General features: G+C 37.6%; 2 protein-coding genes and 1 long non-coding RNA gene across 4 annotated transcripts in view; 2 read left to right on the forward strand and 1 right to left on the reverse strand.

Annotated features, from left to right (window-relative positions):
- Positions 1–210, forward strand: part of LOC139114696 (post-GPI attachment to proteins factor 4-like) — a 5,898-nt gene extending 5,688 nt beyond the window's left edge. The window contains exon 2 of the mRNA XM_070676567.1: positions 1–210. This exon is cut by the window's left edge and continues 1,756 nt beyond it. The gene's annotated coding sequence lies outside the window, so the exon portion shown is untranslated.
- Positions 211–18,233: 18,023 nt separating this feature from the next.
- Positions 18,234–36,223, forward strand: LOC139114697 (post-GPI attachment to proteins factor 4-like). Of its 2 annotated transcripts, XR_011547930.1 has the most exons (4): positions 18,234–18,397; positions 19,575–19,685; positions 25,782–25,970; positions 35,658–36,223. XR_011547930.1 is itself a non-coding variant. In XM_070676568.1 (3 exons), exon 3 carries the CDS (start codon positions 25,931–25,933, stop codon positions 27,176–27,178), a length of 1,248 nt encoding a protein of 415 aa, XP_070532669.1. In that variant the 5' UTR covers positions 18,234–18,397; positions 19,575–19,685; positions 25,782–25,930; the 3' UTR covers positions 27,179–27,313. The 2 variants fall into 2 exon arrangements, 1 of the variants encoding a protein (XP_070532669.1); XM_070676568.1 differs by lacking the exon at positions 35,658–36,223 and having other exon boundaries at positions 25,782–27,313.
- Positions 36,224–36,698: 475 nt separating this feature from the next.
- On the reverse strand, positions 36,699–40,034 carry LOC139114698 (uncharacterized). Its single transcript, XR_011547931.1, has 3 exons — positions 39,913–40,034; positions 39,054–39,153; positions 36,699–38,099 (listed from the first exon to the last, which is right to left on the reverse strand). It is a non-coding gene; the product is annotated as an uncharacterized lncRNA (long non-coding RNA).
- Positions 40,035–63,934: the final 23,900 nt, after the last annotated feature.

The raw sequence follows: 63,934 nt of genomic DNA on the forward strand, positions 1-63,934 counted from the left end.
ATAGACTCCCATGTATAAGGCAGTGTCCATAGACTCCCATGTATAAGGCAGTCCATAGACTCCCATGTATAAGGCAGTCCATAGACTCCCATGTATAAGGCAGTCCATAGACTCCCATGTATAAGGCAGTCCTTAGACTCCCATGTATAAGGCAGTTCATAGACTCCCATGTATAAGGCCGAGAAAAATAAAAATTTAGTTTCTCATCGTATTCATATTGCTAATAGATTGGGTCATGTCCGTCCATGAGTCCATCCGTGAGTCCATCCTTTCACGCAGATATCTCAGATATTTTGACAAAATGTCACGTGACCTCGGTGACCTTTGACCTCAAATATTACATATTTGTCCATAACTCAGGAACCACAAGTGGTACACCCTTCATATATGGTATGATGGCACAGCTTATGACGCCACATATTGTACCTCATTAATTATGCGCATATCTAATTTTGAGCAAGCCAATAGAGCTAGAGGTCTGATTTTTGGTATGTAGGGATAACTTAGCAATAAAATTTTTTTGACAAAATGTCACGTGACCTCAATGACCTTTGACCTCAAATATACATATTTGTCCATAACTCAGTAACCACAAGTGCTACACCCTTCATGTATTGGTATGATGGGGACACTTTATGATGCCACATATTGTACATCATTAATTATGTGCATATCTAATTTTGAGCGAGCCAATAGAGCTAGAGGTCTGATTTTTGGTATATAGGGATAACTTAGCACTACAATTTTTTTGACAAAATGTCATGTGACCTTGGTGACCTTTGACCTCAAATATACATATTTGTCCATAACTCAGTAACCACAAGTGCTACACCCTTCATATATGGTATGATGGGACAGCTTATGACGCCACATATTGTACCTCATCAATTATGCGCATATCTAATTTTGAGCGAGCCAATAGAGCTAGAGGTCTGATTTTTGGTATATAGGGATAACTTAGCAATACAATTTTTTTGACAAAATGTCACGTGACCTCGGTGACCTTTGACCTCAAATATACATATTTGTCCATAACTCAGTAACCACAAGTGCTACACCCTTCATGTATGGTATGATGGGACACCTTATGACGCCACATATTGTACCTCATTAGTTAGTGCATATCTAATTTTGAGCGATCCAATAGAGCTAGAGGTCTGATTTTTTAGTCCCCACGGACACCGTCCGGGGGGACTTATAGGTTTGGTCATGTCCGTGCGTGCGTGCGTCCGTCCGTCCGTCCGTTCACGCAGATATCTCAGAGACGCCTGGAGCGATTTCATTCAAACTTAGTACGAGGATTATCACCCATGCCATACATATGCACATCGATTTATTCTACGATCTGATTCAATATGGCCATCTGGCAGCCATTTTGTTTCCTGTATTTGATGTCAGTGCGTATGTTCACGCAAATTTCTAAGTGATGTTAGGAGCGATTCCATTCAAACTTTGTACATAGATTACTCTATATGTTACACATATGCACATTGATTTTTGTTTTGATCTAGTCTAAAATGGCTACGTGGCGGCCATTTTGTTTCCTATATTTTACGACTGTGCGGGCGTTCACGTAAATTTCTCAGCGATGCCGGGTGGGATTGCATTGAAAGTTGATACCTATATTAATCTCTATCACATATATATGCACGCAGATTTTTGTAATGATTCGATTGTAAATGGCTGTGTGACGGCCATTTTCTTTCCTGTCTTTGATATCCATCCACAGGCTCCCCAGGTATGATCCACAGGGTCCCAGGATGAAATTAATATTAATGCTGTGTCCATGCACAGGGCTGATGAATGCAGATATCTGAGATATTCCTGTGCCAATTCTTTTTAGTCCCCACTGACACCGTCCGGGGGGAACTTACAGGTTTGGTCATGTCCGTGCGTGTGTCCGTCCGTCCGTCCGTCCGTTCACGCAGATATCTCAGAGACGCCTGGAGCGATTTCGTTCAAACTTGGTACAAGGATAGTACCCTACCTCATACAGATGCACTTCGATTTGTTTCACGATGCGATCAAATTTGGCCGCGTTAGAGGACTTTTTAGTTTATGCCTCCATAGACTCCCATGTATAAGGCTGTTCTCCATAGACTCCCATGTACCGGTATACGATAAGGCCGAGAAAAATAAAATTTAGTTTCTCATCGTATTCATATTGCAAAAAGGATGCAGTGACACAGTTTTTAGTCCCCACAGATAAAGTTCAGGGGGCTTATAGATTGGGTCATGTCTGTCCGTGAGTCCATCCGTTCACGCAGATATCTCAGACACTTTGACAAAATGTCACGTGACCTTGGTGACCTTTGACCTCAAATATATATATTTGTCCATAACTCAGTAACCACAAGTGCTAAACCTTTCATATATAGTATGATGGGACACCTTATGACGCCACATATTGTACCTCATTAATTATGTGCATATCTAATTTTGAGCGAGCCAATAGAGCTAGAGGTCTGATTTTTGGTATATAGGGATAACTGTGCAATACAATTTTTTTGACAAAATGTCACATGACCTCAATGACCTTTGACCTCAAATATACATATTTGTCCATAACTCAGTAACCACAAGTGCTACACTCTTCATATTTGGTATGATGGGACACCTTATGATGCCACATATTGTACCTCATTAATTATGTGCATATCTAATTTTGAGCGAGCCAATAGAGCTAGAGGTCTGATTTTTGGTATATAGGGATAACTTAGCGATACAATTTTTTTGAGAAAATGTCACGTGACCTCAATGACCTTTGACCTCAAATATACATATTTGTCCATAACTCAGTAACCACAAGTGCTACACCCTTCATATTTGGTATGATGGGACACCTTATGACGCCACATATTGTACCTCATTAATTATGCACATATCTAACTTTGAGCGAGCCAATAGAGCTAGATGTCTGATTTTTGGTATATAGGGATAACTATAGGATAGAAATTGTTTTGACAAAATTTAATGTGACCTCGATAACCTTTTACCTAAAATACATGTTTATGTCAATAAATAAGTAACCACAAGTGCTATGTCCTTTATATTTAGTAGGATGGGAGACCTTATGACAACACATGGTTTACCTCATTAATTATGCGCATATATAATTCTGGGCAAGCCAATAGAGCTAGAGGTCTGGATTTTTGCATATAGGGATTAAATAGCAATACAATTTTTTTTTCGAAATGTCACATGACCTTGATGACCTTTGACCTTGATTATACTTATATATGCATAACTCAGTAACCACAAGTTCTTTATGCTTCAATTTTGATAGGATAATAGACCTTAAGATGTCACATCTTGTACCTCATTTATTATGCGCATATGTATTTCTTGGCTTGCCAATACAGCTAGAGGTCTGATCTTTTTTCCTGATTTAGAACCATAACTTAGACATGCCTCTTGTTTCAAATTGGGAACAATGATATAGACCTATGTGTCCATAGATCTGAACGCCACACTCCAGTGATACTTCTTAATGACCACATTTCCCTGCCCCATCAAGACTAATACTCCTATTACAAGTGGGGACTATGTCATTGACAATGACTTGTTGTATATAGGGATAACTTAGCAAAACAATTTTTTTGACAAAATGTCACGTGACCTCGGTGACCTTTGACCTCAAATATACATATTTGTCCATAACTCAGTAACCACAAGTGGTACACCCTTCATATATGGTATGATGGGAGACCTTATGATGCTTCATACTGTACCTAATTAATTATGCATATATCTAATTCTGAGCAAACCATTAGAGCTGGATGTCTGTCATACATGTGCACATAGATTTGTTCTGTGATAGGATCCAATAAGGCCGCCATGTGGCCATGTTATTACGATTCTTTCATGTCCTGAATTACAGCTCAGACATGTATCAAGCGAATTAATTTAAAAGTATTTTTATCACAGACCTAATGAAGAGGCCTCTATCCTCTCTGAGGACCTGTAATCAAAGTACCCATTAACAAGTGGGGACTGTGTCATCAACGATGACTTGTTAATTATGTTTCATCGAGCAGAACAGCATAAAATAAACATAACCAAACCAATTTTGACAGATAGTAACTTTATCCCGCATTCTAAGTCTCAAGTTGGTAAACCTTCTTGTAACCTAGGTACCAATCACAATTGGCCATTCCTATCAAATCGTACAATGTATATATTTATACATATTGTAACTCTACGGTTACCCTGTAACTCTACTCATGAACACCTCAAAACAACTTTCTGCACATTCTCATTTTGTCTCAATATGCTAATAACGAAGGCTGACAGATGGCCACTTCACGTTCTATTCTTGTCCATCGATGCAACTCAAACATGAATAAAAATATATCTTGCAAACTATAGACAAGATACTAGTTGCATGTTCTTGTAAATGGATCCATACTATTTGGTGCTTTTCTCCTTCTTTAGTTACCGTACAAATACTGACCAAACCTTTGTGAAAAGAGGTGTGTACCTATCAGCTATGGAGTTAAAATGATGATGATGATGATGATGATGATGATGATGATGATGATTATAGATACATTCCCCAGTGACTGGGAAATCTTTTCAGTGTTTCATTGGTCCATAACTTACTGGTATTAATGTAAATCAGCCAAGGGTACACACACTTTTGTATCATTCACGTGTATTGCCATTAACCTATCGATCAAATCTCCAGTCAGCCAATAGAATTACAGAATCACTGACAGGAGTGATAAACAGTAACCTGGACAAGTCACAGCTTGTTGACTCACTTGTTCCTTGATCAATTACTTATATAGAGTTTGAGAAAGATACATTTTAAATTTTATCTATTTAACAAAAAACCACTGCCCAAGAACAAGTCTGAATGATTTTTACATGCCTTTGTATTATAGCCACTGAAGCTGTTTACATCTTGATATGATAAATACACAAATCTTCTGTTTTCATTGCTACAAGAATTATTTTCACACTGCCATTCCTTTGTGGTATAACACCACTTTCTCATAAACTTTCTTCCAATTTTTGATATGCAAGGACAGTATAAGTCAACTTTTAAGCTTTGTTTTAAATCATGACATGGAGCAAATCCCCAGTTGCAATAAAATTGTTCATAGGCAATATTTCACTAATATATTGATAAACTTCAAAGTTTAGTAGTATACTTCTTTGGGAGCACAATAAGATGTAAAAAATTAACTTTTAATGGGTAATTATGTAAAGAACATGACATAAATAATGATGCAAATAAATTTCAGTCATGGACTGTAAGATCACTTGTACATAAAGTACTGCCTCTTTATTTTTCCATTGTAGAGTGTCGTGTGAATGGTTTGTATTATATTTATTTTCCTTTAAAGGTACACGGTCACCATAAATTTGCATATTCCATATTCAATATATGAAAGCTCATGAAGATGATGCTGCTAAATATGCCATGGCTTGTCGTGTGGGGCGCTCTTTTTAAAAAGTGGCCACCGCTTAAAATCTGTGATTGACTGTTAAAAAGGTGACCGAATACCAATAATCTTGGGCCATCTTTCCTTTCCTCAGCTGTATTTAATGTCATTTCATCGAATTCTGTTTTTTGAAAAGTTAAATGTTCTGGTTCCCCGACCAACTTGCCTAGCCGTTTCAAAACAGAAGCTTGCACCTCAGAAAAAGATGTTCCTTGCCGCAAACTGACATGTCCTCTATGTGATTTGTCTTGATTCTCATTTTCTTTTATGCCGTTAATGAAAATTAGAGTTTTGACTTCAGGCCAGAACATAAACTGTACAATACAATCAGTATAATATGAGAGCAGCTTATGTACATCAGTGCATCCCATTATATACCAAGGACATTATTTTTAGTGAAAATCGAACTCAAATTCATATGATTTCTTTAATTCATTCATCAACAAGTAAGAATTTTCCCCTGTAAAACAAATTCTCATTTTCTTCATTCTCTTCCCAACTGTTTAAATTTAATGTCACTGCTGGCAAATGATTTCTATAGCCTGGACGTTAAATTTATTTGACAACGATATCTGCTGATGTGCAGCTGGCTCGGAAGTACATGTCTGATTGGTCGATTTTGACTATTCACTGCAATTTAAGGAGTCTTTTGTGTATATTCAGTGATAACGGTAAGATTCAGCCAACCAATTGGATAACAGCTTCCGAGATGCTGCACATTAGACCAACGATATTGGTTGTTTATTCATATTGTGGCGTATTGGCAAGCCAGAAATGATTTCTTTCCAAAAACAAAAAAAGAAAAAATGAATGTTAACTAATCAAAAAATTACTTTTTGTGGAAATTGAAATGAGAACAAGCATGTCATTTCAACTGAATATGGGATGATAAAGTAAGACTTCGGAAAGTGGGCTACTGCACCAATGTGGCTCATGGCACACATTTTGAGAACTTAATGAAAAAGTTTGGTTAGCGACTGAATCAAACATGACAGGATATAATGTCTAATGACGCAGAGAAATGATTGAATTTGTTAAGATCTTACAGGATGAATGAACTCATAATACAAAAACGACACATCAAACGCAGGGAGTCAGTTTGTATGTTTGATGGTATCAAACAAGAGCTGTCAGGTGATTTCCTGTCACCTATTTCAATGATTCTATATATGCTCATGCAAGGTCCCTCTATCACGTGTCCACTCATCGTCCTGTTACTTTTTGCTATGTCAATTTATCATCAAACCATTAATCAAGATGAGCCAATGAAAACACCCTGCACGAGACAAACTTCTGGGTCGAAACCCAACTTACATCTTGGTTGCGAGGGGAAGCGCGATTCATACCAAGGCTGCATTCACAAAAGCGGTAAGGGGGCTGGAGGAATTCAGGGGGATTCGAAAATTTCTGAGGTAGTGGAGGGGGACTTAAAAGTTTTGCACTGGCTATAGGGGGATCTGAACATTTTTTTATTCCCTTTTATTTTTACATTTTCCAATTCCATGGTTTGTCAGGTAATTCAATGAACAATGAATAACATTTTAATGTCATCCAGTTGGTCTAATGTTTTATCATAGTAACAATTAAACAAAATCTACAACCAGTTTTTCACATTTCATGACTTTACCTCGAAAAAATCTAAACATGTATGATTTTTTGTAAAAAACCCGAAACAAGTGGGCCTAGTAATGGGGCGGAAGCTGCAACTGTGAATAATTTTTTCAATATTTCTATGCAATATGTCAAATACAATTTCTTGCTGTCTCCCTACAGTATTCTCAAACGCACAATATTAAGTTTGTCGACAAAGCCTGTATATATAAATACGTATTAGGTGATAATTGAATAAAAGTCCATGGAGACTGACAATCATTTTTCAATGATACAAATGCACAGCACACATACACAGGCTGTCTCTTCAAGCTGATATACTAGACAGTTCAACATGCTGTAGAGAGTAGAGCAAGAACTCGGTTGTATAAACTGAACAAAAATATTGTCAAAATAATCATAAGCTAATACAGCCTCTGCCTTGCTACTGCAGTGCCACTGTCACTGCATATCGGAAGTGACAGTGATGGCTCTGACTCTGATGTGATGAAGAAGAGTTTTGGTCAAATGATGATCATGACCGTAAAACATACCTGTACATAAGATCAGACCAGAGAGCAACACATGATATGGAAGACCAGGAAGCTTGAAAGTTATCAGGGATATTTGAATTCTGGCATATGGGAATAATCAAGCATTAAAGAAAAAAAGATCGGGTCACCATGCTTGATTTTCTAAATTTTCACATTCTAACCACAAAATGACACAAAAGTAAAATTTTGAACATTAAAGACTCTAATTTAAACGAAAAAATGTGTGAATGAATAGGATTATTTATTTTCTTACCAAATTTAGCATTATTACACCAAACATTTTAGAGATTAAAACGTTTATTTAATAGAATATTTTAACCATCCAATATTGTCAATTTTGAGCAGTATCTAAGTCATATATGTCTCGTAATCTTGAAAAAATATTTTTGTTAGGCCACCGTGCTATGTTTTTCACAATTTGGCAAAATGTAGCCAGGAATTCACAATTTGCATACTCTCGTATGATCGTCATTTTGTGTGCTTTTCAGCGTGTGCCACTGACCTGGCCAGAGTTGGATTGATTCAAGTCGGCCTAGACTGATAAATCCAAAATATCCACTGATGCGCCTAAAAATGAGCAATTTAAGAACTAGCCTTATAGGAATACGGCTCTACAAACTGCTAATAACAGTAGCCTAAGTGTTGAACATCTGCAAGCAGAACCACGCAATCAATGTTTGTTTTTTCTTTACGTGCGGCTACATGATAATTGGGGGGACTTGACAAATTATGATCATATAGACAGGGGAGACTTGAAAATTCATAAGGGTACTGAAAGGGATCTGAAAAAGTTAGATTTCAATTGGGAATCCTCCAGCCCCCCCCCCCCCCCCCACCAAACTGTTATTTGTGGACGCAGCCCTACTCCACGCATACTGCTTCGGTTCGGCAGTCGAGACCACAAATAGAAGGCAACGAGGAATGTCAACAATCTACAAGAATATGACTGGTTTTCCCTTGAAATTTATATGTAACCACTGTATGTGCCATTCTTTTTGACAACTATTAACTAATTACTTTCTATTTCATATACTGTTCAGTAGTGTGCCCCTTCTGTTAATATTTTAAATTTGTTATGCCCTTCGTATAAGGTTTCTATAGATACAACCTGTGATCACAGCGACTCACGATCAGTCGTGTAGTTCTTGAAATCAATATGTATTACATCAATAATAGCAACATCTCCTTATCATGCCGGTTCACAAAAACACACGGAAACCTTCACAAAATGTTTCTAACTCCACATCCCCTTCCAGTGCTTCAGAAAGTCCGGCTATTTTCATGTTGTAGCTGATAGAGGGCGCTCTCTAATACTCTTCCAAAATCGACCGAGCAGCCAAAATACGCTCCTCTCGTTATTGTACAGTAAATAAAGCTTGGTTGGGAACCCTGATTATGGTTATCTAACACTAAATACCCTTGTTTGCTAGTACCTCTATTAATATCAAGTATATTCCTTCCAGTTAACCCATTACACCGTGCATGTTTGCAAAGATGCGTAATTACACATAGACTCTGTAAATAGGACATACAAATTCCGCCGTAGAATAGAAAAGAGTCTTGTGCGAAATTTTTCCCTTGAATAAAAAAATGTATCAGTAAATCTCCTTGAGAATATCTGTCTTTCCCATACCCAATGATTGTATTTTCTCGTCGTTTGTTGTTTGCTGTGTTTGTTCGTTTGTTTACTAAAACATAGAGTAAATGACAATATCGCTGAAACAATGGAATGTTTGTTTCTGTGTTTGTTTGTTAGTTAGTTTGTTTGTTTGTTTGTTTCTTTGTTTGCTTGCTTGTTTGCTTGAAGAAATGAAATGTAAAGCCACAGCCATAACAGCACGCATACTCTACCCGAACTATCACTCTGCCAGACAAAAGCTTACATTCAAGAGAAAGTTATACTTCTCGAGTCTCTGAGCCTGTAAGTTCGTGTCACTGATTTGCCGTCGCTTTTTGTCAACTTGACCTATGAATTTTAATAGGTAAATAAATGAGAATTCCCATTCAACATTCAGTTATGTAGACCTTCCGTTTTTCGTCACTGCGTAGAAACTCTTCTGATTGTGTAGCGACAAGACACTTTTGACAATAGTCAATCAAACAATTCTCACGAACTGGCATTCAAAAACCTGCACTAATTCTACTATCAAATAAACAGACATTCGACAGCAGAACTTTCGTCCAATGGGAATACGAGAGCGCGAAACGTCACCGGATCGATAACATTACGCATGCGCGTATGAAAAGAAGGGAACAGTCGATGTACATTGTATACTTGACAATACCTTGTGAGCAATTGAGGCTAGCACTAACTTACACAAGCTTAAAATATTAATTTCGTTCTCATTATCCGTATTTGCAGAAATCTTCAAGGCAGTGTTTTGTATGTCTATTATCTGACAAGCTGTACGAGATTTCGAAGTTGATGGTTACTAGTAATACCATGATAATGAAAAATAGAGTTGCTGGCCATGCCATTTCCCCAGCACATCTGTGCATTGGGCAATGATTGGTTCGAAATTTTCTCTCTGCCACAGGCTTCAAATCCCCTCGTCACGGCTGCCAGTCATGGTAAGACAAGTTTAGGCCAAGTCATGGTCACTTCTCTGTCAGATCAACAAAGAATGATGTTTTGTTTCTGAATTGCCAAGTCCCTATACTAAACAGAGGAACTTCATCTATGTCAGGTCGGTCCTTAGGCTGAACAGTGCAGTCAATAATCGGTTTTCGAAAATCCTATCGACTATTTGCACCTATACAGGTGATTCATTTTCTCTCGTAAAACTACAAAAAAAACTGTTTATTATCATTTTCCTGCAAGTATTAAATGCTTGCAGGAAAATGATAATAAATAGTTTTTTGTCGTAGTTTTGCTGCATTTTGAAATGTTCAAAATATATCAAAATATATTTGTACATATCAAAGTCACGGAGCAAAAGTTTGTTTTCCTAGTTCTGTTTCCATGGTAAATCAGTCGAGATATCGCATAATCTAAATATTGGAGTTTCAACAAAATTGCTTGTTGTTGATTAAAGCTCAATTATCTTAACCTCCTGGCAAGAAAAGAAGCAGCGATTTTTAGGTCCATTTTTAGGTAGAAATGGAGTATTCTACCTAAAAAGATGGATTGAATTCCTCTCTTTCTCAAATGTTAAACGGTGCATCATTTTGTGACAAATCACGGTCTCTCTATCACCGGACCGTGGACAAATATAGCTTGTGAAAAAGTTACATGCAAAGTACATTCACCAGTTCCCTTGTCACTCTATACACTGTAAACGTTTTTCAGCGTCGTACAGTCGTACAATATATATGCGATGCTCATATTTTTCAGATAACATTTTCCCTTGTATTCCTAGTTGTGTAGCGTATGTTTGTAAGATCACTCAATCAAAATATAATTTAAACTGAATCGCCCCTTGCGCAGGTCCTACCAGAGATTTTTTCATGAAAATGTCGCAAAATGAGTCGAAAATATTTGCGATATTCTCTTTCTGCTCAATCCGATATCGTATTGTTTCATCTACAGCTTGCATTGTCTTTCAGAAACAATAAATATTGTTTCTATTGTACGGTACCATGGCTCCAGATCGATTTTAGTTACCAGGCATTTACAAGGGTTACAGCTGCGCCTTAGCTTGCCATAACAAGTTCATTATTTTTGCTGTGCGAAACAGACGCACCTTCCTGGAATACAAAGCATTATCTTTGCCGAAAAAACGCATTAATGTACGATATGCAATGTTAATTAAAGGGCCATTATTTGTAACTTTTGACCAGTTTTTACCGCGAGAAAATTCCATGTTGGAGGCTCATATTGTTGCAAAATGTTGTTTTACGAAGAAACAACATGATTAGTGATGTTATAGCCACATCAAACTGCTAATTTTTGTTATCACAACTGGAAGTTGTGATATAGAGGTGGTTTCAACCGTGTTTGATGTCGTCCATTTCCGTAAACGACAAAAAGTCAAAACTGCTGAACAGACTGCGTTGATATTTGATACCGATACATAGACTGGTTCCAAGGTTCCAATTCCGAAAAATGGAGCCAAACGGAGCTGAGGTTATAAAGTTTTGGGAAATTTCTAACCCCCCTTTTTAACTAATTGATTTTAGGGGTCTTTCATATATGTAGTTTTTGGAATGTACACCAATCCTGCATTGTGGACTGTTTTATGAGTTGTGGAACAGAAATGAGGTTTTGATGAATGTTAGAAATATGCAGGATGGCTGATTCAAAGTATAAGAGATTTCTATGCTCTTTTGGGTATCAAAGCAATAAAAAAAAACATATTTCATAGTTTAGATTCTCACTTTTGAGATGACCCTAAGCATTTGTTATGTAAACATCCTTGAGTCAATATACAGACTTTGACATTCCTGAGATTAAGTATCCACGACCTCACATGTTACAGTCTTTCACTACCATGGTATGGCCCAAACCCATTGTTATCAATGGTGAGTGTGGACCTGTCTACAGGAAATTGGGGTGAACAGGTTAGACAATGCCGTTACAAGTTGTAGGTTAGTTATCAAAGTAGCACCAGCATAGAGTCCTAAGCATGTCCATGTGTTCTCACAGGAAATTACAGGGAAAAAATTATTTGAGAAGTTTCTCTCCTTTAAATAGAAGTATATTACAATTTAAACCTGTCATGGATGGATTGCTCTCAAATGATCTGAAACACAGTTATTGCCCATTAGCAACAAATCTATAGCAAGATTTATGTAAGTTCATGAACTTACACAAGGTATTAGACAAAAGATGACCATGACTTTGCTACTTTTCAACATTTATTTCATTCAGATTTCCTCAGCTTAGTGTATAATTTTGTAATCTTAATTACTGTCAACTTAGCTTTACTAACTTATTCTAACCTCATTATTCTTACACTACTGTTATACCTTATAACCACAAAATTTCAAGAGATGCATATATGATTGTCACTTAACAAACAATTTACAAATATGTCTTCTGCTTTTTTCTCCATATACATATACATGTCCCTTTTCTCATAAAAATGGGCTTAAAATCGCAATGTGAAAAATAGTCTTTCAGCTGTATGTTGCTCATTGACTTCGTGGTCTGTCTAATTAGTCCCCACGGACACCGTTCGGGGGGACTTACAGGTTTGGTCATGTCCGTGTGTGCGTGCCTGCGTCCGTGTGTGCATCCGTCCGTCTGTTCACGCAGATATCTCAGACATGCCCAGGTCAATTTCTTTCAAACTTTGCACAAGGATAGTACCCTACCCCATACAGATGCACGTCGATTTGTTTCACAATGCGATCAATTTGGCCATGCATGTTAGAGGACTTTTTAGTTTACACACCATAGACTACAATGTATAAGTCAGCTGTCTATAGAATCCCATGTATAAGGCCAAGTAAAATAAAATTTAGTTTCTCATCATATTCATATTGCAAAAAGGATTCAGTGACACAGTTTTTAGTCCCCATGGATGAAGTCCAGGGCCTTATAGATTGGGTCATGTCCCTCCGTTCACACAGATATATCAATATATTGACAAAATCTCCCGTGACCTCAGTGACCTTTGACCTCAAATATACATATTTGTCCATAACTCAGTAACCACAAGTGCTACACCCTTCATATATGGTATGATGGGACACCTTATGACGCCACATATTGTACCTCATTAATTATGTGCATATCTAATTTTGAGCGAGCCAATAGAGCTAGGTCTGATTTTTGGTATATAGGGATGACTTAGCAATTCAATTTTTTTGACAAAATGTCACATGACCTCAGTGACATTTGACCTGAAATATACATATTTGTCCATAACTCAGTAACCACAAGTGCTACACCCTTCATATATGGTATGATGGGACACCGCATGACGCCACATATTGTACCTCATTAATTATGAGTAGTTTCACAATGTGCCAGTTGTGATCAAGTGCCATTGGCGCTATTTTCAAACATGTTGCCCTTCCGAGCTCGTTTGTTGACGTCTGGCATGCTCAGCGTGCTGGGGTGAATGCAGATATGGTGACGCCGCGATCACGCGAGATGTACAAGTTCATGTTTATTGCGGGATCAAAACAACATTGTGTCGTGGATTGCCAGACACTCATGACATCTGGCTACGCAACGTGCTCGGACAATGGATTACGACGTAAGTGCCGGGCATAAGTATGAATATTTATTTTGAAATTGCTGTAAATGGCTCGCGCAGGTGCAGAGAATGCCTACGTTGCAATCCGCGTGTCAACAGAGTTTGTATTTCTGTCCGGACAGAAATTGAAATTTTCGTTGTAAAATCACATGTTATTTACTTGTAGGGCACGTAATGTTTCCGAATAATATGCGATTCTCTGTTATTTGACAGGCTATTCAACATGAGCCAGTGATCATTTCAATCAAAACTAACGGAAAAAATCGCCAGAAGATACAGCTAATGGAACTTTAATATCAATTATAAAGATATTCTGTTCCGGACTTATATTCATTTACATGTACTAAGTTGTCAACACTGAAGAAGACTAGACATTTACATACGAAGTTGAACACAAGATGTTCCGATATGATTGGAAGAAGAAGTTTCAACAGAAAAAAGTAATAAAATCAAAATTAATTTCGATGACAGAGGTCGCAAGTTCAACGACACAGCTGTTTTTTCTCTCCTACAACCACGTGAAGAAGTTTGCGTCACACAGTCGGATTGTCTCTGTGATGCAGTATCTGCATATTTTTTTAACTTCATCATGCTAACTTGTCTCGTATGGGAAGCAATCCAACCCCAGTACAGGATTTCGGGGTTACTTAATGCACCACATTCGGGCGTAAGATCAAGTTAATTATTACAATCATGCCGAAAGCAAACGCACCGAATAATTTGAGTTGCACAATAATAGTCTCTTGGGCAAATTATTGGGATTGAAGAAAGAATTTCTCTAAGATTAACCGATATTTGAAAACCAAAATGGCGGTGGTACCCTGTGCCATCTCTGCGGAGCAAACGTCGATTTTCACAAAACAGAGACACTGAAAACTTGATACACTTCACAGGCTTCAAATTGATGATGTGAGTACAGAAGTAGCAAACCAGAAAGGTATTGTAAAAATTTGAGTGTCGGAAAAACTGTACCCAGCGCATTATATTCTACCTCATAGAACCATACCATAAATCATAGTGGTGATAATTCTTCGACATAGTCATTTTTATCCCGTGTGATTGTAAATCATATTTATCAACCGGATGCATCCAATAAACCTGTTCTTCGATAAAAGGTGTTCGCAAGCGATTGCTTGGCGTTCAGGCAACTTTTATTTTGTCGTTAGAGCGGAAGGTGAACGGTCAATTTTCCTCATTTTTGCGGGCAAGGAAACTTTATCCTTCTGCTCAAGGGACAACTCGGACAAAGTCTCAAGTGTAGACAAGGTGCGTGAGTTACTTTTTTCTCGGCGCTTGGTGATTGTTGGGCGAAAGCATGCGGCAAAGAGAGGTCACTGAGAATGAGGCTTTTATTCGGGGAAAGTTGAAAGTTCGGAGGTTTTCGGGCGAGGAGAGGGGGAGTATTTGGCAGGAGGAGATTTTGTTCAAGTCGAAGGGGAGGGCAGCCGCGACATATCTTTGACTTTCCCCTTCACATTTTAGTAAGTTCAAATATGAGGAGATAAAATATTAATATACATAAAACTCTTCTGGTTTTAGTTTCTCAATATCAGCTGGTTGGCTTCTCTCAGTGCGGCTTTGGCGCTGCAAGACTGAAATTGGTCGGTACACCTTTATACACACCACGTGTGTGTAAATCAGTGGTAAAAGATGTGCCTTCCTTTATAGCTACCGCTTTTATTACACACGCTTTTTTGGCAGGTATCGCAAGCTGGTAGATAAATACAATATCTCTCTCGACAAATGATCACTGATGGCATCGGTGACATGGGGCCTTAGTTAGTGACCACTACCTATCTGACTTACAGATTGATATATGGCGGGTGCCACATGTGGGGCAGGATGCGCTTACTATTTTCGAAACACCTGACATCACTTCTTGGTCTTTTGGCCAGAGGTCCATATATCTTTCTTTCATGAATTTGACTTTGTTTGTGTACCGTCTATTTACTGTCTGTTCTGTGCTGTTTTGTGTCTATGTTTACAACTATTGTCTTACAAATTTTGACCTAGTGTTATTGGATTATGGATTGGTATGATTGCGAGTATTATGCAAAAACATGCACATGTATACCTTCCGGCGTCGATAAAAGAATCGATAAGATTGGTTCTCGGAAACTCGAGTTGTCACGTGGCTTGGTTCAAGTCTGTGATTTGTTAATGTTTGAGTGGAGTGAACGCAATGATTTGTATTTTGCTTTCATGTGAAACGCGCGCGAGAGTGGAGTGGGCGCGATGAGTCGGGTGAACGTTATACAGGGGAGTTTCACCCGGATCACAGACTGGCTTTCTTGCAGGGTTTGCGTTGCTATAAATTATTCATGAATGACGTTTTTATTTACTTATATATTATTTATAAGATGACATCTACGTATTGGGAGGCGTTCGTTACCTCTTGACCCCAAGCGAGACGTGCATAAAACTCCCATGGGGTTGTTGACAAAATGTCGAGTGCGATCACTCCCACAAACATCAGCACGACCTTTGTTGTCACCGAAAACGCCTGAAATATCTACAGGTGTTGTTCGTGGGGCCCATGTTTCAAAGTGCAATAATCGTCGCCGTTATTCAAGGATGGAAAGTTGTCAAGCGGCTTGTTCCGTGCAAATCAACGGGCCCTATTCGACGCCACTAACACTAAGTTCATGCATTCTCCTTATTGGCCTGAACAATGGCTGGAGCTGTCATGATTTTGTATTTGCTGGACGTCACTGTGTACACAGTCCGTCTGGCTGCCGGTACTTCGCAAGAAGTCCAAGTAAATCCGGCAGAAACTAACTCACTATAATGCGCAGACTCAAGGTAACGCATTCAATCACTATACTGCGCAGACTCAAAGGCAACGCATTCAATCTCTGGGAAACCATGGCCTGGGCTACCAATTCCGAATAGGTTTGTACGAAATAGGAGAGACACGAGAGAAACTATTATAAATGATTTATTTTTTAAAATTCACCGACTTGAACCAAGTCTACATTCATGAAACAAATAAACCGCATGATGTGGAGACTTTAGGTGAAGTGTTCATAACTACAGCTCTTTACTTAAAAAAGTACGCGCATATACACCAGGAATCAAAGAAATATCGATAATATTAACTCCAACGGCCGGTCGTGCAGCGTCGCTTATGAAACAAAACGACCACACGTTATGGAGGTGAGCTGTTTCTAAATACTGCTTTCTACAGGCATAGTCCTCTACACGAACTACGCGAGTATATGCCCCGCAAGGGATCAAGAAAAACAGTCACTAAGATTAGTTCTTGGAAAGTCACAGTCCTTCGGCGTCACTTATCCGACCAAGTGATGTGGAGGGGATTCTATTTTGGCTGTTCATTACACATTACAGGTCAAACGTCACAACATTAAAGCTATTTTTGACTAACTTCAAGTATACATGCATATGGTGTCATTGCACATTAGTGATGGACACGCATGTGTTTCTAATAACTCGATCAATTGGCCTCGTGACGTGTGCATGATATTATGCACACGTCACGACAGATGGGAAGAGGATTTTGTTTTGTTGGATCATCAGATCATCAATATATGAGAGACAGAGCCTAATTGATCAGACGTGTTGTAGACAGCTAATCATGTAAAACAAAAACTTGTAAAATATGAGCAGACAGATTCATCGAACCTTGTACAACACCCTCCCCCTTACGAATACATAGCTCAACAGAAAATATATACACATACAGACACAGGAAGAGTGAGACAGACAGACAGACAGACAGACAGACAGACAGACAGGCAGGGACAGACAGACAGATAGACAGACAGAGAGACTGAGAGAAACAGAGACTGAGACAAAGACAGATAGACGGAGATAGAGACAGACAGACAGACAGATAGACAGACAGACAGACAGACAGACACAAAGAAAAATATGGGTTTTATAATGTTTCGTTGCGTGAAATAAAAGGTGCGATAGGTGCCAGGAATGTTGGGGATACAAGGGAATTGACATAGACAGGAACGGTCATCGGCGACAGCACGAAACAAGTGAGAATCAATTTGCATTAAAGACGACAATATCGGCAGCAGTGAGTTGTGTCGGTTAGCGTCGGTCATACATGACTATTTACAAACAGCTGTAAAAAAGTTAAAACAATAGACTCAGTGTCACTTGACTATCTTGGCTTAACGTATTAATTAAGAAAACGTGGAAGTCTTGTTTGCAAATTATGAAATATTAACTTTGAATGGACGGTTAGTTAATGGATGTTTCCATAGTTACTACGCGCCGTATGAGTTCACTAAAACAACACCTTTCAACTTTTCAACCTTGAAAGCCGCATCCCATATTTGGTTCTGCTTAATCTTCGACAATATTTGATTAAAATTATCATCAGCATCGGTTTACTTATTCATAGAAGGTAAACCCTCCGAGGTCGCTTAATGACGTCACTGTCTTTCGTGATAACAATGTTCATAATGATTGGATTTAGAGTTGGCGGCAAACATTTCATAATTGCGCATGCGTAATTACATGAGTTGGTGTTGAGTTGGTGTTCTCTGGTTGGAAGAAGTGGCATTTACGACAGAACAACCCACAATGTCGCTTAATCTGCAAGATCAAGGTACTTATTGACCGCAGTTTGATTTGAGCGATATACCAGCTCTCTCCAAGTGAGTTCGGTTTACATCTACAGGTGGGTAAAAAACTGTACTATATATGTTCACACAATGGCGCCACGCCGCGTGTTACAAATTAGTGTTGGACCAAGTCGCAGAAATTTTCTGCAAAATTGCCAAGATCCGCTCGTCATACAAAGGTTAACAATCTTGATGATAGGCTTATTCAGACAGCAAAACAGGCCTACGAATCTTAGGACGAGAAACAGCCAAAGCCGAGGCACGCGAGCCTCGTCAGCTGGCCGACAGCGCAATATGACGGTCATCACCGACCGTTCAAAGTCCAACTGAATGGTTGCAGGCACATGAATTCAGCCATGCTGACAATGAACTGCTAATAACAGTCTTAGACTGCGCTATTTGGTTCATTATAGGAGAAAAAATGGCCAGATGACTGTCGGTGTTGTTTTACGACTTAAAATTTGGTTGCTTATCGAGAGCGGTAAACACTCCCCTCGACAACCATACCTGTGTTTGCAAATCATAAAAAATATACGACACAGCTCCTTTAGCAAACAGTCTTGTAAATTCCAATCAACTTACACGTGGATGATTGTAAATATCACATTTTTCTCTTTTCTTTGGCTCCGTTTCAGCTTGACTGTGAAATAGTTCTGCGTTTTCACTAACTCTTAGAATTTGCTCTGGTTTCGTAAAAGTTCGATCAACAAAGTTTGTTCTCTGTGTTGGTTATTGACATTATTATGATTAATTACAAAATAAACAGCGGATTAAATCTATCTTTCAATTTCATTTAACTTAGTTTTTGGCGATATCACATTTTCATATATATATATATATATTGGCAGATGGCGTTGTTCCTAATTTTGCAGCCGTTACTGCACTAGCGCACTCCGAGTAGAGTCAACAACGATGGAAATCCCCGGAACTATGAATAAGGCCTATTTATGGATACAATCTACCGTTTGAATTATTCGTTTATTTGTTTTTATCACAGCTTCTACAGATCTCTTTGTTTCCATGCCCTTAGACACTGCTGTATGTATGGTGGTATTTTTTTGATTTGTGGCGTAATGATGTCATGTAAACGCAACCTTTCTCGCAAAAAATGACGTCATCATCGCCCACGCGTTCTCTGATACGATTACAGCGGTATGGGAGAAACATCTAGACAAAGAAATTTTCGAGACAAAGCAGTCATTGAGAGAGAATATTTTTCATATTGTCTTCCAGAGGTACATACCATTGAGTATTCGATGCTGATGATGGATCGGACGATGAGATTTATACCGATTACGTTGATATTAATGGTCGCACATCTGGACCATGTCTCAGCGACTGCAGGTAAGAATTTTTATCGTAATAAAATAGGGTTTCATTGACTCGGCTTTTGTGTTTTTATCATCGCGCGCTGTCGGCCGATGCGGTAACCTCTCCTTATCGATCACACCCGTGTCATTCATCTCATGCGCACACGAGTACAAAACAATTCTGCCACTGTACTCAGTCCGAATGCAGTACAAACAACCATGATGACAGAGATCGTTTTCTTGCAAACAGGAGTTCGACTAAAAGTCCCTTTACGATAACCTCTCCTAGTATTTTGCACGTAGGAATTGAATTGTATTGAACTGAATTGATTTTTATTTGATTTGATTTGATTGGAATTGAACTGAATTAAATTGAATTGTATTGAATTGAATTGAATTGAATAGAATTGGTCAAACTATATTGAATTTAGTTGAGCTGAACTAAATTGAACTTATCATACTGATTGAAATTTAATTGAACTGAATTGAATTGAATTAATCACAGTGAACTGAATTTAATTGAACTGAATTAAATAAACTTGATTAAATCGAACTGAAGTTAATTTAAATGAATTGAATTAAATTGATTTTGATTGGATTGAATTGAATTGAGTTGATCGAATGAAATTAAATTAAATTGAAGTGAATGGAATTAAATTGAAGTTGAGTGGGGCGAATCTTGATGAGCTGAACTAATTATGCAGAATTTAACGAACAACGAACTACTGTTCACAATTTTTGACACTACCGAGAACGAAACAGTTGTAATGAGAAATACATTGATAAATACATACGTAAATTAAAAAATAAATGAAATGCATGGACAAAGAGAACAACGCTTAACCATACGAACTTTGACCCCAGTCAAAATCAGACTTGTCCCTGGGAAGTATAAACAACGTAAAGGTCAAAGGTTTCAACTTCCGACTTCCTGCTTTACGGACGTCCCCATGCCATGAACTGCACACGCAAAGCACTGGCAGGGTTTGCACTGTTCGCGACCATTAAGAAGTTTGAAATCAGAGTAGCTGGCTCTCCTCGGCCATCGCAATACATTTGCTGCAGTAAATTTTGGTCATGACTGGCCGCAATTTGGTAATTTCTGGACACATTTCATGAGAGCTTCTTACCTTCCCGTTTTAGTAACCTTTCCTATCTTTCGCGATGTTGACAACCCATAAAATCCCTGATAAGTCCACGGATTAGCATAATCAGTTGTGTTGACCATGGATGTAAAAAATATTACATCCATGTGTTGACTAATTAATTACAAGATGTGTGTATATAAGAGATAAACGTCCTTGTAATGGGATGTAAAATTAATAGAGAGTCAAGAGGCTATATGGTCATTTATTTTATTTACCACGATCAGTCAGAGCATGAAGAAAAAGTGAGGCCCGGGGAACTGATAGAGAAAAATGAGAAAAACTCAATAAGAAGCTTATTAATAGTGTCTGGGCCGCCTGTGGTGCAGTGGGACGGTGGAAGACAATCGTCTATCAGTGCTCAGTAAATCGGACATAAGTTTGGTACCAGCCTAGCCTGGAGCTGTTGTAAGCTTAGTAAGTGTATTGCCAGTAAAACATCATTGGCCAATAAATTATATAGATCATTTGGGTTTACGCGTAGTTTGGGGGTCTCCGCTACAACAGGAACTGGACACGTCGCTTTGCGATCAGTAATGATTCATTGTAGTCTGTAAGCTCAATCAGTACCAATCGCGACGAGACGTGTGTAGCCCGGGTGTGTAGTGCCTTTGCTCGCTACTACCTCGATGTTTACCCCGTGTGTTAGAACGTATAGACCCTGTAGTTTGCATTGGGGATAATTGTGATATATACATAATATTATCTGTCGAGAAAAGCAATTCCCTGGATGGTTAGATGCCTTGCTATATAATGCAGCTAGAGAAGCTAAAACTAGCAGCTGCCCAATATCCATCAAGTTGTCTCTCTGTCTGTGTGTGTGTGTATGTATATATATACATGTATGTGTATACAGGTGCAGCCAACGGAGCTATTCATCGAAAAAGCTATTCCAGGAGCAATTTTTGAGGGCAGGGGAAATTTTAATTTTGCAAGGGTAGGGGACATGTTTTTCGGTGGTAGGGGAGCAAGTTTTAGTTTTTTTGTAGGGCAGGGCGGATATCGGTTGATTTTCTTTGGGACAGGGCTCGGCGAAAAACTTTTTGAGGGGAATTGTTTCCAGGGCAGGGGAAATTGGCAAGTTTTTTTTCGCCACAGGGCGAGGGAGCTTCAAAAATTCACAGTGGGGAGGGGAAACAGGCAAAAATAAGTAGGGAGTGGGTACAAATGAAGTTTGAGTGTGGGCGAATCTTGAGCATGACAACTTTTCCCCACACAGACTTAGACGTGGTGGCTGTGACCAATCTGGCTGCAAATTGGTCATAGCCACCACGTCTATTAAAATTCATGAGTTTACTTTTCTTGTTTACGTACATACTTATATCAGATGGAAAATCTGAGGATTTGCGATTACATCAGGTTGACAACCCCCCACACAAGAGCAATGAATTAAAATTACTCTTTACAAAGCATGCGGACAAATTTGTTGGTTCCACACATGTCACTACAAATACAACACTAACGTTCATTGGAAAGGGACAATTTGAAGCCGCCTATTAAAGCTCGTGCCCGTGTGCAGTGATATGTTCGTCGGTAACGCTGTGAATGAAACATGCACACAGCGGCCCTCACAACATCGTAAGCTTAATATCGTGGTATTTGTACGTGCGTGGTACGTCCGTGATCGTATTTGAGTGCATAAGTTACCGCAGGCTACCACTACCAGTAACTCGCGGTTACTGGAAAAGCCGAGGGTAGCCTAAACTGAATTGTAATAAAGGGAAAGCGGCTGCACACATCACCTACACTATTTTTTTTTTCGTTCTCTGTGTTTGTGTTTGATTTTGTGTGTTTGGCTATTGGTGTAGATATAAGCCATGGCGAGACGTAGTCGTAATCTGGCTGTCGAATGACAGGGTGATCCTTTGACGCTACGTTTCGAAACCAGTGTGTGGTTTCTTCCTCAGTCGCTTTTCTTTGGAGATTGCTCTCCTTAGATTTATGTTTCACTGTTCGTGGTTTAATTATTGTCAGTGTTTTGTTCGTCTAGCAAGGAGGCTAGAATACTTATGTTTGGGTCCGTTTGTTGTGTTGCATTTTGTTCGGTCGTTTCTCTAAGATTGTGTACTTGTGCATTTATGAGTGTGTCGCCAATGTTTGGATTTCTTTTGTAAGCGATGATCGGTTTCATCGTGAATAAATTATTTAGTGTTTGGTCTTTTTCTATTTCTTCCCAGTTCTTCAGGAGTGCTTGTTTGATGTCTTTTGTTTTGATGTGTGGACTGTATTTGGTAGCAAATATCAATTTATTTGTGTTGTTGTTGTTGTTGTGCGTTTGTTTGTGATTTAAATGTGTTCTTCGTGTAGCGTAATTTGTTTCCGCATTGATGTTTGATATTTCTTGTTGTGGATATTCTCGCAGTAATAGCTTTTCATTAAATATTTTGACTTCGTTGTTGAAGTCTTCTTCATTGTAACATTTCGCCTTTGATTAGGCCCTTGAAGGTTGATTTTGGATGACATATTTTTCTATGCAGGAACTGGAATGTATCTGTTGGTTTTGTGTGTGTTCTGGTGTCTAGTATGTTTTCCTTGTTGTATCGTTGACCTTTGTAAATGACTAGGTCAAGATATGTTATTTCGTGTGAGGAACTTTCATATGAAAATTTGAAAGTGGGATGCATTTTGTTGATTAGTGTAATGAATTCGTGGAGTTCGTGTTCAGTTCCAATGAAGATTAGAAATGTAATAAAGGGAAAGCGGCAGCACACATCACCTACACTATTTTTTCGTTCTCTGTGTTTTTGTTTGATTTTGTGTGTTTGGCTATTGGTGTTTGTGTTTGATTTTGTGTTTGGCTATTCACTGCACCCTTTGTCCACCAGTAACAGTCATCGAGGGCCTCAACTTTTTCACCTACTGAGAACGCGTAATGAGCCATGTTTTCTGTGTTTTCCGGTGTTTGGCTTAATTGCTAATGAAACTTTTAATTTTAATTGTTTTCCAAGTCAACTATCCAAGCATTTTAAGAGGGGTGATCAAAAAGGCCAGAACAGCCAATTTTGACCAACCGGGTTCAAGAACCCGGGAAAGGTGTTAAAAGTGTGCGATAGATGTGTTTACGACATAAACATTACGAACAGTAGGATTAAGATAGGTATGAATAATCCAAACTGCCCAGTTTCTGTGTTGGGAAAAGTTGGAATGAGGGTAAGTCGAAAAATTTTCTGTTGGAGGGCAAATTATGAACAGCTAATTAATTACCCTCTTGACTTAAAATTAGTCAGTTCACATTCTTTGTCATGCACAATATATCTTATCATAGTAAGGATCTTTTTAAAAGTGCATTGTTCGTTGGCTGCACCCTTACATATATTTCAGGCCTCTTGCAAAATGTTACTGCAAAATTTGTCGCAAGCTGTGCAGTGAATTTGCAGCAAACTATTTGTTGCAAATAGGCGGGTTGTTCATTTTTCAGATGCAAATAAACTTAAGCTGTGTTCTCAAAAAACGGCGGGGGATTCGAAAATTTTGCTCTGCCTGTAGTGGGGGACTTGAAAATGTTTTGGCTCCCCTTTACATTTTATATTTTCCAGTTCCAAGTTTTTGTAGGTAATTCAATGAAAAATAAATACCATTTTTATCTTCTCGTCTATTTATAGACAGAGAAGCTATTGTTATGTCATGGTCAGGTTTGGTCATGTCCGTGCGTGTGTGCGTGCGTGCGTCTGTGCGTCCGTCCGTCCGTCCGTTCACGCAGATATCTCAGAGATGCCTGAAGCGATTTCATTCAAACTTGGTACAAGGATTACTTCATATGTCATACAGATGCACGTCGATTTGTTTTGTGATACGATCCAATATGGCTGCCAGGCGGCCATTTTATTACGATTTTTTCATATTCAGAGCCATAATTCAGGCATGTTTCAACTGATTTTTTTTCAAAGTTGGTACAAGGACATTGACCAATGTCATAGATATGCAAGTCATTTCTTTTTGTGATACGATCCAATATGGCCGCCATGCGGCCATTTTGTTACGATTTTTTCATGTACAGAGCCATAACTCAGGCATATCTCGACCGATTTTATTCAAAGTTGGTACAAGGACATTGACCTATGTCATACATATGCATGTCAATTTATTTTGTGATACGATCCAATATGGCCGCCAGGCGGCCATTTTATTACGATTTTTTCATGTACAGAGCCATTACTCAAGCATGTTTCTACAGATTTTATTCAAAGTTGGTACAAGGACATTGACCAATGTCATAGCTATGCACATCAATTTGTTTTGTGATACGATCCAATATGGCCGCCGTGCGGCCATTTTGTTATGATTTTTTCATGTACAGAGCCATATAACTCAGGCATATCTCAACCAATTTTATTCAAATTTGGTACAAGGGCATCGACCTATGTCATACACATGCACATTGACTTGTTATGTGATACGATCCAATATGGCCGCCGTGTGGCTATTTTATTACGTTTTATCATGTCCAGAACCATAACTCAGACATGTATTAAGCAAATTTATTCAAAGTTGGTACAAGGAGATTGATCGATGTCATATATATGCATCTTAATTTGTCTTGTGATACGATCCAATATGGCTGCTGTGCGGCCATTTTGTTATGATTTTTTCATGTACAAGGCCATAACTCAGGCACATTTCAACCGATTTTAATCATAGTTGGTACAAGGACATTGACCTATGTCATACATATACACATTGATTTGTTTTGTGATTCGATCCAATATGGCCACCATGTGGCCATTTTATTACAATTTTTTCATGTCCTGAACTACAACTCAGACAATTATGTATCAAGCGAATTTATTCAAAAATATTTTTATCACAGACCTAATGAAGAGGACTCTATCCTCTCTGAGGACCTGTAATCAAAGCACCCATTAACAAGTGGGGACTGTGTCATCAACGATGACTTGTTGCTTAAGTATATGATATCCACAGAGTGTCCCTATAGTACAAAGCCATATAAAATATATTTCAAAAGCAAATTTCTATCCATTTTTCAGGAACGAGGTAGATTCCGTGACTGTGAAAATGGTTTCAAAATAAAGTGGTCGGACCGCAGAGGAAATAGAGCCTTAGGTGTGATTATCTACCGGTATATACAAAGACCATACAACTCTGAGTACCAAACACAGGAATTGGCTGCATCATCATGTCTTTCTCAAGCCGTGTCTGTCCTCATTTCATGAAAAGTAAGCGTACTTTCAATTACCTGATGTGTACAGTCATTGTGTGCAGTGTCACTTTTCTAATTGTTTTACCAATACTGTGCCAGCGGCTTCCGTACTCCCATTACTTCATGCCTAATAAAGACCAGGATTTTCAACTCGCCTTGGAGGCTAATGACAACAGAATCAAAGCCTCCGAAAGCTACCTGGAAACGTTGGACCCTGCCTCAACACTTGGGAAGTACAGCCTCGGAAGTGAAGCCGTTCACATTGTTGTAGGTGTTGTCACAGTGGCCCGTAACAAAAATAGACACAAGGATATTAGCCCCAAATACTTGACACAGACACTCTCCAGAGTTGAACAAGGACTAAGAAGACAAAACTTTGGTCATAACAACAAAATATTTATTTGCAACGTTGACGTAGACCCGGCTGATAACACTGAAGCTATAGAGTTATCTAAGTATTTTCCAATGGTGAACAATAGCAAAACTGATTTCAGGCAAAAACCAGATAACTTGTACAACCTCCTTACAAAAGAAAATGATGATTACGCATTTTGTTTAAACGTCGCATCCACCTACAAGTCAAAGTATGTTCTGTTGCTGCAAGACGATGCTCTACCCCATGAAAACTTTTATGAAATTCTCAATAACGTGTTAGAACATCAAGTTGAAAGTTATATGTACAAAGGAGAGTATGTTTCAAGGGATGAAAAATGGGCTTTCTTGAAGCTGAACTTTCCAACACCACATGCTGGTTTTACACGCAACTTTTGGTTTGCAATGGAAGGCATTGCCATAACATCAACAGCAGCCAGTATTGTGGCTTTAGCCTATGATGTAATGTGGAGACAGAGGTCTAAGGCCCGCCTGCAATGGACCTATTATGTGTTTTTAGCAAGTTTTGTCTATATTGCTATTTTATGTCACGTCATTGGCCGGCAAATGTTTCTTCAATATCGCGGGTTGGTTTCCTACATGTACTCAATACGCCCTGCAACGTCTTGTTGCATTACAGCTGTCTTATATCCAAGTTCAGAAATTCCTGACATCGTAAATTACTTAAATGATGTCGAGGATGGATATGCAGTGGATTTTGCACTGGCAGACTATGTGACAGCTGCACAATCCAAACAGTACTTGCTAGTACCTAACTTATTCACACATATCGGAATGTTTTCTTCCCTGCATACTAAAACACTTAGTTTTGTAGAATTCTATATCCCTTGATACTGTTTGTACTGAATCAAAACTTCCAACTAACTTTCAGTGTTAAGGCGCAACTAATGGGAGCACAGTCCCTACACCTTCCAAATTATTTCAGTAAGTTTGGTTCCTGCAAAAAGTTATTTATGATGTTTCATTTAGCAGAACAGAATAAAATAAACATAACCGAAGTAATTTTAACAGATGACAACTTTATACCGCATTCTAAGTCTCAAGTAGGTCAACCTCCTTGTAACCTAGGTACCAATTACAATTGGCCATTCCTATGAAATCGTACGATGTATATATTTATACATATTGTAACTCTACGGTTACCCTGTAACTCTACTCATGAACACCTCAAAACAACTTTCCGCACATTCTCATTTTGTCTCAATATGCTAATAATGAAGGCTGACAGGTGGCCACTTTACATTCTATTCTTGTCCATCGATGCAACTCAAACATGGATAAAAATATATCTTGCAAACTATAGACAAGGCATGAGTTGCATGTTCTTGTAAATGGAGCCATACTATTTGGCGCTTTTCTTCTTATTTAGTTTCCTTACAAATATTGCCCGAACCTTTGTGAAAAGAGGTGTGTACCCATCAGCTATGGAGTTAAAATGATGATGATGATGATGATGATGATGATGATGATGATGATGATCATGGAAATCCGTTCAGTGTTTCATTATTTGTATTGATTCATGATAAAATATAATTAATAGTTACTTCATAAACGTTTATATGACAACTTTGCCCAGTTTCCTCTAATGAAAGCAGTTCACGTACGTACACGACGTAAAATCCTTCAGCAGTGCAGGCATAGATTTTCTGTAATGTGTAAAAATGTTGACAAAAATTGGCAATTTTTACCATGATAATAGCCTATTGTGTTAAACAAGGGACGTATTATGCCATCGTTACCATTGCAATGGTAACCGGACTGCCCACCTTCCACTTGCAAGCTGAAAACTAGAGCGTTCCGTCTGAAAATTGGCAATTTTTGAATCTTGTTATTGAAACAGGGAGCACTTTTCTAAAATTCAATCCCACCATTCTTTGCGTATGCCCCGTTCATATGCACGACAGTTTTCTCCCATTTTCTACTTTTTATGCGTGATATTAACGATATTTTGTATCAGCGACAAGGTGGATAATAACACTAACTGGCTAACAAAAGATATATTTTATAAATGGCATGTTATAAAATAATAATTTGCACGTTTTGTATTTGTTTATTTATGAGTACTCAAAAAAACATGGCGGCGCCCGTGAAGATAGGGTACACTTCCGGTTAGTCGCATAGTATATTATGAATAAGCGCATGCGTAGTCAGTAAGCCGCTGGCGCGACCATAAAAGTAAATCAGTCTAGGATACACACGCTTTTATATCATTCAAGTGTCACTTACCTATCGATCAAATCTCCTTTCAGCCAATAGAATTACAAAGTCACTGACAGGAGTGATATGCAGTAACCTGAACAAGTCACAGCTTGTTGACCCACTTGTTCCTTGATCAATTACTTATATAGAGTTTGAGAAAGATACATTTTAAATTTTATATTTTAACAAAAAACAATGCCCAAGAACAAGTCTGAATGATTTATACATGCCTTTGTATTATAGCCACTGAAGCTGTTTAAGCCTTGATATGACAAATACACAAATCTTCTGTTTCCATTGCTACAAAAATAATTTTAACATTACCATTCCTTTGTGGTATAACGCCATTTCCTTATAAACTTTCTTCCAATTTTTGATATGAAGGACAGTATATGTCAACTTTTAAGCTTTGTTTTAAACCATGACATGGAGCAAATCCATAGTTGCAATAAAATTGTTCATAGGCAATATTTCACTGAGATATTGTTAAACTTCAAAGTTTAGTAGTATACTTCTTTGGGAGTACACTAAGATGTAAATATTTATACTTTCAATGGGGGATTACGTAAAGAACATGACGGAAATAATGATGCAAATAAAACTTCAGTCATGGACTTTAAGATCACTTGTTTATAAAGTACCGCCTCTTTATTTTTCCATTCTAGAGTGAAGTGTGAATGGTTTTGTATTATAATGATGTTTGTTTAATCTTGGGCCATATTTTCTTTCCTCAGCTGCATTTAATATCCGACTCATTTCATCAAAGTCTGTTTTTTGAAAAGTTAATATAATGGTTCCTAGACCAACTTGCCAGGCAAGTCAAAGTAGAAATTTGCACCCCCCCCCCAAAAAAAAATACTTTTACTGCAAACTGACACTGTATGTGATTTAACTTGATTCTCATTTTTTTTAATGCCGTTAATAACATTTAGAGTCTCGACTTTACGCCTGAACATAAACTGTACAATACAACCAGTACATGTATAATATAAGAGCAGGTTATGAATCAGTGCATCCCATATGTACCAACGGCATTATTGTTAGTGAAAATTGAACTCAAATCCATATAATTACTGTAATTCATTTATGATAAATAAGAATTTTCCCTTGTAAAACAAATACACTTTTTATTCAGTCTTTTACGCAGTGTGCTTCGCTACACGTGACAAAGCATTATCCTTGTCAACTCATGACAATGTTTACACAGTGTAGTGTGCATACTATAGTGTTATAGTCCAAATTTAATGCTGGCAAATGATTTCTATTCTATAATCTTGACGTGAAATTCATTTGACAACGATATCTGCGGATGTGCAGCATATCTGATTGGTCTATTTTCACTGTTCACAGCAATTTAAGGAGTCTATTGCGTATAATTAATGATAACGGTAAGATTCAGCCAACCAATTGGATAACAGCTTCCGAGATGCTGCACGTTAGCCAAACGATATTGCTTGTCTATACATATCGTGGCATATTAGGACAAGAGCGAGCCGGAAATGTTTTCTTTCCAAAAAATATGAATGGTAACTAATCAAAAATTACTTCTGGTGGAAATAGAAATGAGAACAAGCATGTCATTTCAACTGAATGGGATGATAAAGTAAGACATTAAAAGTGGCTACTGCACCAATGTGGCTCATGGCACACATTTTGAGAACGTACTGAAAAAGGTTAGGTTAGCGACTGAATCAAACATGACATGATAAAATGTCTAATGACGCAGGGACATGATTGAATTTGTTTAGATCTTTCAGGATGAATGAACTCATAATACAAAAACGACATATCAAACGCAGGGACTCAGTTTATATGTTTGATTGCATCAAACAAGAGCTGTCAGGTAATTTCCTGTCACCTATTTCTATGATTCTATATGTGCTCAAGCAAGGTCCCTCTATCATGTGTCCATTCATCGTCCTGTTACTTTTTGCAATGTCAATTTGTCATCAAACCGTAATCAGATGTGATCATTCCACAGTAAAGTGAACCACTTTGTGACAATAAGGTCAAAAATTAAATTTATTAATCTGAATCTAAAAGTTGAGTGGGTGGACAGTACTACAGGTGTGTCATCTAAAAATATTTTTTTTAAGATAAATAATTTCTTTGTTTAAGAAGGAGGGCAAATTGTCACGGCAACAGTAACGCGTGTAACATGGACAGACATGACATTGTATTGTATTTGATCACATGTATCCCATTATCATCCCTGTGCCAAGTTTGAAAGAAACCCATTAGTCTACAAGAACTACATGTAGAAAACACACTTCAGAAGATGTTTTAATCTTAATATTATCAGAAGAGGAGGATATCTGATGCAACGTTATGGCAACTGGCAACGTATGTAACATATACAGACACTGGATTGGCTTTATACACAAATTGTGTGTGTTCCATTCTGAATAAATGTACTTGATTGATTTATATATGTATATGTCATGACGAAGTTAAATACCTCAGAATTATGATGTGAATTGTTATAAATTGGCTCTGTGGATAACCATATAGACAACAGAGGGAAGACCCCTGTATTGTCTATGGGATAACGTATGTAACATTGGACACACATCATCAGTTCTGTCCAATTCGTTCATAAACGATATGGGCATCTAAGGTGCATCAATAGTTGTAAAGAAAGCTTTCAGTAACTTTCTGATACAGATAGAATTGTCACACTAAAAAACAAATTAACATTATTCTATCAGTATTTAATTAAACTACAATTACTTCCACGCGTGTAACACCGGTAACGCGTGTAACAAAGAGGACACACATCCTGTCATTCAGGTGCTCTCTGTAATGGTGGCCATCGGTTTATATTCAATTGCGCCATAAAACATGAACTTTAGGGCACCCTCAAATGACAAAATTTCAGCAATGTATACCAAAAGAATTTTTTTTAAATCTTGATTTTGGAAATGAGTTAACACGTGTAACATGTGGACACACTCCTTCCAGAAATATTTTTAACTGCAAGAGAACCCAAGCTTCAATAAAGACAGAATAAAGAATGTTACATAGTGGAAGATTTCATTGTTAGTCAAATGTATGAGTGGTTTGTTGCAGCTTACAGCCTTCACTATATTTATTGTTTCTCATATTATCAATTCGCCATAGAGTTGGACAGACATTGTTACACGCGTTAGCAATATTTTTGGGCATAATATTTGGCCCTTTCCCTAGTGCTTTTTTTCTAAGAATAAATTTAGTTCGTAATTGCTTATAATACATTACTACTTTGCATTTGAAATCAATTCAAATGGTATAAATATTGTAAATATCCCTTCCTAATGTTACAGGGGTACAAAATGTCACAAAATGGTGAGCAAATAGAGGCCATATTTACAAAGATAAAAATCTATAATTTTTGTTGAGCTGGACATACAGCTTTAATATTATTTTTTATATATGTTCATATGTAGTACTTACTAAAAATAATATCATTCTGTGTGAATGCTGTTATCATTGAAAAAGCTAGAGCTCCAAAATTGGGAATGTCAAATGTTGCGCTTTACTGTGGAAAGACTCATTTGCCAAGACAACATCCTGCACAAGACAAACTTCTTGGTGGACACTCAACTTAGATCTTGGTTGCGAGGGAAAGCACCATTCATACCTAGGCTGCGTTCATAAAAAATAAGCGACTAGAGGAATTCAGGAGGGATTAAACAATATTGTAAAAATAATCAAGGTTAATACGCTACTGCTTTGCTACTGCAGTGTCACTGTCACTGCATATCGGCAGTGACAGAGATGGCTCTGACTCTGATGTGATGAAGAAGAGTTTTGGTCAAATGATGCTCATGGCCGTGAAACATACCTGTACATAAAATCAGACCAGAGAGCAACACATGATATGGAAGACCAGGAAACTTGAAAGTTATCAGGGATATTTGAATTCTGGCATATGAGAATAATCAAACATTAAAGAAAAAAGATGGGGGTCACCATGCTTTCTGAATTTTCACATTCTCATCGTAAAATGACACAAAAGTAAAACTTTGAACAGTAAAGACTCTAATTTAAACAAAAAAATGTGTGACTGAATAGGATTATTTATTTTCTACCAAATTTGCCATTATTACACCAAAAATTTTACAGATTAATACATTTATTTAATTGAATATTTTAACCTTCGAATATTGTCAATTTTGAGCAGCATCTAAGTCATATATGTCTCGTATTCTTGAAAAAATATTTTTGGTGGGTCACTGTGCTCAGTTTAAACTGATAAATCTAAATAATCCACTGATGTGTTTAAAAATGAATAAATTTAAGAACTAGCCTTATAGGAATAGGGCTGTACAAATTGGTAAGGCCAGGAAGAAAAAATAAATTGTTCATCGGAATCGCCGCTTCTACTTTGGCACATTTGGAATTTTTTTTTTTTGATCGCGGCAAATTCTTACTTCCGCATTACAAATATTTTTAGTACTGCCGCTGGTGGCGCCCTACACTGTGTCGGGTTTTCGCGGGCACGGGATTTTGAATGAGACTTCATTCGTGTTCGGACTTAGTTGACCGCCAACACGTTGTTGTTAAGTCTGAATTTGGCGAATCACGACGCAAAGTGGGTCGATTTGGCCAGAAATTTGCTCGTTTTTTAAAGGTTAGTACATGTCACATGAGTATTAATTTGATCGCCAACATTCGACGTGATGGCCAACAGTTAGTTCCAGAGACGCTATTCAGTGCAGTGTTTGTCCTGATATTACGTTCGGCGATTTGTTCAACAAGATCGTGACAGCAGATGGACGGTGCATCCGATTGAATGAAAATTGCATCGAAAGTATAAAAATTTACGGCAATGACAAAACACATGGTTGCGTCGATGTTAAAGTACGATCTGAATGATGACTATATAACTTCACTCCAATCACAGTAGTGCTGTTAGACCATTATGTTAAATGTGTATATATAGGCTAGACAGTGGTAAAGAGGCCAAAACATGGGGCCAAAGTAAAATGAAAAAACTCAGATGCTAGGTCCCACCAGGACAATGTTAAAGGACAATACTGAATTGTTGGATTTCAGTGATTTGCTGTACATTTCAGTTTATTCTGAGAGAATGTTGAAATGCTAAGAATATGTTGTGCAAACACTAACTGTGAATGTAATGGCCTATGTTATTGTTGGGAAATATAGTATTGAATTCAGTTACCAGTATCAGTGTTTCTTGTCTGAGATATTTCTGGTAAAAAGGGAAACAATTATCTTGCCTTGTCTGCATCTGTGCAAAAATGCCAGAGAACCGCATTTACCTTCGGCCTAAAAAAAAAAAATAAAAAAAAAAATTTCGCTCGCCGCTCCTGGGACTTGGTCCAAAAAATCCGATGAACAAGATTTTTTTTCTCTGGCCTAAGGGTACAGTAAGTGTTGAACATCTGCGATCAGAACTACGCAATGTATGTTTATATTTTATTTGCGTGCATCCCTAATAAGTATGCGGCTATATGATGATTGGGGGACTTGAAAAATTTGATCATTTAGACGGCGGACTTGAAAATTATTAAGGGTACTGAGGGGGATCTGAAAAAAATTAGATTTCAATTGCGAATCCTCCAGCCCCCAACTGTTATTTGTGAACGCAGCCCTATTCTTTGGCACTTGCCACACATAGCTGCGTCGGTAGTCGAGATTGCAAATAGAAGGCAACGGGGACTATCAATAATCTACAAGAATATGACTGGTTTTCCCAAGAAATTTACATGTAACCACTGTATGTGCCATTCTTTTTGACAACTATTAACTTATTACTTTCGATTTCATATACTGTTCAGTAGTTTTCCCCTTCTTTTTTGAATTTATCATGCCCTTCGTATAAGGTTTCTATAAGTAGGCCTACAACCTGTGATCACAGCGACTCACGATCAGTCGTGTAGTTCTTGAAATCAATATTTATTACATCGATAATAGCAACATCTCCTTATCATGCCGGTTCACAAAAACACACGGAAACCTTAAAAAATGTTTCTAAATCCACATCCTCTTCCAGTGCTTCAGTAAGTCCGGCTATTTCCATGTTGTAGCTGATAGAGGGCGCTTTCTAATACTCTTACCCAAAATCGATCGAGCAGCAAAAATACTCTCCCCTAGTTATTGTAAAGTAAATAAAGCTCGGTCGGGAACTCTGCTTGTGGATATCTAACACTAAATACCCTTGTTCGCTTGTACCTCTATTAATATCAAGTATTTTCCTTTGAGTTTACCCATTACACCGTGCATGTTTGCAAAGATGCGCAATTAAACTTACACATAGGCTCTATAAATAGGACAAAGGCTCACAGATTCCGCCGTAGAATAGAATACAGTCTGATGCAAAATTTCTTTCTTTGTATTTGAAATTGTACCAGTAAATCGCCTTGAGAATATCTGTCTTTCCTGTACCGAATGATTGTATTTTATCGTCGTTTGTTTGTTCGTTTATTCGTTTACGAATACATAGAGTAAATGACAATATAGCTGAAACAATGATGAATGTTTGTTTCTGTGTTTGTTAGTTAGTTTGTTTGTTTTTTTGAAGAAATGAAATGTAAAAGCGACAGCCAGCACGCATACTCTACCCGAACTATCACTCTGCCCAGACAAAAGCTTGCATTCAAGAGAAAGTTATACTTTTCGAGTCTCTGAGCCTTTAAGTTCGTGTCACTGTTTTGCTGTCGCTTTTTTGTCAACTTGACCTATAAATTCTAATTGGTAAATAAATGAGAATTCCTATTCAACATTCAGTTATGTAGATCTTCCGTTTTTCGTCACTGTGTAGATAAAGTTTTTGCATGTGCAGCGGCAAGACCCTTCTGACAATAGTTGCTTTAATTTACTTGCAACAAACCGTTCTCACGAACTGGCATTCAAAAACCTATGCACTAATTCTACTATCAAATAAACAGACATTCGACAGCAGAACTTTCGTCCAATGGGAATACGAGAGCGCGAAACGTCACTGGATCGATTATATCACGCATGCGCGTACCACAAGAAAAGAAGAGTTTATGTGGTTGTCGATGTGCATTGTATACTTGACAATACCTTTTGAGCAATTAAGGCTAGCACTAACTCACACAAGCTTTAAATATATTAATTTCGTTCTCATTATCCTTCTTTGCAGAAATCTGCAAGGCAGAGCTTTGTATGTTTATTACCTGACAAGCTGTACAAGATTGCGAAGTTGATACCATGATAATGAAGAATAGAGTTGTTGGCTATGCCATTTCCCAAGCTCATATCTGTGCATTGGGCAATGATTGGTTCGGAACTTTCTCTCTGTCACTTTCAAGAGCAGATCAATAATAAGTGTAACGCCCTCCCTTGTTCAGATTTTATCTAAAAACGTGCCTCACGTGGCCAAGGCGTGTGAATGTTTGTTCAAGATCGCACGAGAAGGAGATAGCAGATAGCGTTATGCATTTCATTAATCATTGGTAAAAAGTTGAATGTGAACAATCGAGAACCGGATATTCCGTAATGTGATCTTGTTTCATCTTAAGAAGCAATAAAGACTGGCGGGAAATTTCCACGTGATGACCATTTTATAATGATGATAATTTTGTAGTTATGTAAGTTTAGAAAAGTATTTATAACTTTGTTGTTAATGTACACTGACGACTTAGACTTTAGACGTGAATTGTCACGTTGCCATCTTGCAATAAATATATAAAGTAGTGCTACAACCAACATCTCAATGTGTTGACTTCTGTTAATGAAAGCATTACGATCCAGACTGGTACCTCAACTCGTATTCCCCTGACTGCAAGCGCAACGTAAGTATATCACGTCCCAAAGAGGACGAATATCCGAGATTTGACGTGACCTACTGATCATTTTGTAAGCGGTTGGCGTTATGAAGACGATGCATGTCCGAATCAACCAATGAGTCTCGCTGTCTAACTTATTACAAGTATACCTGCTGATTGGACAGCGAGCATTCACTATGAATAGAAATAATGTCACGCTGTGATGAATTTCGATGGATCAGTTCAATTTTAGTCGTTTTACAAAGCGGTATGGCAATAGTACAGTGTAAAGTTGCGGAGTCATCAAAGGAATATAAAGTGTATGTTCGATTTGCAAATCAATGTTTCTCGATAACATATTGATATGATTGCAATTTATGTTTCAATTAAAAAAAATTCACGGCGTAGTTGTAATTGTATATGAACTCGAAATGTATAATTGAAGCATTTATAGTCGCTAATATGCTACAAAATTAGTAAAGGAAATAGAGTATGGTTAAAATGCTTGAAATTAAATTGAATTGAATGTTACAAGTGTTATGTAGGTCATTTTCCCCCACTCATGACCTGAGTTTAATTGGTCTCGAACATTCTCAAGGTAACTGTCCTTCAAGACGTCACGACCTTGAATTCAATTAGTCATGTTTGGAATGTTCTTGAAATTTAATTAATCGTGTAAGGGAGATCATTTTAGAGCAGCAATTAGCATATCAATAGAATTTCTAGATTATTCTTATATTCTGTTATATAACCACTTGAGTATAAATACAAAATAGGGGACCAGCGGGCTTGCAGCCAGACATTTGGGATCGTGTCACTTATGTGTTACTTCAAGACTGTTCAAGACCTTCAATGCCACGATGGATTTATACTGTAGACTTTGTACGACTTCAACCCTGCAAGCCAAAGGACTGTTCATTCGCCCTACTGACTGACACAACTGTGAGACTGGAGCTTTGCCGTCCCAGCTGAGATAAGTAGCCCGTACGCTTTTACAGTTTGTATTCTATCCCTTGACTTAGCGATTAGTTTTATTTTTTGTAATAAATTTCGTTTTAAAAGAAAATTGCTGAGTTCACCCTTTATAGCACAAGTTAAACTATTTTGAAAGAATAAAACTTACAGTAACTGTTAAACAATCAATGCTTTTCTTCAGGAGTATTCTTTTTGTCCATGCTTAAGGTTGATGGCGCCCTGCAGTTACGAATATCAATGATGACCATAGCAGTCTGCCGACTCACTAATTGTGTCTTTTCTTTTGGAAAGTCAGTCTAATTTAAAAATTATTAGATAAGCGAAGAAGAGTACCTTTCATTTATTCCACGATATGACTCCGTAGAGAAAATAAATTGCTCTTATCACCAGTCCTGAGCAATCGTAATTTAAATTATGACGCGGCCACTAACGCTGCCCAGCTTTCACGTACTGTGCATCCATGGTCACGGAAATACATCTTTAAACAGCGCTTTTTACATCAGAAATCTGTCGGTAATTAGCTTGAACACAGTTGCTGCTGATATCTATGATGTCCCATACGGTAATTGCCTCCAATCAGTCGCCATTAACTCGTCAACAGGCGCCATATTACATATGATAATTACTAATTATTGTCATTCATCATATATATGTGATAGAAAGTTATATCGCATACACTATCAATCAGGAGAGATGAGGATACTGGCATACTTTGTAACCAAGATGAGGAGACTGTTTGCATCTTGACTTGTACGGACACTGATTGTGGTTTAAACACGGGTGCAGGGGTGAACACTTGTTGTCCGGTTTGATGCAGACTTCGTGGTTATTTCTGCATTGACCTGAGATCAAAAAGACAGAATGAGAAATGTGCTAATCTCGAATACTTGTACATGTTATTAACCCGATTTGAAAATAGAGAGACGTTAAACATAAATATTTTCAGGAAAAAGTTACCCCCCCCCCAAAAAAATAATTCCCTTCATGAGAAGTTTGAATCCAGTGACAGTAATCAACTTGCTACGATAGCTGTGACAATAATTATCATAGAAAACTTGGCAACAGACACATTTTATGTCAGCTAAATGTGTTGTTATTATCGCTGTTTGTCGTTTCCAAAACTATGTGATGGCCTTCCCGAGACCTTGGATAAACATTGATTCGCTATTGCAGCGATTTACAGACACACCGGAAAAGCTGAGGGACGTCAACACACAAGTTTGATGGACTACACCATGTCAGCATGAATTATGAAAGTCTAATCCTCCTAAGTTCCTTTTCTAGTTTGGTCTCCATAAATCCTTTGGACCAAGACTTCGTAACCTCTTCAAGAAGATATTTACGATACAAATATGTATATCAACATACCATGTACGGCATGTCTCCTAATGTTTTATATGTTGGCCATTACAGTGTGAAACAAAGGTAATAGTCTTGTATTAATCCGCAAATCGTAAGCTAGGAAATATTCATCTCTTGTTTCTATGGAACCTCAACATTGACTCTATCTAAAAGACGGGCCCACCGATATTCTTTGGCCGATATCAATTGTAAATGACCATTGCTTATCAATACTGTTGGTTATTTTACACCCACGGTGGCTAGAAGAGTGTCTGTCTCAGTCATTGAATTGTTCCAGCATTGTACTTATATGGTAGTCTTCTGTGTCCTGGATTACTATAAAAATTGATATTTTATTGTTTTCAGTATTTGTCAAAAAGAATGTCTTTCAGTGAATTGTTCCAGAATAAAAAGGCGCGAAGAAGGCAAGAAACCTGGACTATGTCATCACCTACCGCCGACCGTACACGATTCGTCCGTTGGATAGCATATTAAATCGTACATACAGGTTTCGTCCGTTCCACAAACCTTCGCTGATCTTGAACATGACTTGTACTTGGCATTTAAAACAAAAAGACAGAAATTCTTGCTGTGTAAGTACGCATACCTTGACAGAAAAACAGCTTGTTCTTGTTATCGAAGTAAGAAATCGAAAAAGAGTAAATACCCGGTAATATAGAACATCTGACGTAAAGATGTGATATTCGTAAAACCCTACAGAAAATCATATGAGGCACCAAGTCAATGTTTGATTTCTTTTCTTTCATTTCTTTTCGCCACAATATACATTGTTTTCTCGTAAGCCTCGTGATTATAGTCTGACGACATTGAATGGAAAATTCGATTGCCCTGTGTAATAGGGGCGTAGCTCTTTTTTTTTTTTTTTTTTTTTTTTTTTTTTGCACGTGAATTTTTGCATATTTTAAATCTTCGTGTTTACATGTATAATTTATGAAATAAAAAAACACCATATATTAGGGTTAAAATCTTAATTAAAGTTAAAAGGATTTTCAGAATTGTTTTCCTTCTCATCGTCAAAATCGTAGAAATTTGAGATACAGCCCTCTTGCGATAGGCCATCCATCTGAGCATGCAGTAAATTTCATTTTTTTTACTATAGTAACGTAGTAATACTTTTGCTAATGCAATATTCGGAAATCGTGTCCATTTTCTCTTTGCCGTGCACATTTTATTTGTACAAATGCAATTACGTTCTGACATCAACCGATACATTGACATTTCAGCAGACATGATCGAGACCATATTGCATTGCGCGTATTTCACCAACGTGCACGTTGAGTTACTAGTACTCACCTTGATTGCTGTATCACCCAACTCTAAATACATGAACGCAGTGTACAACAAGATGTACCATCGATAATCTTTCAGGGACATGTTTCTATCTCCGTGTTAGATGCCCGGCTTTCCAAGCTATCACTGAAATGATACCTTTCACAAAATTGGCCTACACTTGCTTCATTATGTATCCATAACCGGCTAACATCCGAAAGTAATTAGAAGTCTGTCGTTTATTCGGCAATTTTCATCGCCAAAATTGTACAGTTCAGAAAAAAGGATCTGATATCCGATATTAATGATCATTTTATTGTTTAGTCTCGATGGTTCCATTGCGACGTCATTATTTCAAGTATTGTGGAAAAAGCTATATCCAAGCAACCGAGTAGCCAGTCTCGACATAATTATTGTCATGGCATTTTTCCCGGTGGCCTAGGAGGCACATCGAAGAGTCGCATCTAAGAAATACAGGGTGCAAACCCCCGAATTAAAATAATTTACGAATCTGAGGGACCGATAATGAGTAAAACACTCGTTCGACAAACCAAACTCATTTTGTTTGACCTTGAACCCCCTTTTCCCTCCAAAACGAAAGTTTAGAAGTCAAATGACGAAATGAAAATACGTTATGCACTATGTAAACAGTACTATATTTTGCGTAATTTCTCATGGAGGCAGCCATATTTGAGAGAGGCACCCGTTTATTACTTATCTCGTTAAAACTTACACATCAGGTCCTGATTAGAGGTTTATAAGTACATCCTAATGAACTAATTTTAGTTTGAAAGGAAATTAAATTCGTGATAGTAATGTCAAAGGATGCAGCTTACTGCCTTTAGGCTAGTTAAACGAAATATTCCTATCAGCTCGAGCTGAGAGTACTCTGAAACATGTGCGATCATATACCGTTGGTCTATTGGAATTTGTCAAAATTACGGATCAAATTTTAGAGTGAAAGTGCATGCGCACGGTAATCATAGTACACCCCCGTGTCCCTGGACGTCTAGACCTATGTGTTTCATTTAGCATTTAGTTTTAGTTATCCATTTTGTTTTAGTTATTATTATTATTATTATTATTATTATTATTATTATTATTATTATTATTATTATTATTATTATTTCACTTTATTTCGGACTAAATATGTCCATAGAAATCTCAGTACAATAATGAATTAAGGTACAGATAAATAAATATACCGTTATTTACTGAATTTAGGCTTTCTATAAAATATAAATAAATAAGCAAATAGGAAAAGACACCATTAATAACCAGCTTTATCCCAGAATTTACCATTGTCTGTAGGCTGCAACTTTTGATGTAGTTCGTATTCTTCTCTTTGTGTTTGTAAAATTCAGTTTCTCATTCGATTATCAAAGTTATGTCAAAATGCCTATTGGTCAACTCGTAATACTACAGCCTGCGTGTTCAATATCAGACGGTTGTTGGTGACTAATCAATTCTAGTCACGATCAAATTTCTTTTATTAATCGACGGCATTGCACACTGTGACGTTGGTAATGCGTGTATGGTGTTAGAATGGCATATGCTATGCATTTCGACATACTGGGGGAAGAAAAATGAGTGATTTACCTGTTTTTATTAAATTGAAATATACAACTGAAATATATCATCAAAAAACACGATAATATAAATTCTCCCACAACAAACGTTATCCCCAAAACAGGAATCATAGAATTTGTGCTTACATGGAACTTGAACTATTACATATGCAGGAGATAAACTGCATGGACCTCAGATTTGTGAAGATTGTCTCATTAGACAACGAACGATAAGCAACCCGCCAACATATGGAGAGCGCTATATTCATTGAGTGTCCCTCGAAAAACACCACAGATAAACAGTTTTCTAGACAAACGAACTTGGGAATTTTCTCTCATAATCATATAAGGGCAAATGCTATAACCTTTTGATTGCGAAACCTATTTGACAGATGCGAGCACTTTACCTAGGGAGAAAATAAAGATCGATCGACCCATACAGGGCATTCAGAGCTTTAGTACAATCCACTTTACCCTAGGTGGTATCTTTGCATTTGTTCATCTCGAAAGGCACCCTCGGACCACATATATTAAGAAGGATAAATAGGCCCGGTCTTCTGTAGTTGTGCCCTTTGTAGTATTCAAACAGATTCAAACCAACTCTTACAAAGTCTCAATGACTCATATTTTTCTCATTATTGTCAGGACTTTATTATAAAACTAAAGTTACGTAAATTATAACACTGCATGCTGTGTATTGCCTAACGAAGGTATTTCTAAATAAACAGTTCTAACTGCAGTGGTGAGGGCGCTGTTCAAATGGAAGTTACAATGATTTTGAATTTGCATGATACATCAATAGGTCAGATACAGTACTTTATATTGGCCATATCATTACTGATACATTTTACAGAGGAAAGTATAATTTAGAGGTAGACTACTGAGAGTTGCAGTGAATGAGATCTTCTAAAGATTCATGAAAACGGCGTCACTGGAGCTTGACGTTGTTACAAACTTACAAGGAAGTAAGAAAGCGATCAAAGTATGAATCTTTGCCGCGAGAACAAATGCAAAAATAGTCGCTTAGGGAATAATGAACTAAGATGAACTGCTTAAATGGACACCTCAGTGGACTTGCAGGGTTTGTCAAAATTTAATGCCCTAAAATCCGTTCATTAATAATGCTAATATACATGATAGACAAATAAGCGACAGGCAGCCGTCACGTGACTAAAATTTAAAAAAAACCCACCAGTACGGAGTAGATTCAAAAGTCTCAATATGAGATACAAAATATACGAACACATAGTGTTTACTAATGTACATTAGACAACTTGTCTGTTCAGTTAAAGATAAGCTTATTAACGGTAAACGGAAGATGATTGGTTCAGAAAAGTCTTTCTTCAAACAGAAAAACTTCATCAAAGGAGCTCTCATCAGAATTGTATTTTAAAGTGAGGTGGTTTTCTTCCAAACACAGATAGTGATCTCTGTACTTCACTGACTCATACACGACGGGTCTGCTGCCCACTCGTGTCTTGTAGAACAGTCGTGGATCGTCTCCTGGTTTGGATTTCAGAGGCGATGACAGTCTATCTGTGACGTAGACATTATATCGAGACCTTCGTCTGTCATAGAATGTCATTACGCAGGCGGAAGACTCGACAAACTCCAGTAAGGTTGCTCGCTTCGCTTCCCTCGCACAACGTAGTGATGTTCTCTGATGTGATCTGAAATGCGAAGATAAAAGAAAATATATAAAAATCCACCTTTCAATCCACTTTCAGTATCAAAGGTTAAACCTAGCTTCCTCATTATGACATTTATGAGACATTGGTTGAAATACAACTGTAATAATCAGCATTGATAATGTCCGGGCTATCGTCAATTATGGTTGTCATACTTACATTTCTCCCTCTGCGATTCAATCAGCGGCTTTGCAATCACTGCAGCCGAGTTCTGCATCAGACAATGGTTGGTTTCATGGCCTACACTGCGCATAATAACACTCCCCGTCGTATTGTAATGCGTCAATGTATGTATGCCGCCGCTCGCCATGCAGGTATTTTCTACCTCCTTCTCTATCTCTTCGTCCACGACACAGACCATGTCTGAGGTCAGTGTTTGGAAGTCATACCAGCTCTGTATTTGTTTCGAGGCTAGAATTGGTAACATGCCGCCCTTTTGGAAATAACAATTATGATTATTAATATTACCTTTGGCATTTCAACTCGAAGGATTTATACTGCTGATTGTACCATTTTCATGATCTTTTACAATCACCCGTGATCGGCAGATTTGATGAGATTTGCCCGATTCTTCCAAGGTGTTCGTGGTATTTCTCCACATGAATAAAATGCAGAGTATAATACGTGATAAATAAACAAATCTTGATAGTCAATGCACTGCGATGTGCTAGAGCCAATATTTGTTATCAGTTATCCAATAAAATACAGAAAAATTGCATTGGCACACACTTGAAGCGCACTGAACCCATGTCTCCCTTCCTCGTGGTGGCCTTCTTGCCTCATGGAGCATTTCATAGTCAATACACAGACACACAGCCCTTCGGTAATAGTTAATGACAATATGGCATAGTATATGATCCCAGTATGCTATAGTGTTGCCAGAAACATTATGCCTTGGAATCAGCAAAGGCTAGAGAACTCACGAACCACGCACAGCGAATGACTTCCAGACATAATTCGCACTCGTTCCCTTCTTTCGTCGGTACAGAATTTTTAAAGCTATAACACTGTTCGATTATACCGTGAACGTTAGCTTGGAGAGGCAATCGGCAGATATGCGGTAGCTTATTTTGTGTTGTTATCGTATTGGTCTTACCTTTTCAGTCTTCGGAAATCGCGACAGCAATGTACACACACATACGATACTTGATGTTCTTGTGATACAGATTTTCTTTGGCTGTTTCAGACGGGTTGACTGCTTTTAAATTCTATTTTAGGGAATTGAAACCATGAAAATTCGGCCGTAGTTCCCCTCCTTAGTGATGGTTACCTTGGTATTGTATGCTGAATACAGACTTCAACAGAAATGGGAAAATCCCCCTTTATGAACACGCTTTACTTTAAGCGAGCTCGGGCATTTTCATAAAGAATCGCATATCTATCGCACCCATTCAGCTATTAATTATAGGCCCTCCCATTTCCCGGCACTTTACACACAGTTCATTTCAATGCATGAGTGACCGAATAAAATGCAAGTTCGATTTAAAAGTGAAAGTTTAAGTCTAACCATTGTCAAGTAGGTGCAATCTTACTGTTCAACTAGTAAATTGATTTAACAGTGGCAATTAAGATAACGATATTTTTGTAATGTTAAATAAATTTTTGAACTCGTAGCCATTTTGTTTTTCTGCTCTGAATTTTTTGAAAAAATGACGACAATCAATAGAATGCTGATTTTCTGCTATATTTATCTTCCTACCATATCAATTTTCCAACAATAGTCACCTAGTTTATTCAGCTACAAGCAGATCATTATCAGTGAAATCCAAAAATCTTAACTATTCTCTTTACACTTAACACTAAGGGGTCGGTATTTGAGTTTGAAAGATAGGGTTTTAAGCTTATTTGTAATTTTTTTCTCTGATGCTAAATTTATACGATGGCGTCCCGTGATTTTCCCTAATCAGAAGAGAAAATTGTAAGATTTCTTTGCGGAAATTTGAAAGTGTCAATTACGATGGCTTTTCAGCATTGAGAATAAAAATGTCTTGCATGTTTTCCTCTTTCCGCGAATTCTGCGTCTCACGACTTTCTGTGCTGTCAAATTTATAGAAGTCACACAATATTGCAATGCAAAGTGCTCTAAACTCCGTTTAGTTCTCATTTTAGCACTAAATGAAATATTTGGAAACATTGTATGTACCAATACTTCCCGTTTTCCAAATATAGTAACATGTTCGTAGGCCAGGTTGCACTAAGTAATGAGGGAGGCGACATGATCTTTTGGGCGTATGTAGCTACCAAGGTGGTATAATTCATAGACCCTCTCCCGTGTAGCTCGCTGGACCATGATCCTCGGCGCTAAGTTTATGTGTTGTTATTTCTTTACTGTGTGTTTGTTTTGTCTCTACCTTATCTCTCTTACTTTAATCTTATACCTACTATAAATGGCTTGGGATGGCTAGCATCCTTAGTTCCAGGGAATGCATTAAATTAAGCAAATTTTCATTGAAATTATTATCCCCATCATGTAACAGGTTCCATGTTTTCTTTACACACTATGGTCTATTAAAATTAAAATTTTACTGATATAACAAGGGTGTACTCCGAGTTGTGTTTATGAACAAACATTGTGCGGAAAAGATGAAACGAGTAATCAAGAATTGGTATTTGCAACTCAGGTTTAAAAAATTCAGGAATATAATTCATAAAGGTACCGAATATAATTTACAATGATTGAATGTCGAGAGTGCTATGGAATATTGTAATCTCTGAGTAAATCAAAGTAAAAGAATCGCTTGGTTCTGATTGCACGCTTCCCAAAATTATGGCAGGTATAGGCATGTTATTATTCAATTCTCGTCCTAAAGTAACTTTTGCTTAAAACAATTTAGCGGTGAACAACTGCTTTAACAACATGTTTCCAGATTTGCTACTGTGTTGTTATATCACAACTAAAGTGTATGTATGTGTTTGAATGCCATCAAAACTGAAGTGACAGTGATCAAAATTCTATGTCAGAAAACTTAACGAACAGCATTTCTCAAAGATCTCTGTGTGTAAACATATGTTGTAATAGTTGAATCAAATACATGGAAACGAGAATGTGCACATGATTATTTGCCCTCATCAAAATGTAATCTTTTCAAATATAGAAGCAAACGGGCCATGTGTGAGCTTATACTGCACTGGAATAGGATGACAATTTACCATAATACTGATTCGCCATGTTTATATTTTTTATCATTCGTGACATAATGCAAAAACAACACTGTTTGATAGTGTGAAAATTTGGAATTATGAAATATCTTCAAAAATTCTTGTAAAGTCTGATAAATTGTATTACTTAATGGTATGTCTTTTCGACAAAATGGTAGCAAACTATTGCAAAATACAAAGACTTCATACCTGATTTCCCACCACTCCATGTAATTTAGCAACTGTCTTGCGGAAGTCAATAGCTCTATTCACCTCTCAATATACCTGATCTTACAAATTTGTTTTCATTGCAGCACTCGAAATAAGACAATTCATCGACATGTTATAAAACACAAAGTGTGAAAAGAAAATCAAAACGGAAAAAATTGCAATCTTAACAAAAGACTTGTTGATGTGAAAAGGCGTTGTTGGAGCACCGATTGTAACTCTGCAATAAAAGTGACGTCGTAGACTTCGCCCAAGGTTTCGCGTATTTGTATTTTTCGCACGGTTTCACTCTTTTCAATTCCGCTTTTACACAAGGCTAGAAGATTAGGGTCGGCAGGTTAACATGAATGCAGGTCGGGTAACTGGAACCACAAGATTTTTAACCTCGGCCTAATATGCGTATTGCGAGTCATTTACGACACGATGTAAACTATTAATCATACCAAATTGGTCGGAGTTACCGGATGATTTCGAATCTTCTCTTCGCCGGACGATAAACAACGCCAGTGAATTACATCAAGGCACTATCTTGTCACTTTAGTCACATTTTCCGAGTCGAAAGGGTGAGTAAAGTTATGTCTTGAATCGCAATATTGATGATACATGTATCTCATTTTGTTTTATCCCATGTTTTGACAGCTGCTACTATTGTCGCCCTTGACTCGAGCAGACATGTAGAACACCAACTCATTTTACATAGTAGGCCTAGCGATAAGAACGTAACAATATATTAAATTCGTGGATTTTTCCCAGATAACATCCAACGCTGTTACTAAACTGCCGATTCTTCAAGCCGACACACTGTATAGTATTATGGGAGTTTATCGGTCTGACATTCCATACCCCCCAACCTATACTACACAAATATCATGTCAGTTCATTTTGTCTCAGTCGTCTTGTTCGTCGGTTTGGCGTTTTCATGACATTCTTAAACTGTCATAAGTTTAATTGGCCTTTAAATGCAATGGAGAATTTCATAAGAGCGCAAGGACATCTTAGTTTGCACCTACGTCAGCAAAGTCAATCTGTACAAGACAGTTCCCTCCTCGTTCTCAAAATGTACTGTTAGAACTAAAATTGTTGATATCAACAAATATAAGATCCTTGTGGATTTCGTGTGGAAATTCTCTAAATTTAGTCGAAAAATCATCCAAGCTCATATCTAGATACACCCAGCCATTTTATGACGCTTAGGATTGGCCAGTACATCTATAAAGGTTTGTCAGAATAATAATAATTTTCGGAACTTACAGACCATACAGAAGTTTGCATGTCTCTAAGCATTTCACGCATCTCGGCTTGAATTATATCATATAATCATATAATTATCATATATCATATCATATATAAATGTATATATATAAATATATATGTATATATATATATATGTATGTATGTGTATGTGTCTGTACATGCATATACTCATATATATAAATATATATATATATATATATATATATATATATATATATATATATATATATATATATATATATATATATATTCTTTCTGTTTATTCTGTGTACTTCGTTTTTGCAGTCCTTGTTCTTGACTATGTTGACCATTGAGGGAATAACGTCGATAAAAGTCTTTATTATATTTCCAACAATTCTGCATTTTTTCACAGCCTTTTGATCACTTTACTTATAGATCTCATAGTTAACTTCAGATATCGATATATTTGCTTTGCTTTATTGCCTTTATTGCAAAACAAACACTATGATAAATGTGACGGGAGCAGTGTATATATACTCCTTTTAACGACACAATGAATCCATTTACTGGAATCTATTTATGTTCTAGGTTCTATGCAGATTATACACAACAAACAAACCTCTGCCCTTGTGCCGGGCCATGCACATGCTCTGGTACAACCCTCAAGTACAAGTCTTTGTAAGCTGTGACAAGGGCTGATGCACAGATCTGTATCCAGCGTGACTGAACTCAGTGCTGTGATCACAGAGATGTTACAGGGTTTGAAACTTCTGCCTGTCTCAGCACCTTATATTTCCATGAAATGTTAGACCTGATTCCGGCCAGTGTGTCAAGCTCTGAAATTTAGCGAGTTACAGACTCATCCTTTCGATAGCCTGTTAGACTCTGTACTTTACACAGGTTTTTACACACATTCTTGTTTCAGTCAAGAGTTCACAGCACTTGATACAGTCAGAAATTTCCCAACAGTCCTTATCAGTTACACGTTCTGATCAGAGGCTGTTGCAGGCATGTCCTGAAATCTATCTAGTTATATAGCTGTGTATAAGCTTTCCCTGATTAAATATTCAAGCGTGTGCGATTGCTTGCAAATGAAAATCAACACATTCACACCATAATGAATCACAAATGCGATTTACAATGACAGGGCACTAGATGGTATCTAGTCCTGTATTATCAACAATAGCCTTAATAAACATGGTATTATCTACTACAAAATCACCGACCGAATATTTCCTTGGGTTTTTTCATGCTCCCTTCCCAATATACAGTCTGAAAAGTTTATCACATTTTGCAGGACAATACAGTGGTCATTTAATGAATGATATAACAAAACATTTCAGAGTCACAATTAAGTGGCCATAAAAAGTGTGCCCTGTATATCATGAAATGAGAAAGAAATTTTACCGTCCTTTTATTATGATTTACTGACAATAGTGGAATTCACATTTCTCATGCGTTCACAAAATCGTGATAGTCTGTTATGTCTGTCAAAATTCCTGTTTTATAGCTTTAAAACAAGGGAGAATTTGTAAAATATATGCAATTAATGTCCCTTTTGTCTATTTGAGATGTACTGTAAATAGCCTGCAAGTATTTTTTCCTTCCCAAATGTTGTCTGTTATCACTATTTATTTTCATTAATTGTGTAAAGAGCTGGTGGCCGATAATGATTAAAACACTTATTCGGCAAACCAAACTCATTTTGTTTGACCTTGAATCCCCCTTCACCTCAAAAACGAATGTTTGGAAGTCATATGACGAAATGAAAATACGTTATGCATTATGTCAATTATATTTTGCATAATTTCGCATGGAGGCAGCCATATTTGAGAGCGGTTCCCGTTTATTATTTATCTTGTTAAAACTTACACATCAAGTCCCGATCAGAGGTATATCATGATATACTTATGTAACAACATTCTTATGGACCAATTTTAGTTTGAAAGTAAATTCCTGAGCGTAATGTCAAAAGAAGCAGCTCACTGGCTTTTTAGCTAGTTGCACGAAGTATTTCCATCAGCTTCAGCTGAGAGCGATATGAAACATATGTGATCATATACAGTTGGTCCATTGGAATTTGTCAAAATTACAGATAAAATTTTAGTGTGAAAGCGCATGCGCACGGTATTCAAAGTAGGACCCCCTCCCGCGTCCCTAGACCTTTGTGTGTCATTTGTCATTTAGTTTTAGTTATCCATTTTGTTTTAATTATCCACGGACATTTAGGCTTTCTATAAAATATAAATAAATAAGCAAATAGGAAAAGACACCATTAATAACCAGCTTTATCCCGGAATTTACCATTGTCTGTAGGCTGTAACTTTTGATGTAGTTCGTATTCTTCTCTTTGTGATTGTAAAATTCAGTTTCTCATTCGATTATCAAAGTTACGTCAAAATGCCTATTGTTCAACTCGTAATACAGCCTGCGTGTTCAATGTCAGACGGTTATTGGTGACTAATCAATTCTAGTCACGATCAATTATTTTTTATTAATCGACGGCATTGCACACCGTGACTTTGGTAATGCGTTAATGGTGTTAGCAAGGCATATGCTTTGCATTTGGACATACTTGGGGAAGAAGAATGAGTGATTTACCTGTATTTATTAAATTGAAATATACAACTGAAAAATATCATCAAAAAACACGATAATCTAAATTCTCCCACAACAAACGTTATCCAAAATACCGGAATCAAGGAATTTGTGCTTACATGGAACTTGAACTATTACACATGTAGGAGATACAGGTCTTTTAGGCTGACCATTTACACTTGCATGTACATCACACACATTTTCTTATAAAGTATATACAGAATTTGTTGATAAGCCAGACATTAACGTTGCTGACTCATTTAATCATTGTGTATGAGTGGTCAATTTGTATGTGTATGTGCAGTCCCTTTCTGTTTACGTGAAAGAGGTCATCAACTGGAACCCTGTGCGTTCTGGAAATTAGTGTTCCGTCTCTGCTAAGACCATACAATCCCTGGTATGTTTTGCTTGCAAATTAGAGATACCTCTTTCGTAAGACCCCAGAGACTTTCATGTTTTACTAACCAGTGATTCAATGAATTGGCAACTTTAATGTCTGGCTTATCAACACAGTGTGTGTGTGTACTTTAGAAAAAGATGTGTGTGATGAACATGCAAGTGTAAACGGTCATCCTGAAAGACCTGTACCCTCACTGCATGGACCTCAGATTTGTGAAGATTGCCTCTTTGGACAACGAACGATAAGCAACCCGCCAACAGTATGGAGAGCGTTATATTCATTGAATGTCGCTCGAAAAACACCACAGATAAACAGTTTTGTAGAAAAACGAACTTGGGAATTTTCTCTCACAGTCAACTACAACAAGGGCAAATGCTATAACCTTTTGATTGCGAAACCTATTTGAAAGATGCGAGCACTTTACCTAGGGAGAAAATAAAGATCGATCGACCCATACAGAGCATTCAGAGCTTTAGTACAATCCACTTTACCCTAGGTGGTAGTTTTGCATTTGGTCATCTCGAAAGACACCCCCAGGCCAGCAATGATCAATATCATAAGAAGGATAAGCCCGGTATTCTCCAGTTGTGCCCTTTGTAATATTCAAACAGATTCAAACCAACTCTTACAAAGTCTCAATGACTCAGATTTTTCTCATTATTGTCAGGACTTCATTATCAAACTAAAGATACGTACCGCATGCTTCTGAAGCTATTTCGAAATAAACCGCTCTAACTGCAGAGGTGAGGGCGCTGTTCCAATGGAAGTTATAATGATTTTGAATTTGCATGATACATCAATAGGTTAGATACAGTACTTTATACTGGCTATATCATTACTGATACATTTTACAGAGGAAAGTATAATTTAGAGGTAGACTACTGAGAGTTGCAGTTAATGAGATCTTCTAAAAATTCATGAAAACGGCGTCACTGGAGCTTGACGTTGTTACAAACTTACAGGGAAGTAAGAAAGTGATGGAAGTATGAATCTTTGCCGCGACAACAAATACAAAAGCTAAATGGACACCTCAGTGGACTTGCAGGGTTTGTCAAAATTTAATGCCCTAAAATCCGTTCATTAAATAATGCTAATGATAGATAAATACGCGACAGGCAGCCGTCACGTGACTAAAATTTAAAAAACACGATTGGGAGTAGATTCAAAAGCTTCAATATGAGATACAAAATATACGAACACATAGTGTTTACAAATGTATAAGACAACTTGTCTGTTCAGTTAAAGATATTAACGGTTGGATCAGAAAACGCTTTCTTCAAACAGAAAAACTTCATCAAAGGAGCTCTCATCAGAATTGTATTTCAAAGTGAGGTGGTTTTCTTCCAAACACAGATAGTGATCTCTGTACTTCACTGACTCATACACGACGGGTCTGCTGCCCACTCGTGTCTTGTAGAACAGTCGTGGATCATCTCCTGGTTTGGATTTCAGAGGCGATGACAGTCTATCTGTGACGTAGACATTATATCGAGACCTTCGTCTGTCATAGAATGTCATTACGCAGGCGGAAGACTCGACAAACTCCAGTAAGGTTGCTCGCTTCGCTTTCCCTCGCACAACGTAGTGATGTTCTCTGATGTGATCTGAGATGGGAAGATAAAAGAAAATATATAAAAATCCACCTTTCAATCCACTTTCAGTATCAAAGATTAAACCTAGCTTCCTCATTATGACATTTATGAGACATTGGTTGAAATACAACTGTAATAATCAGCATTTATAATGTCCGGGCTATCGTCAATCATGGTTGTCATACTTACATTTCTCCCTCTGCGATTCAATCAGCGGCTTTGCAATCACTGCAGCCGAGTTCTGCATCAGACAATTGTTGGTTTCATGGCCTACACTGCGCATAATAACACTCCCCGTCGTATTGTAATGCGTCAATGTATGTATGCCGCCGCTCGCCATGCAGGTATCTTCTACCTCCTTCTCTATCTCTTCGTCCACGACACAGACCATGTCTGAGGTCAGTGTTTGGAAGTCATACCAGCTCTGTATTTGTTTCGAGGCTAGAATTGGTAACATGCCGCCCTGTTGGAAATAGCAAATTATGATTATCAATATCACCTTTCGCATTTCAACTCGAAGTAATTATACTGCTAGCTTAATCATCTTTTTTATCATTTTCATGATATTTTACAATCATCCGTAATCGGCAGATTTCGTGAGATTTGCCCGGTTCTTCCAAGGTGTTCGTGGTATTTCTCCACATGAATAAAATGCAGAGTATAATACGTGACAAATAAACAAATCTTGAAAGTCAAGGCACTGCGATGTGCTAGAGCAAATATTTGTTATCAGTCATCCAATAAAATGTACAGAAAAATTGGCACACACTTGAAGCGCACTGAACCTATATCTTCCTCGTGGTGGCCTACTTGCCTCAGTAAGCATTTCATAGTCAATACACAGGCACACAGCCCATTTGGTGATAGTTATTCGCATTGTGACATAGTATATGATCTCAGTATGTTACAGTCTTGCCAGAAAGATTATACCTTGGAATCAGCAAAGCTAGAGAACACACGAACCACGCACAGCGAATGACTTCCAGACATAATTCGCACTACTTCCCTTCTTTCATCGGAAAAGAATTTTTAAAGCTATAACACTGGCCGATTATACCGTGAACGTTAGCTTGGAGAGCCAATTGGCAGATATGCGGTAGCTTATTTTGTGTGAATTGGTATCGTATTGGTCTTACCTTTTCAGTCTTCGGAAGTCGCGACAAGAAATGTACTCTACTTGATGTTCTTGTGATATAAATTTTCTTTGGCGGTTTCAGACGGGGTGAATGCTTTTAAATTCTATTTGAGGGGAAGTGAAACCATGAAAATTCGGCCGTAGTTCCCCTCCTCGGTGATGGTTACCTTCGCATTGTTTGCTTGGTAATATCTGAATCCAGACTTCAACAGAAATGGGAAAGTCCCCTTTATGAACACGCTTTACCTTAGACAAGCACGGGCATGTTCATAAAGAATAATATTTCTATCACACCCGCTCAGCTATTAAATATAGGCCCTCCCATTTCCCGGCACTTTACACACAGATCATTTCAATGCATGAGTGACCGAATACAATGCAAGCCCGATTTAAAAGTGTAAGTTTAAGTCTGACCATTGTCAAGTAGTTGCAATCTTACTGTTGAACTAGTAAATTGATTTAACGGTGGCAATTAAGATTACGGTATTTTTGTAATGTTAAATACATTTTTGAACTCGTAACCATTTGTTTTTTGCTTTGAAATTTTTAAAAATATGACGACAATCAATAGAATGCTGATTTTCTGCTATATTAATCTTCCTACCATATCAATTTTCCAACAATAGTCACCTAGTTTAATCAGCTACAAGCGGATCATTATCATTGAAATCCAAAAATGTTAACTTTTCTCTTTACAGTTAACATTTAAGGGTCGCTATTTGAGTTTGAAAGATAGAGTTTTAAGCTTATTTGTAATTTGTTTCTCTAAGGCTAAATTTGTGCGATGGTGTCTCGTGATTTTCCTTAATCTAATGAGAAAATTGTTCAATTCCGATGGCTTTTCAGCATTGAGAATAATTGTCTTGCATGTTTCCCTCTTTCCGCGAATTCTGCATCTCACGACTCTGTCAAGTTTACAGAAGACACACAATATTGCGATTCAAAGTGCTCCAAACTCCATTTAGTTCTCCTTTAGCACTAAAATGAAATATTTGGAAACATTGTACGTACCAATACTTCCCGTTTTCCAAATAAAGTAACATGATCTAAGGTCCGTTTGCACTATGCAATGAGGGAGGCGACGTGATCTTTGCGCCGTATGTAGCTACTAAGATGGTATAATTCATAACCCCCCATGTAGCCTCGAGAGACCAAGATCCTCGGCGCTAAGTTTATATGTTGTTATTCCTTTACTGTGTTTGTTTGTTTTGTCTCTATCTTACCTCTCTTACTTTAATCTTTACTTTAATCTTATCCCTACCATAAAATGGCTTGAGATGACGAGTATCCTTGGTTCCAGGGAATGCATAAAGTCATTAAATTAATGTACTCTATTATGGAAATCCGGTCACGACATGCGACCTGCGACTTCAAAACTGCGACCTGCGTCCTGCGTGTTTGTCAAACTGCAACCTGCGACTTCCGGGTGCTCTGGCCTAGCTGCCACATGCGAGTTTGAAACTGCGACCTGCGAGATCACGACCTGATCCATGATTTTAGGTATTTGGTGTTTATTGAGAGTATTAAAAGCAGTCACAAGTAATATCATTGATAGGTGGTGTCATTTAGGAAAGAGGTGAGCTTCGATGACACAGCGGTGTTGGTCTACGTGTTGTTCGGTTGCTTTCAAAGTCCGGTTTAATATAAAGGAAAATGAGGGCAACTCCACACATCGGCTCTACCAAGATTGTTTAATATTACGATATGGTGAATAAAAGGATCATTGCATTTATTTGTGTGGAATACATGGCGAGACACCAGTGAATCGATAGTGCTTTGACCCTAATCATCTGGGTCCCCGGTAAACCGGTTTGTTGATCGAGTGATTCGTCTTAACGGTGTTTCGGAACCAAACATGGGGTTCCTTCATCAGTCACTTTCTTGTTTTATATCCCCTCCGCTTGGTTGTGTGATGAAGTCATCTTCGTCCCCGAGGAGGAGAAGCCAGATTCGTTATTGAGAGAGTTAGCCACTATTGACTGACTCTATAGTGAGCGATCCGGTGTGTGGTGTCATATTATAATTAACATGACCCAGCATCGACCGGAGTTTCTGGACGCTTATAAGGATTTTTGTTTTAGGGCATATTTTGAGCGTTGCTAGTGCTCGTTATGTTAACAGTAAATGTTGTACTAATCTGACAACGATTAGTTTGTTTTAGGCATTTAAATCGATTATCCGAACTTTTCCTTTATATTGACAAACACGCAGGTCGCATGTCGCAGCACAGGGTCCTCGAGCTCCGATGATGATGGTGATTAAACATTTAAAAACGAAGAAAAATAAAAATATATTTGGACTCAGTAAAGTTGTTGTTGTTGTTGTTGTTATTGTTGTTGTAGTTGATAGTATTTGCAGAAAAGGACAAATTATGCGCTGCAAAATTCAATACAGCCTCACTGTACACATGGAGGTAAGCTACCTCCATGCTATACACAAGCGCTGCAAAATTCAATACAGCGATATTGATGATGATGATGATTAAATATTTAAAAAGGGAGAAAAATAAAAATTTATTGGACTCTGTAAATTTGTTGTTGTTGTTGTTGTTTTATTATTGTTGTTGTTGTTGTTGATAGTATTTGCAGAAAAGAACAAAGTATGCGCTGCGAAATTCAATACAGCCTTACTATACTATGCGCTGCAAAATTCATTACAGCCTGTGCGTTGCCGCCCAACTATACTATGGCCTATGCGTTGCAAATTCAATACAGCCTAACTATACATGTGCGTTGCCGCCTAACTATACTATGCGTTGCAAATTCAATACAGCCTAACTATACATGTGCGTTGCCGCCTAACTATACTATGCGTTGCAAATTCAATACAGCCTAACTATACATGTGCGTTGCCGCCTAACTATACTATGCGTTGCAAATTCAATACAGCCTAACATTACCCAAGGGTTGTCACTTCATTGCCACACACTTTTTTTTCAATCGCCAAAAATGCACCTAGCAAGCATCGAAATCGGTAAAATTCGACGTAGGGTCAAAGCACATTGGCCTTCTCAATCATACTCAAACATGTTTACCTCTTACCGATGAAAAGTCGAGAAATCAGCAGGTTTTTCGGCGCATCTGGTCGTCTCTTACATTCCAGATTTAAAAGACCGCGCGGTACATTAAGTCACATGGGCGCATTTCAAATCGAACCAATAGCAGAGCTGGATGGGCCCAGCGTGAAAACCTGGCAGTAACGTAAGTTTCTTACGTCTTTTGAAGACTATGGGTGACACTGTCTGCGTATGAAATTCTGGTAACTTTAACAGTTGCAGTTCACCCATAGCAAGAGAAAGTTCTTTCCAAAGACGTGAGAAACTTACGTTACTGCCGGGTTTTCACGTCGGGCCCATTCATTCAGTACGGGCTCAGCTATTGGTTCGATTTGAAATGCGCCCACTTGACTTAATGTACCGCGCGGTCTTTTAAATCTGGAATGTGAGAGACGACAAGATGCGTTGAAAAACCTGCTGATTTCTCGACTTTTCATCGGTAAGAGGTAAAAATGTTTGAGTATGATTGAGAAGGACCAATGTGCTTTGACCCTACGTCGAATTTTACCGATTTCGATGCTTGCTAGGTGCATTTTTGGCGATTGAAAAAAAAGTGTGTGGCAATGAAGTGACAACCCTTGGGTAATGTTAGGCTGTATTGAATTTGCAACGCATAGTATAGTTAGGCGGCAACGCACATGTATAGTTAGGCTGTATTGAATTTGCAACGCATAGGCCATAGTATAGTTGGGCGGCAACGCACAGGCTGTAATGAATTTTGCAGCGCATAGTATAGTAAGGCTGTATCGAATTTCGCAGCGCATACTTTGTTCTTTTCTGCAAATACTATCAACAACAACAACAACAATAATAAAACAACAACAACAACAACAAATTTACAGAGTCCAATAAATTTTTATTTTTCTCCCTTTTTAAATATTTAATCATCATCATCATCAATATCGCTGTATTGAATTTTGCAGCGCTTGTGTATAGCATGGAGGTAGCTTACCTCCATGTGTACAGTGAGGCTGTATTGAATTTTGCAGCGCATAATTTGTCATTTTCTGCAAATACTATCAACTACAACAACAATAACAACAACAACAACAACAACAACTTTACTGAGTCCAAATATATTATTTTTCTTCATTTTTAAATGTTTAATCACCATCATCATCGGAGCTCGAGGACCCTGTGGTCGCAGTTGTGAAGTCGCAGGTCGCAGTTTGACAAACACGCAGGACGCAGGTCGCTGTTGTGAAGTCGCAGGTTACACCTAGGTCTAAATGCCGAAGTCGCAGGTCGCATGTTTCAAACTCGCAGGACGCAGGTCGCAGTTTTGAAGTCGCAGGTCGCATGTCATGACCGGATTTCCATACTCTATACATATGGCAAATTCATCTTTGAAAGTTTTCAGAATCTCAAATTGGTCGTCTTCACACCAGCAAATTTTCATTGACATTATGCATCCCGCCATCAAATAAATCAAATAAAAACTGCCATGGTTTTCTTTACACACTCTGGTCCATTAAAATTTTAATTTTACTGATATAAGAAGGCGTGTATTCCGAGTTGTGGATATGAACAAACTTTCAGAGAAATTGTGCGGAAAAGATGAAACGAGTAATAAAGGATTGGTATTTGCAACTCAGCTTTAAAAGAAATTCGAAAAATATGAAGATCCATTTATCCCAAATTAGTTCTAATCGTGTTGTATGTGTTTGAATGCCATCAAAACTGAAGTGACAGTGATCAAAATTCTATGGCAGGAAACTGAACCAACAGCATTTCTCAAAGATCTGTGTGTGTAAACATATGTTGTAATAGTTGCATCAAATACATGGAAATGAGAATGTGCACATGATATTTGCCCTCATCAAAGTTAAATCTTTTCAAATATTGTAGCAAACGGGCACTATGTGACCATGTGTATACTGCACTGGAATAGGATGACAATTTACCATAATACTGATTCGCCATGTTTACATTTTTTATTATTCGTGCCGTAATACACAAACATCAACATTGTTTGATAGTGTGGAAATTTGGAATCATGAAATATCTTCAAAACTGCCGATAAATTGTATTACTCAGTGGAATATGTTGTCCGACAAAATGGCAGCAACCATTGCAAAATGCAAAGACTTATACCTGATTTCCCACCACTACATATAATTTAGCACCTGTCTTGCGGAAGTCAAGAGATCTTTATTTATTTTCACCTCTCAATATACCTGATCTTATAAATTTGTTTGCATTGCAGTACTGGAAATAAGACAATTCATCGACATGTTTTAAAACACAGAGTGAGAAAAGAGAACCAAAACGGAACAATTTGCAATCTTAACATAAGATCTGTTGACCTGAAAAGACGTTGTTGGAGGACCGATTTTAACTCTGCAATAAAAATGACGTCTAGACCTCGTACAATGTTTCGAGTATTTGTATTTTTCGCATGATTTCAGTCTTTTCAATTCCGCTTTTACACAAGGCTAGAAGTTTAGGGTCGGCAGGTAAACATGAGAGCAGGTCGAGTAACCGGAACCACAAGATTTTTAACCTCGGCCTAATATGCGTATTGCGAGTCATTCACGACACGATGTAAACTATCAATGATACTAAAATTGTTCGGAGTTACTGGATGAATTCGAATCTTCTCTTCGCCGGACGATAAACAACGCCAGTAAATTACATAAAAGCACTATCTTGTCATTCTAGTCACATTTTCCGAGTCGGAAGGGTGAGTAAAGTTATGTCTTGAATCGCAATATTGATGATATCTCATTTTGTTTTATCCCATGTTTTGACAGCTGCTATTATTGTCGCCCTTGACTCGAGCAGACATGTAGAACACCAACTCATTTTACATAGTAGGCCTAGCGATAAGGACGTAAAATATATTAAATTCGTGGATTTTTATCCAGATAAAATCCAACGCTGTTTCTAAAATGCCAATACTTCAAGCAGAGACACCGTATAGTGTTATGGGAGTCTATCGGTCTAACATTCCATACCCCCAACCTATACTACACAAAGATCATGTCAGTTCATTTTGTCTCAGTCGTCTTGTTCATCGGTTTGGCGTTTTCATGACATTCTTAAAGTGTCATAAGTTGAATTGGCCTTTAAATGCAATGGAGGATCTCAAAAGAGCGCAAGGACATCTTAGTTTGCACCTACGTCAGCAAAGTCAATCTGTACAAGACGGTTCCTTCCTCGTTCTCAAAATGTACTGTGAGAACTGAAATTGTTGATATCAACAAATATAAGATCCTTGTGGGTTTCGTATCGAAAGTCTCTAAATTTAGTCGAAAAATCATCCAAGCTCACATCTAGATACACCCACCCAAGTACATCTTTAAAAGGTTTGTCAGAATAATAATAATTTTCGGAATTTATAGACCATACAGAAGTTGTATCTCCAAGCATTTCACGCATTTTTCGGCTTGAATTATATCATAAATATATATATATATATATATATATATATATATATATATATATATATATATATATATATATATATATATGTATGTGTGTGTGTGTGTATGTATGTATACACACACACACGCACACGACGTATGTCTTCTGTAGCAATCATCAGACGAATGGTTCAACCATTCGTCTGATGATCGTTACAGAGGACATGCGTCGTAGCGTGAAACTCAGAGTAACGCCCAGGTCCTGGCTTCCCCACAGTGTTGTTACAGACATCAGTGATGACTTCTCTGTCCTAAATACTCGCCATTCTTAAAATAGTTTGAAAATCACGTTATGCTAAAATGTCGGTAGCTGCTCACGCCTTTATCCAACGGACGATTAAAACACTTTACTTTTCATACGCTACCAAATGATTTCAAAGTGTAACACGATTGGAACTAATTTGGGATAATTGGATTTTCATATTTTTTACATTTCTCAAAAGTGTTAGGTGACTCCCTGCTTTTATGTTGACCGTATAACCATGATCGATCATGTTATGATCATGATCGGAACATGATCAATGACCATGATCAATCATGATTTGAACATGAAACACGACCTTAAAATACCATGAAAGATCGTGAACAGTATACCCATTCATGATCAATCATGGTCATTTTATTGTCTTTGACGGTCAAACTATCATAGGTTGTTATTATGGTCAATTCAAGGTAATTCATTGTCAAATATCATGGTCAAATCATAGTCATTCATTGCCAGTTCACTGTATTTCATGGTCAGCTTGTCATCCACTCTTTATTATGGGTGTTCATGGTCAAATCATAGTCATTCATTGCCAGATCACTGTACTATATGGCCGGCTGATCATCCGCTTATTATTATGGGTGTTCATGGTCAAATCACAGTCATTCATTGCCAGATCACTGCATTTCAAGGTCAGCTTGTCATCAGTCATCAGGGGCATTCATGGCCAGATCACTTGTCATAATCATTCGCACTCAGAGTCAAATCACGGTCATTCTTTATTAGATCACATGATTTCACGGTCAGCTTAACAAACTCATTACAACAGGAGTTCATGGTCAAATATATGCCCATTTATAGACGTATCAGTGTATACTGGGGTTACATAACCTTTATTAATAGTGAAATTCATTGCCATTTAAATGTACTTCATTATGATATAGAAAAGAATCATATCATTTCACAGTATTTCTAAGGTCAGATTGCTTTCACTAAGCTTACTGTGAGTAATTCATGCTAAAATGATCGTTTGTGTTCAAAGTCAGGAGACTTTTTATTTTGTTTGATAAACTTGCAATGTCATAATGATTGTGCTCATGCGTAACCAAACTTGTGTTTTGAAAAGTCAAAATCCAACATTACACAGGAGAAATCTACAGAGATTACAGGCAGGAATAAAATATAAATAGTAGTGAACATATATTCTGTTACTTTTAGGAAAATGAGCATTTACTTAAGAGATGTCAGTAAATGATAGCGAAGCATACATAATCCAAATGCATGAATATTGAAAAATACTACTGGAAATATCCTGTAACACTGCTACTTTCTGCTGCCTTAGCTGCACTGGTTACATGGTCATGTCAGACCAAATCAAAAGCACAAGTGAGATAGATGTGGCTTACTAATATCAAAGTTATTGAAGGAATACCGGTAGATTTCAATTTAGAAAATACAGTGAAGTTTCAATATGATACTTTATATTCCATCTAAAGATGTATACCTGCCTAATGCCTTTTTAATCGGCTGAGAAACATGAAACTCATTCATGCTTATTGTAGTTTACAAAAAATGCAATGTATATAGAAAATGACACAACTTAACTTTCAAAGATTCATTATCATACTGACAGATGTAACAATGAACAGGAAATGATGGTCTACGCTGTGATTTCATAACACTAACACATTCAGAGTGCCAAGGGAACAAAAATCGACCATGTTTCACTGTTTCCTGTTGAATAATTTTTTAAATCTAACTTCAGTATGGCCCCAAAGTGAAAACAATCGCTAAAATAATCGCTAAAATTTTGACGGAACCAAACAAACAACCCTGGAAAACTTCATACCGATTGTGAACTACAAGCACCTGGCGGAAAAACTAAAACATTCTACACGTACGGTACGCCGGCCAGAATTCTAGTCACATTACGTCATTACAACATATTTGTGACAGTCGAACGAAATTCTTCGGAAATACAAGTACCTAATTGAATAGCCACAGATAGATGCAACAAAAAATATATTATCCTGGCATGAAAAACGTGTGATCAGACAAATGTCGCTAAAACTTCGATAGAACAAAATAAACACTCTCGAGAAAACTTTGTAGCACTTGCTTATGAACTAACATTTTACAATAAAACACTCAACACACGGCAGGGAAACTAAATACAATTTTCGATGAAGTACCGAGAAAACCGTCAAAACTTCACAGCTGAGAGCGACATCACCGTGAAGCCGTTCTACTGTGAATAAGGAACGGTCGTTTAGGGAGCCAATCAGGTGTATTGTTTCACATCATGTGATTGTGATGGTTTAATACACTTCCGGGTCAGGAGTCATGCATGTGTCTCGCACGTAGCGGCCCAGAGCCCACAAAACAATGGTCTCTTCAGACTTTGCGGCCTGTTTATAGCCAGGAAAACGCAAAGGAGGGGGGCATGGCAGAGCTAATTTACAGCTAATTTTGTCAACGGAAATCTGATATGGAATCAATAGACCTGTTCGTCCACGATCTCCAGATCGGCATCATACAACTGTGCACAGTTGCTCAGTGCATTGGAACTAAAACTCAATAAGCCATGGAGCCCGAAGGTACGCCATGAGTGGGCGATCTTAATTTGTCCATGGACGTTTACATCCATGCTCTGTCAAGCTCCATGAAAAGTATCGTGTCAAAAAATTACAGAAAGAGCAGATCATACATTTAGGTTTGAGCGAACGTTTTTGACTGCATCACTATTTTTCTGCAACTCTGTGCATCATTTAAAGACGTACGAGCTATCATTATCAACTCTGACAAGTTACAACAGTGAGCAAGATACATTTGAGGCGAGTGGTTCTCTAATGTATCGCTGCGTTAGCAAAGTTGAAGCCATAGCTCCTCCGTGAAACATTAAGTGTTTTCGATAAGAGATTTGAAAACGTTTCATTAAATAACCAAATCATTTTTAAAAGTCACACTGCATCTCCAATTTTTGAATGATTTTAAAGACTGCAGATAATGTATTCTGATAATCTAAGTCATTTTGTCAGTCAGTGGGCTTGCTGAAATTCAATTTCTGTCTTGTAAAACTATATCTACTGTACATGAATATAGTTTTGTTTGCCAACAAACTTGTTGCCTGTAAATTTTATATGTATACTGGTGCATGTTGTACAGTATAATGCAGTCCTTACATTGCGTGTTTCATTCATGCAACAATGCTGCACAGATTGTTCAATTATATGGTAGACGATAGGATGTTTCACTGATGACACTTTATCAATTAAACATTATAAAGCCAGTATATGCAAAACTAGTTTATCCATGTAAATTATATTTCTAGTATTTGTATATTGTATTAGTAACAGTACATTCTAATGGAAATGATCATAATAGGGGATGAGATCATGATACTTTTAACATTATTTAGTCTAAGTTGAAGTTGGAATCAGCAATGAATATGAATGATGTCTGGTCACAAAACTGGAGAATTCATGTTGACCATGAATGACCATATCTCGGATCATTGTCAGTTATGGTCAGATCATTGTCAGGTATCATCATGGTCATCAGATCACAGTCAGTCATGATCAAAACATGATCGATCATATATGCATGGTGATGGTTGACCGTGAAAGGACGTGAAATCATGGTCAACCTAAAAGCAGGGAGCTGTGTAAATGCCCAGCATTAACGATATTAATAATACGGCCTGCCAATAATTTAAAATTTTAAGCAGTAGTATAGTGTTGCATGGATTTAGATTGTAATGATGATGTCTGTGTGGATAAAGGTGTCAACTGGGAAAGAA

Source organism: Ptychodera flava, chromosome 16 (genome assembly GCF_041260155.1).
Source record: "Ptychodera flava strain L36383 chromosome 16, AS_Pfla_20210202, whole genome shotgun sequence".
Taxonomy (NCBI): Eukaryota; Metazoa; Hemichordata; class Enteropneusta; family Ptychoderidae; genus Ptychodera; species Ptychodera flava.

Bases quoted from the DNA above. Each gene is read 5' to 3' on its own strand.
- LOC139114697 (XM_070676568.1), top strand. From the start codon at position 25,931: ATGTCTTTCTCAAGCCGTGTCTGTCCTCATTTCATGAAAAGTAAGCGT.